The sequence below is a fragment of the Trematomus bernacchii genome, unplaced genomic scaffold (genome assembly GCF_902827165.1).
Source record: "Trematomus bernacchii unplaced genomic scaffold, fTreBer1.1, whole genome shotgun sequence".
NCBI classification, from domain to species: Eukaryota; Metazoa; Chordata; class Actinopteri; order Perciformes; family Nototheniidae; genus Trematomus; species Trematomus bernacchii.
This window is the reverse complement of record NW_022987615.1, coordinates 743,145-815,233: the sequence shown is the minus strand read 5'-3', so window position 1 is coordinate 815,233 and position 72,089 is coordinate 743,145. Positions and strand designations below refer to the sequence as shown.

General features: G+C 40.1%; 2 protein-coding genes across 7 annotated transcripts in view; one reads left to right on the top strand and one right to left on the bottom strand.

Moving 5' to 3' along the window:
• bcap31 (B cell receptor associated protein 31) overlaps positions 1-13,489 on the top strand; it is a 28,570-nt gene extending 15,081 nt beyond the window's left edge. For both annotated transcript variants that reach the window (XM_034132179.1, XM_034132180.1), the window contains exons 5-8: positions 2,383-2,518; positions 8,748-8,874; positions 9,566-9,666; positions 10,909-13,489. In XM_034132179.1, the coding sequence (XP_033988070.1) occupies positions 2,383-2,518; positions 8,748-8,874; positions 9,566-9,666; positions 10,909-10,935 (391 nt within the window). In that variant the 3' untranslated portion in view covers positions 10,936-13,489. The remainder of the gene's footprint in view (positions 1-2,382; positions 2,519-8,747; positions 8,875-9,565; positions 9,667-10,908) is intronic.
• Positions 13,490-24,528: 11,039 nt separating this feature from the next.
• On the bottom strand, positions 24,529-67,387 carry slc6a8 (solute carrier family 6 member 8). Of its 5 annotated transcripts, none has more exons than XM_034132210.1 (14): positions 66,616-67,386; positions 65,669-66,020; positions 48,516-48,647; positions 46,952-47,219; positions 40,849-40,981; positions 35,406-35,540; positions 34,403-34,506; positions 32,499-32,623; positions 30,422-30,534; positions 29,653-29,790; positions 27,771-27,873; positions 26,630-26,730; positions 25,986-26,156; positions 24,529-25,149 (listed from the first exon to the last, which is right to left on the bottom strand). In XM_034132210.1, the coding sequence occupies exons 2-14, from the start codon at positions 65,988-65,990 to the stop codon at positions 25,015-25,017; spliced, it is 1,980 nt and encodes a 659-aa protein (XP_033988101.1). In that variant the 5' UTR covers positions 65,991-66,020; positions 66,616-67,386; the 3' UTR covers positions 24,529-25,014. The 5 variants fall into 5 exon arrangements, 4 of the variants coding, with proteins under 4 accessions (XP_033988101.1, XP_033988102.1, XP_033988100.1 ...); XM_034132211.1 differs by having other exon boundaries at positions 66,736-67,386; XM_034132209.1 differs by having other exon boundaries at positions 65,669-66,912; positions 67,042-67,386.
• Positions 67,388-72,089: the final 4,702 nt, after the last annotated feature.

Genomic DNA, 72,089 nt, shown 5'->3' with positions numbered 1-72,089 from the left:
AACAGAATTATTAAGTTAAATATATAAAAGTTGACTGTCAAAAGATCCAGATATGTAGTTCTCTGGCACATAAACACTATGAAGGGCAAAATGACATCTAACACAATTTAAAAGTTGTATATTTTGAACGTTAAAGATGGGGTAGGTAAGAATGAGCCACACCGTTATTCTCAAACCCCCACGCTCACTGTCCTGCTGCCCCAAATACTCACTAGAGCACCAAATGCGGATTAACCTGCCGCTAAAAATAACCCCCAACAAATTCACCTTTTTCCTTTTCAACGATCAAAACGGCTGTGAATGGATTTTTTATTTTTTTATTACATAAGAACTTTTTCAAACATGTAACTATCTTTGTGTTTTTTGCGTGACAGACTAAACACATTGTTGGATTATAGTCTGGATTTCTACCAGGGAAAAACAATAAATCTGACTAGTCTTTAACTAAACAATGTCTCATAAGAGTCTGAAGAAGCTTCTACATTTGTTGACTTCATTTAAAGGTCACCTATTATGCAAAATCCACTTCTTCATGTCTCCTCTACATCAACATGTGTCCCCTCTGTGTAAAGAGATTCCTCTCCTCGAGCACCATTGTGTTCTTTTTAAACAAATATCTCTCAGAGGGGCGTGGGGAGGGGCTCCTTATTTTCATCTAAAGTAACAGACAGTGGGTGTTTCTCAATGTCGAGTACGCTTGCTTGGTAGGACATGTCTTCCGAGTCACTTGCTTCAGAAGCGAGGCAAGAATACTTCCTGGCATTCGGAAAACGAAGTGTGGAACAGGCTAGCAAGTGTGCAGGTGTGCGTCATATGAGAGGCCCCGCCTTACATCTTCCGCTACAGATTTGGGGAAAGTGGTCCGTGCGCAAAGCATTGTGGGGATTTTAAGACCGCGGAGTCTACACATGTGCAGCCTCGACATTTCTCCAAACGGAGTACGCCGGGCTCGGTAGATTTCCAAGTATGCTGGAGATTGGAACAGTCCTTCGGCGCCACTCGATGACGTAGTATGCTTGAAATAGTGGCTCTGGAGCAGCCTTCCTCGACATTGAGAAACAGACAGAGAATCAGCACTTTTGAAACAGAGAGGATTATGGGATGCTGCAATGATCTGTTTGGTGTTTCAGCCAATCAGAGACCGGTTCTGGATATATCTGAGACCTGTAATATATTGATGAAAAACAGTATGATAGGGGACCTTTAAGGTATTAAAGTGTGGAAATGTTTCTGCCACCTGAGCATCTCACAACAACTTTACTCAGCAGGTGTATTCACAGTCTGCGGCCTAATAAATGATGTTAGAAAAATATTATTGAAAACCATGTTCAAGTCATATTGAAGAAAAAATTCAACGTTTCCGACAGGCTAAATGAGAATCTTAGCTGTTTCATGATGTTAAATAAAGAAATGAATACAAATAATCACTAAAGTAGGAGCTGAAACTCGACAGAAAAACCAAAGTAATACTCTCAAAAGCCTCAAAGGGAAACCAACTTATTACAGTGACACCCAGGCGACCATTGCTTGATGTTATGATAACCAAATACATGTGCAGTCCAAACTAAAAATAATACCAATAATAAACACAACCTAAATATTTTGCTTCTACAAGCAGACTGCTCCTATCAATCACTGTCTGTAGAGATGCACAGGAATTTGGGGGAGGGTGTCTTCTATAGGTTCCCCCTCCTGTTTTGTGTCACCATGATACACACACACACACACCCCTCAGCTGGGAAGTGTCAGGGGAAACTCAATGTGTGTGTTAGTCGTTTCTGTATGTATTTATGCTTGTGGGAAGTTGTCAATGGCTATATTAGGCTTTACATGATGGATGGCCTAGCACACATACACACACACACACACACACACACACACACACACACACCAGCTGGGAAGTGTCAGGGGAAACTCAATGTGTGTGTTAGTCGTTACTGTATGTATTTATGCTTGTGGGAAGTTGTCAATGGCTATATTAGGCTTTACATGATGGATGGCCTAGCACACACACACACACACACACGTACACAACAGCAGGTTGTTTTGGGGCTCAGGTGGTGTTCTCACTATTTCATGCCAGTTAACCAAGCGTTATATTAAAACACTGGAAGAGTTAAACCTATATATTGGATCCCATAATATGCTTTTTGGGGTTCTCCTTTCCTGTAGTGTGTTCTATAGGTTTTAGTGCATGTAAATGGTCTGCAAAAGCTAAAATCCCAGTGAGTTTCTAGGTTGAATTGACCATTCAGAGGAGGAAACTTGCACGTAAAAAAATCTTCGGTTTGCGACTTGATTTCCGACTTTGACATTGAAGGTTACACGTTACGCGTTCAGTCTTTTTTGACCACATGTTTGTGTGTGTGTGTGTGTGTGCAGGTTGCTGCGTCGCCTGGCCACGCTGCTCTCCCAGCAGGCCACCTTCATGGCCTCCAACGAAGCCTTCAAGAAGCAGGCGGAGGGCGCCAGCAACGCCGCCAAGAAATACATGGAGGAGAACGAGCTGCTGCAAGAGGTGACACACACACAGATACACATATACACACACATATTATATACACACACATTATACACACACACACACAATTTATTATTTATCGAGCTTTATAAGGAATTATTTATTTGTCCGACTCACAACTTCACTGTTCTGGTTCATTCATACAACTCCCATTGCGTCAATTTCATCACTTAGAATCTGAAAACTTAATTTATCTAGTGGAGTCATGTGGTTCAGTGGGTTGAGCGATGGTGTTCGGATCAAGTTCAAACCCCACTGCAGTCAGCATGTCGTTGTGTCCCTGAGACACTTCACCCCAAATTGCTCCTGTGGGGATTGTCCACAGTATTGAGTATGTAAGTCGCTTTGGATAAAAGCGTCTAACAAGTGACATGTCATGTAATGTAATGTAATGTAATCCCGGGGGCAACTGGGTTTCCTTGCTCCATTTTATAAAAGATACATTTAAATGGAATAAAAAAATTATAAAAACGGGCAAAGAAATATATATATATTAAAAAACAATTCAAGATTTTTTTTTGCTACAAAGGTTAAAATACAATGTTCAATAAAAGATCAAATACAATTAATATTTATATTAGCACGTGAAGTTTAAACGAAATGTCTAAATATATAATACATAAGAATAAAAATATTTAAACGTGTACATTGTACGACAACATAAAACATTAATTTACTAATAATTAATTTCAGGGAAAAAGCTGTGAGACGCTGCTGTTCCTTCAACTCACCAGTGGGGGGCAGCTGCTCTAAAATAAACACTGGAGATATTCAGAGGGCAACACATAACACATACTATCTTTGTCTCATTCACAATGTGGACTCCACACACACACATACATACACACACACACACACATACACACACACACACACACACTCACACACTCTGTGGTAATGTGACCTGTTTGTCCGGGGTTAGGAGATCACCCAGCACTCTGCTAAAAGGAGAAGTTGCTTCATCTGCATGTGACACACACACACACACACACACACACACACACACACACACACACACACACACACACACAGACCACAGTTTAATATCCTCCACCACAGAAACAGAAAGGAAGTTCCCTATGAAATCTTAAAGACATTCCTGTTCTCACCAATACAATTTGCCGCCGTTTAAATAAAAGTGTGTTATTTTTATTGTACATTGACCACGCAAAATGTGCAAGATGCAATAAAATGTCCTTTTTTGCATGAAATTAAAAATAATTAATTGTAGCAATGCACCAGAATGTTCTAATAAAAAGGAGTTTGATTTGTAGAATAATATAAAAAATGGAAATATACTAAAGGAAGATATAAACACAACACTTTTGTTATACCCATTAATTATATTAAATGCACAAAATGGACAGTCAGAGGTTAAAACGGAGGAATAGTCACTGTTCATCTGAAGTGTTGGATAATAAATTATTTTCGCATGAGAAATGTAGATTTAAAGAATAGGAAAGCGCAGATCAAACTGATATCACCTTTTATAACGCCGTGTTGTCATCACACACACAGAGAGATATATCTGTCTGAGCCTCGAAGGTCAGTTATGTGTGCACACACACACACTCACACACTCAATCACTCACAGATGACACTATATCTGACAGAATGGTGACAACTTGTGTGTGTGTGCACGTTCACATGTAATCAGTGTAACATGTTTCTGTCGAGGACACTGACTCCATCCTCCCTCTGACATCCTTCACATGAAATACATTGTTGAGATTTATTAATTGATTTTGTGTAAATCTCAGAATTCTGACTTTAATAAAAAAATTCTGACTTATTTCTGAAAAGTCCGAATTCACATGCGGTCCTCTCCTCTTCCGTATCTATAATAACACATTCACAAAAATGAGGGAGCACATTACCAATACACCGCATAACAACATAAAATACATTAAAGTGGACCTATCATGCTATATTTGAATAATATAGTGTAGGACCATACCTATATAAGGCATATTTATACTTTTTTTTTCAAAATACCAAACAGATCATGCATTTTAGCCATGCCTCATTTTGCTCAATTTGACAATTTATAGCTCTGTTTTTGCAAGGGCTGATTCTGTGAGAACAGCACCATCTACAGGCCTGGCATATGTACTACAGCGTCTCCAGCGCTTTCGAACGGCAATGGCCGTGGCTGTCTCCTCCTGATTGGTGGAGTTGGCCCAATAGCCGTAGCGCCACCGTCCTGACGTCAGGACAGTGTTCAAATCTGGATCAGTTTTTATCAGATCCGTTGCAGCCCCTTTTTTAGAGATTTGGGTATGGAGGAAAATAGAGAGGGTTGTGTTTTCTGACACTTGGTGAGTTCCCTGGAACACCGGGGACACATATTCATGTATACAAGACGTACAAAAGTGCATTTTGCATGATAGGTCCCCTTTAACATTTCATATTGACACATTTCATTGATCCTTAAAAGTAGAAGTAAGTCTTAAAATACTCCATTTCAAGTAAAAGTCCTGAATTAAAAAAATTGTACTCGAGCAAATGTGTTGGCATCCGAAAGTTAAAGTACTCATTCTGCACAAAGGCTTATTTCAAAATAGTATTATAAGCTTAATAAAGGAACAAAAGTCAAAGTACTTGTTATACAGAATAGAGAAAATGAGTCTTAAAGTACCATTTCATATCATGTTTGTACAAAGCAACTATGAATATTATATGATAGATGTGGATGAGAAGTATATGTAAATACTCAAGTAAAGTACAATTAAGTTAAAATAGTACGTATTCCACTGCTTCTAACCATAACTCAAAAGACATATTTAAGGTATTCTCTGAATGGCTCCGTTAGTGTGTAAGTGGTAACCGGTGTGGAATAGTTTCCTGAAGGTTTCCCGGGTTCACGAAGTCGTCTATATTTATCTGTCAGATGTATTCTGATGTTTTTAAAAGGTGTTGATGGTGCTCGTGATGCAGCAGCTCGGGGGTCCTCGGGGTCTCGTGGCCTTTCTGATCCGACCCCGAGACGCTTTTATTCAGCCTGAGAGAGCCATAAAATGTGGATTTATTATCCCAGCCTCGTCAATCAAAGGGCGGACGCTCAGCACCTGCCCCCCCCCGTCACTCAGAAACACACCATGAGTTTATCCAGTCTCTTGTTGTTGAATATCTAATATTTAATAATCATATATGTGATGTTTGAGCCTCTGGTGGATGGCAATAAGCACATTTGAAAGTGTATTTAAGGTAATTAATACTTCTCTTAATTGTTTAGTTCTTAGACAAAAAAATTGGCAACACATTGGATTGTTTTGACTTATTTTTATATCGGTGTATCATTAAGATATCTAATTACATGGCAATAAATGACAGACCTGGAGTGACACTAAAACAAATGCTGTAGTCATAGAGACACCGACATAGACAGGTGTAAATACCAAACACTCCTTCATCCACACAGCTGCACACACACGCACACACAGACACACACACAGACACACGCACAGACACACACACACACACGCACACACAGACACACACACACCATGCTCATTATAATAGGTGACCAATAACAAGAGAGGAAGAAAAGTGTTTTGGAAAATACAAAACCCTCAAAACTCTGGAAGTCCCGACATGGAGAGACTCAAAGTTTTAATGTCACTTTACAACGGATCTAAAATAGATGAGAATAGAGAGCAGAAAAGAAGAAGAAGAAACACTGTGTGTGTGTGTCACAGGCACACAACTGTTTGAAATACAATCATATTCTATTCTAATAGTCTGAAGATAAGATGTAATATGTGAAATGGGACACCCTTATAAGCTTTGTGAAGCTTCAGAATCATGGACCAGACACTAAACAGAAAGTATGTAAAATACATCTTCTAGAATTGGAGCGTTTTCACGTATTCTACAGAAACAATTACAAGCTTAAAAACCCCTAACTAAATAACCTAAAAATAACTTCTTCAGTACCAAAACATGTTCAAAAAGCTCTTTATTGTTCTCATACTGCCTGTGCTGCAGCACCTCTTTTCACCCTCTGTCTGAAACCAGAGCCCAGTCTGCTCTGATTGGTTAGCTGGCCGGCTCTGTTGTGATTGGTCAACCGCTTAGAGATGTCCCGCCCCTTTTAGTCTATCACGTACAATGTGTTGGAGTGCTAGCCAATAGGAGCGCGAGTAGGGTATTTAGACATTTTGTGTATTCGAGTTTTGATATACTTCAATTATGATGTGGATATACTGTATATAACACCATTCTTAGTACATTTATATTATATTTTTAAAACATATATTAGAATGTATTTTATTTATATTATAAACTGCCACAGATAATGAAATGTTTATAATTATAGTATTTCATACCTGTTGACCCCCACTACAAACAAACACTCGTTTATTTAATTGTAACTCGAACACCGTATTTACAGCCAATCAGAGAGCAGGGTTTTGTTTCTCGCAGTGTAAACTCAGAGAGCAGCTGCTGATCTGAGGTCAGCGCTGAGGTGAGGAGCGTTTGGTATGACCACCTGTTCGTCTGAGTGGGTGGAGTCAAAACAGAAACACACGTCCACAGCAGCAGTTTAAATTCCTTCACATCTGATTTAACAAGTTTATGACCTCGTCGGTTTCCTGCAGATTTTACTTTATCATGTGTTTTGTAAGATAAGAGTATATTGGACATTTTATCATGAGGGTAATTGTCGTGCAGCAGTTGCGAAAGTCTGAAGATAAGATTTAATTAAAAGTGTTAACAACAAACTCATATCCACACCACACAGTAAGAAAAGGCAAGTTTATTTATATAGCACCTTTCAGCACGCGACAATTCAAAGTGCTTTACAAAATCAATTAAAAGACATTTTAAGAGTAAATACAGTAGAAACACATTATATAAGAACATTTTACAACAGGCATAAAAAAGCAAAGATAATCAAATAAACACAACAGGTTTACAATACATGTATAAAAGGCATACTGCAGTGCGAATATGAACAGCTCAATTAAAAGCAGCGGCAAAAGGATATGTTTTCAGTCTCGATTTGAGAATAGTAAGAGTCTCTGTGGACGTGCATGATTCGGGCAGATTGTTCCAGATGGTCGGGGCATAATAGCTAAACGCTGCTTCTCCATGTTTTGTTCTTACTCTCGGAACAGAGAGCAGACCCGTCCCAGAAGACCTGAGACTCCTTGATGGTTCATAATTATGTAGGAGATCGTTAATATACTTTGGTCCTAAACCATTTAGTGATTTAAAAACTAGCAATAATACTTTAAAATCAATTCTTTGGCCGACAGGAAGCCAGGCTAAAGATTTCAGAACCGGACTGATCCACTCTTTTAGTGTCAGTGAGGACTCGAGCAGCGGCGTTCTGAATCAGCTGCAGCTTTCTGATGGATGTTTCTGTCAGCCCTGTGAATACACTATTGCAGTAGTCGAGTCTACTGAAGATAAAAGCATGGACAAGCTTTTCTAAATCCTGCTGTGACATTAGTCTTTTAATCCTAGGTATGTTCTTCAGGTGATAGTATGCAGACTTAATGACTGTTGTAATGTGGCTGTTGAAACTCAGGTCTGAGTCCATCACTACACCTAGATTTCTAGATTTGAGTTACTTTGTAGTCATGCCGACTGAAGCTCTGCGATTACTTTTAATCGGTCCTTCTTTGCTCCAAAAACAATGATCTCAGTTTTTTGTTTGTTCAGTTGGACAAAGTTCTGAGTCATCCAGTCATTGACGTGCTCAATGCACTTGCTCAGATTTCTAATCGGAGAGTAGTCTCCTGGTGTAATTTAAAAATGAATGTGCGTGTCGTCTGCATAGATGTGATAGCTTAGATCGCTGTTTTTAATAATTTGAGCCAGTGGTAGCATATAGATATTAAAAAGCAAGGGTCCTAAGATGGAGCCTTGAGGAACCCCGCATGACATATTTGTCAAGGTTGATGTGTAGTTGCCCATTGAGACAACGTTTCTTCTGTCCTTTAAGTAGGAACTAAACCAATTTAGAACTGTCACTTCCAGTCAGGATTGGAAGGTGCTTACTGTATATCAATTTAAAAGCTGTGTCTCGCATCCGCTCCCAGTAAATACAGTTTTAAAATATCTAAAGTTGTGATCTGTTAAAAGATTTAATAATTCATTCAATCATCTGAAAAATCCACTGAAATTAATTCCCTTACTTCGAGTTATTTTCCATTTTATCATGGGTTACGTTTTGTCATTTTAAAACATTTTCTGGTGTTTTTTCCTCTTTCAACAGAAACTCCGTAACGCTGGTCTCGATCTGCCGGAGGCCGGGAAGAAGGGAGCCGGACCGGTGGAGGAGAACAAGAACCTGAAGGAGGAGGTGAAGACTCTGAAGGAGGAGCTGGACAACAACAAGAAAGGTGAGGAAGAGGAAGATGGGAGAAAAAGAAGTGTATATGGATAAAGAGAGTAAAATTATGGATACATGACATCATTGGAGATCGGGCTCGATATACGGTCAAAGTGAAATCGGTAGGGGATCGATGTCCATTCAGTCTGCTGGTGGACGAATGACTCGATGGCCAGAGGTGTCATATCCTGAAATCTATACCTACCAGCCACAGATCGCTTCTTTTACTGTCCTTTTGTCTTGGAGGAAGTACAGAGAAACGTTACTCTGGATTTTATTTGATGTTTGAGCATGAAGCAACTTTAGTTCTCCGCTTCGTGCCGATACTTTGTTTCCCCCGAAAGTGGGCGGGGCCGTGATTTCTCCCGAAAGTGGGCGAGGCCGTTGCTCTCATCTATAGGAATAAAATAAAAGGAGGCAAATGGAAGAAGGAATAAATTGGAAAATACATTTGTAAAATTAATGAAAGGGAGTTGTATAACAATACTGATTATATGTTTGATGTATTAAAATCATCTGCCAGATAAATGTTCTGGTGTAAAAAAAATACAATATTCCCCCGTGAGATGTAGCGGGGGTAGAAGTATAAAGTATCAGAAAATGAAAAAAAACAAGTATAAAGTACCTCAAAGCTGCACTTAAATCACGTACTGCAGTAATAGTACTTATTTAACCCCCCCCTCTGTGTTTATGTTCTGCAGCTCTGCAGAAGTCGGACAGTGACGTTCGTGCGATGAAGAGTCAGGCGGAGAATCTGACGGTGGAGTACGACCGACTGCTGGACGAACACAGCAAACTGATGGTAACACTCACACACACTCACTCACACACTCATTTGCAGACACACACACACACTCAGTCACTCATTCACACACTCATTCACTCATTCACACACACACACACACACACACACACACACACACACACACACACACACACACACACACACACACACACACACACACACACACACACACACACACACACACACACACACACACACACACACACACACTCATTGTCACACACACACAGTCACACACACAGTCACACACACACACACACACACACACTCATTGGCACACTCACTCACACAGTCACATACACACACACACACACACACACACACTCATTGTCACACACACAGTCACACACACACACACACACACTCATTGGCACACTCACTCACACAGTCACATACACACACACACACACACACACACACACACACACACACACACACACACACCACTCATTGGCACACTCACTCACAGTCACACACACACTAAAACGTACGTGTGTGTTCAAACTTGATTTATATGTAACCAAAAGCTGGTTGTAAGTTTCTTATTTATAGTTGAGCGTTAAGCGTCGCCCAAACAACTCAGGTTACACTATGTTTTTATTATATTCAAGTTTAAAGTTATTTTATTTTGATATGCAAAACAATGACAGAGAGATACTGTAGTCATTGGATCTCAGACTGTCTGTTAATATTGTGTGTGTGTGTGTGTGCGCTATATGAGCCTGACAGGCAGGTTAGAGGTGGACCAGCTGCTGCTGCTTCTTATACAAACACACACACACACACACACACACCAAACATAAAGTTATGTAACATACCTCGAAGTTAGTTGCCCGAGAGATGATGTCATCGCTGTTTTAAAATCCCCCAACACACACACAACTTGATTTATAGGTTACCAGACTCCACACACACACACACTCACTCTAACAGGTGCACACTCAGGCTGACAGAAGCAAAACAAATGTTGTCGTTGCAGCCAAGAGAAAACCCCCAAACCTTTTTTTAACATCGGTGTTACACTGAGTGTTTTATAAAAGTTGACTGATAACATAATTCATTTTATAGCAGTGGGGGGGAAACTACTCAAACGGCACGTAACATTTATATATTTTCTGAATTTTGAACATGTAAGAGTTTAAATCGGTTAAAATTATCCCAATATTTACCTTTCTTTAAAATCGTCAAACATCGGCCAAACTGACTCTGTGTTTTTTCCGCCCTGTTCTCTGTCTGCAGGCAACAAGCGACAAGAAGTCAGACTGAGAAGGATTTCCAGCTTCTATCATCTTCATCATCGTCTTCAAAGAACAGCCTGCTGCTTCTGCATCAGTGATGTCACTTCCTTATTTGGACGACGGCTCGCTGTGATTGGTTTATTTCATGTGGCTTAAAAAACATATACATCTCATCTGACTGTCAAAAAAAAAAAAAGTGGGCTGTCTGTGAAACTTTCAGACGAGGTTTTCTGTTTGTTTGTTTGTGTTGTTTGTTTGAGGAACATCTGATCATTCCCTGTTTCCTACAGCTCGAGAGAAACTAAAAAAACAACCTGAATTTCATAACTTTCTGCTTTTTCTTTTGTTGCAAGAAACAGAATATTCCCAAAAATTTGAGGTCCAAAGAATTCAATACACCCGCTCTCCTGTATTGATAACTAAAATATTGCACATTTAAGGATTACAATTGAACGTGGCCAAACACAATCCTTCAGAAATGACCTTTTTAACCTTAATGTTTTATTTGTTAAGTGGATTTCGGGTTGAAAAAACAATGAAAACTGTTGAATGTACTGTTGAAACTTGGATCTACAGTCTGTGAATCACGTTGTATGAGCCAAACAAAAACACCCGAGTCTCCTCTTACCTGCTTCCCTTTCTTTGAAATAATGCCCAAATCCTTATTATGATGATTTCTACACTGGTTATCTTTAATATCCTGAAGTTTCTACGCTCACCTATCGACATATTTCCAACTCAAACGGTAAAATAAAGGATAAACAAATGACCAGACGTTTGTTTTGCTCGTACAAAGTGATCCGTCTTATTTCTTTGTGGTAATAAACTTGGTTGGTTTGAAGATTTTGTTATAGGTTTGTCATTAAGTTAATCGGTTTTCACTTATTTCTTTGTGTTATTTAGGTATTTTTCTTGTTTTGTGGCTTTCAGACTAAGATTTTCTCTCTGGTAAAACAAGTTTGTGGACCCGTTTCACCTTTAAACCATCAAACACTATATTCTTATTGTTTTGATTGTTTGATAGATGGTGCAGCTGTAAAGGATTAATACATGTTTTAATTAACTGTAAAAACTGTCATTCCTCTTCTGTCCACTTACATGCACAAAATCATGTTCACTGTCTCAGTTTTCATCACGTTTAGCTGCACTGATCATCAGTCTGTGTTCGACGCTTTACGGCAAAATTGGGTAGGAATTTGTGAGCAGATGACGATTGTGAGCAAATTGGGGTAAAAAAAAAACATCACAAAGCGGTCTGAATAAGAAACGGATGAGATACTTAATGACGTGTAGTAAATTAACATCGACTGCTGCCGAACAAAAAGAAATGGACAGTTTTCCATTGACTCCTCTTCACTTACAGAGACACTGACATTAACAATTCGTCTAAATTACTTGATAAGAATATCTGCATGAGCAGTTATGCAAAGAGGCCCTGTCACCTTGTGTTCAAATCAGCTAGTGTTGAATTAAATAACTGCAAAACATGAGAAATTGGAACGATTTTCAGGCTGATATTGAAGCGCTAATTTATTTGATCTGAGCCGGTAAACATCGTCCATTTTCCATCATGTTTATCATTAGCAACACTGACGAGAAAGGACATGCTTAAGTGTCGCGTCAAACAGAAATCAGCTTCCTTTATGAGCGTCACAGGAAATGCTAAAATACACAAAAACAGAAGAAAATATTGTGCAGCTGACAGCATGTGTTTCTCTTGAATGACCCGGTGGATGTTTAGCTTTTAAATGTTCGCCATATTTCAAACTAAAACTAAAATATGTGGTGAAATCCCAGCGTTTCACAGCTAATGTAGGGTTGAGTCCACACAGTTCTCACGCCTCACTTGGTTTACGTCTGTTTCTTCTTATTTTGAAGTATAGTTTCTACAGTAGGGTGAGTTGCCCTAATGTGGGACACTCCCTAATGTGGGACACTTAAGGCTTAATGGTTGTAGGTCTTCCGCAAACAAATTAGAGTCAATGAAACTTAACACAAGCTGTGATGTCATGCGATCAAAATCACATGACTTCTCAAATGTCCAATCACAGATGAGGGTGGAGCAACCTTCAAACAAGTGTCCCACATTAGGCTTAAAGCAAAAAGAGTGTCCCACATTAGGGCAACTCACCCTATGTCTACTTTCTTGCATGAGCACACACTTTCGTTTGTTAAAATATATGTTTTCTGGTTATATAAAGACTTGTGGGACTTGTATTTTGATAGTCTGTCACGTTTATTTGATGCTGAATGTGTTATTCTGTATTTTGGTTTCATATACTTGTTACATCTTTAAGAAAGTGTGATGATGCTGAGAGAAATTCACCTTTAATGCTTTATGATGAGACATGAATATTCAGGCTGATTTAACGAAGCGTCTGTGGTTATTCAGACCAAACCTCATGCTGCATATCTCTGTATTTAAACACAGAAATGTTCTCTTGTTTAATTTTCACCTGTGTGTTGTTTTTGAAGACTGATGGTGTGTAACTCTAGAGTTTCGGAGGGATCACGGTGAACTGTATCTGGACTCATCGTGTCAGAAAATTGGAAGTTTTGAAATAAACCAGCAAAGGAACTTCTATAGAGTCTGCTGGTATTTTACTTTTGTGTGTTTCCTGTCACCTGGTGTTGGATGTGCACTGATTAAAGGTCACCTATCATGCTACTTTTAGGCAATAGCATAGGTCTCAGATATATAAGAATATATAAAAAACATGTCTATGAAGTGTTTTGCTAAAAATACCAAACAGATCACCCATTCTAGCCATGCCTCATATCCCTCTATTTCACTTCCTGTTTCAAAAGTGCTGATTTGGGGTATAAAGCTTTAAAAAAAAGGAGGGGTCTGAGCTCATGCGGGACCCGGCAGCTACTGTCTAAACTAAATACTGCCGTGATGAAACGCCATATCATGGATTATCAAGGATTCTCTCTGAAACAGTATGGAGCTCAAAGGCTTTCTCTCTTGCCGGTTATACCACAAGGTGAGTTCCTTTTTATTTCCTGCTTCTTCACACACATGCTCTCCAGTACAGGTTAGCTCTGAGTGTTAGCGATGCTAATGTAAACACCGACCATATTACGTCCAAAACAGTCGGGCATTGTTTCTGATAGCAACGTTTCTGATAATGCTGTGGGTCCACATTTCAGATATTACGTCATATCGGACGCAAATCTGGATCAGCTCCGTTGTAGCCCCGTTTTTAGAGATTTGGGTACGGAGGAAAAGAGAGAGGGTTTTATTTTCTGACGCTGCGTGAGTTCCCCGACACACCAGGGACACATATTGATGTATTAAAAAAAAGTGCATTTTGCATGATAGGTCCCCTTTAAAACTACAAAAACAACAAGAATGCATTTAAATTACAATCATTCGAAGTCACACTATGCCCTTATTCTGATAGTCGTGATTTAGTTATGATCATTTGATATCTTGACATTATAAATATATCTTCCTTTAAGTCGTGTTTATGATAAAGCTTCATGCATTAAAGTGAACGGTGTTAACATTTGACTTTTTATTAGAGGTGCAGTAACTAAGTAAATGTACTCAAGTACTGTACTTAAATACAATTTTGAGATACTTGTACTTTACTTGAGTATTTCGATGTTATGCTGCTTTGTACTTTTACTCCACTACATGTATTTAATACCTTTAGTTATGTTAATGTTAAAAATGTTAATATCTTATTTGACGTTTGCACTTAACAAACAGGGTGAAGGTGTCACTTTGGTCTGATTTGTGTCTAAATGTCTCCCTATTTGTACTACTTTTACAAAACACAATTGGTATAATGGAGAAAATAATCCGCAGAATAAGCTATATTTAGTCAAAAATCATTGCCTCTATTTGTGTTACACAGACAGCGGGATCGAAATCTGAGTGTATATATACATATATGCATAGACACAAATATACGGTAACACTTTAGATTAAGGTACACATATTCACCATCAACTAGTTGTTCATTTACACATTAGAGTCAAACTACTAGCTTATTGGTTATGAACAAGACTTCACTTTAAAATAGGGAACTTATTCTGAGTTAGAAAAACCTCATTTTGAGTTATTTTGACACAATTAACACTTGTAGTTTCATGTCTTGTTCCATAAGAATAGACCATATTTGTTAGGTGTTATTATGAGAGTTATTAGGCCCATATTGAGCATATTAAGACCCTAACTCATGCACAACAACGTCCTTACTTACAATAAATAAGAGGGTTATTGAGGACAAACGCTTAACTAATGGCCTAGTACTTGGTCATGGTCATGTAGAATAAGGCGTGTTTTATAATGACTAATAAAGAGCCAATATACTGCTAATATGCATGTTAATGAACAACTAGTTGATGGTGAATATGTGTACCTTAAAATAAAGTGTTACCAAATATACATATACACACATTTAGAGGTAGGAATAAAAACAGACGGTAAATATACAAAAGAATAACGTCCACAGGTTTGAGTCTAGTCTAGTGAGCTACACTCATTATTTCAACAGTGCAAATATATACAGTAGTGCAAAACTGTCCATAGCAGCGTGGTAGAAAAAGTGTCTATAAATAATCATTATAGTTACAAAAATGTTCCACCTCAACTAACTACAGCCGCTTTTTTATTATTATGTTAAATAATAACGCAATAATTCAATATACTGTATATCCGAGCCACACCGGCCATTTTTCAACTTTTACTAACTTGACCTCATTCCCTGTGTATCTTTAGAGGTGTTTTTACGTGTACTTTTACAGCAGTGCAGGATATGAATACTTCCTCTGGTGTCTGGAGGCCTTTTTTCGGTCCACATAACACACATGTCGCTCCGTCTCGAGTCTAAACTTAGCGTCGCACCTTCACCCCGACTCTCTTAATATGGCAGCTGTCGACGGAGCGGCCGTTTGGCATTAGGAAACCGGTTTGAGCTCGCTCTCTCCAGATCAGATTTCAGATTTCGAGTCTAAGGGTGTTTCTCAATGTCGAGGACGCTTCCTTGGTAGGACAAGTCCCTCCGAGTCAGGTCCTTCAGAAGCGAGGCAAGAATCCTTCCTAGCCTCGGAAAACGAAGAATGGTGGAACAGGCTAACAGGTGTGCAGGTGTGCGTCATATGAGAGGCCCCGCCTTAAATGGAGCGCGATTTCCGCCAAAGATTTGGGAAATTGGTCCGTGCGCAAAGCATTGTGGGGATTTTAAGACCACGGAGGATACACATGTGTATCCTCGAAATTTCCCGCAACGAAGGACGCCGGGCTCGGGAGAATTCCAAGCATCCTGGACATTGGAACAGTCCTTCGGCGGGACTCGAGGACGTAGCATCCTTGAAATAGTGGCTCTGGAGCATCCTTCCTTGACATTAAGAAACACCCTCTATTTCTGTCTTTGGCTTCGTGGAAGTTCATCCTGGTTTCAAAGTGCTACACGGGGACAGAGGCTTCCACAAAGCTATGATGTTTGTAATATCTGACACGGGATCAAGTTGTGTTTCCAGAAAAGCAGGAGAGGACTCTTTAAAGTAGAGACACTATGTACTGATATACACCTGAACATCAGCAGGAGAGGACTCTTTAAAGTAGAGACACTAGATACTGATATACACCTGAACATCAGCAGGAGAGGACTCTTTAAAGTAGAGACACTACATACTGATATACACCTGAACATCATCAGGAGAGGACTCTTTAAAGTAGAGACACTACATACTGATATACACCTGAACATCAGCAGGAGAGGACTCTTTAAAGTAGAGACACTAGATACTGATATACACCTGAACATCAGCAGGAGAGGACTCTTTAAAGTAGAGACACTACATACTGATATACACCTGAACATCAGCAGGAGAGGACTCTTTAAAGTAGAGACACTACATACTGATATACACCTGAACATCAGCAGGAGAGGACTCTTTAAAGTAGAGACACGACATACTGATATACACCTGAACATCAGCAGGAGAGGACTCTTTAAAGTAGAGACACTACATACTGATATACACCTGAACATCAGCAGGAGAGGACTCTTTAAAGTAGAGACTCTACATACTGATATACACCTGAACATCAGCAGGAGAGGACTCTTTAAAGTAGAGACACTACATACTGATATACACCTAAACATCAGCAGGAGAGGACTCTTTAAAGTAGAGACACTACATACTGATATACACCTGAACATCAGCAGGAGAGGACTCTTTAAAGTAGAGACTCTACATACTGATATACACCTGAACATCAGCAGGAGAGGACTCTTTAAAGTAGAGACACTACATACTGATATACACCTGAACATCAGCAGGAGAGGACTCTTTAAAGTAGAGACACTAGATACTGATATACACCTGAGAATAAGCAGAATATGGCCTCTTTAAAACATATATTTAAAAAAAGGAATAAATAAAATATAGTAATAGTTTCAAACCATAATGACCAAAATAAACCGCAGAGACAGGTGATCTGTTTGTCATGACGTTAGTTTTATTGCCTTTGTTAAAGTCAGTGTTTAATGAGCACAGTGATCACAGTGGCTTACAGCATGAGACCCTCGCAGGGGTCAAAGGTCAATGAAACAGGTGACGTCCTCAGGGCTCAACGTTAACTCTCATCATCCACAAGTCTGCATCTTTTTTCTTTTGACTGGAGACTCGTTAACGTGGAGCCCCGAGTGTCATTAGTACACATCTAGTAATTAATTAAGCTACTTTTTAATCACCTTGTAATTGATTGTCTCTAGTCTACAGTTATGCTTGTATGGAAGACTGGAGCGTTACAGGAAGTCACACAGACACACAGGTACACAGGAAAGGGTGGACGGCGGGACGGATGAATTTGGGCTGGAAACACAAAAACATAACAAAATCATCTTCAGCACCAACGTGAGAGCAGATCAAATGTTTGTTTAGAAGCTAGTATAAAAATAAATGGGATAGAATCATAAAAAATCCTAATTTTTAAAGAAATTTGTAAAAAAAATGTAAAATCGTAAAATTCTTCCACTTAGAATCTGCTAAATTTTGGAATAACTTTTTTTTGTATTACTTAAAAAATACATTTTCTATATTGGTTTATTTTGCCCATACATGTCATTTAATCAAAATGAAAAACCTTTTCTTCATAGCGTGTAATTAAAACAAAACAAATAATGTCTTATTAACTAAACTGATTGGACTACACTTCCCATAATGCATTGGGAGTTGTATACACCAACTATAATGTTAGCAACTTTTGGCAAAACGTTTTTTATTTTATCATTACGTTTTCATCAACTTAATTTGGCTCAACAGGAACATCGGATGTAAGGTCAGTACGTTTGTTAATTTCCGATGAATTTTGTGGTGTTTTCGTTAAAAGAAAATGTGTATTTTAAGGTTTCGAGCCCAAACCCGATGACTGGTTCATCTGATCCGACCTCAGTTTCCCGAAAAACTTGAAGGTAAGAACGTTATTTTATAATCACGATCAAATATGTTTTTGTATTTCAGAAACTGAACAGAAACAAACAAAAACAAATCCTTTTTGTCCCTTTTGAGCTTCCATATTGTCTTTATTTTGGAGGTTAAAAAAACACTTTGGCAATGTTTTTGGCTATAAAATCAATGACAATATTTTTCAAAAAGCGACCCTATAAAACAATATGTATCTACAGTAAAATGAAGCAGAAATAAAACGTTTAATTTCGTTAAAAAGCTGAGAGTAGAGGAGGGAAACAGACGCTCTCAGATGAAAACCAGCGTTGAGAGTTTGTTGGACAGAATCAATGATAAAAAGCTGGAGACTGATTTTCTAAACTTTCTCTCTTTTTTTTTTAGATTTTTAGAATAAGGTAACCAAATATTAAAGCCATCGTTTTTGGGCAGAATTGGTAGAATTTACGACTTCCCATCATCGTCAAAAAAAAGTCTTATTATATGGCGCTTTCACACCAAGTACTTTTCCCAGGAATAGTTCCCCGTAAATCTTTAGTTCCGGAACTATCTAGTAGATCGCGTTCACACCGGAATAAGTCCCTGAGGGAGGATTACGCAAATGAAGCCGCTGACGTCACTTTTTCTTCTTCTGCTTTTACCGGCAGGCCGCAAACAACATCACAGCGTATACTGCCACCCGAAGTCCCGGAGCCCCCCGGACTCCGGGAATTCGGGTGGCAGTAAATCTCCACCCGAAGTCCCGGGTAAATCGCCAGAAGCGCCGACACCTCCTCATCACTCCACCACTCCCACGTTTTATTTTGTGTTGCCATAAGTTAGTCTCTCTCCGTTGGTGCGCTGGGCTAATGCTAATAATGCTAATGCCACCAAATAAAATGGCGGCTTCACAAAACTTTTCTGAGTTTTACCATGGATGTATAATAAGAACTGGATACAGCGTGGGAGGTGGGGCCTCGTTCATTTTAATAAGGGCTATACAAATGTTCATACTGGGTAGTTTATTTGGTTAAAAAAAAATTATCCAACGATTTACAGACGTCTCTTTCCCCATGTTAGTCAATGGGAAAAAGTCTTTCCGGGCCCAGCGACTGATACGGAAGTGTAGTACCGCCTTTTGGCCACAATTAATATTTTCCTCAGAGTCCGGCGCACTTCCTGGTGGCTTGAGTTTTACGGGGCGTGGTTTGCAATTCGCCCAGCCAATCAGAAATTGGAACCTTTTTCTCCCCAGGAAAGTCCCTACTCTCTAGCAGGGACTATCTGGGGGTGAAAAGGTTCCCGAAAAAAAGTTCTAGTTCCAGATCTTTTTGGTGTGAACGCAAAATCCCAGGAACTATCGGAACTATTCCTGGGAAAAGTAGGTGTGAAAGCGCCTATATACTGTTAGAATATTTAACTGTCCAATCAAATTAGATTTTCTTTTCTAATATCTGGGGTAGAAACACAAAATATTTGATGCATTAATGTGAATACAATTTTAAAAAGCCCCCCTAAAGTCTTAAAACACTTCTATTTACCGTGAATTTTTTATTTAAAAAAACACATTTTAATGATGGTATGTTGAAGTATTTCTAAGTGTTTTAAATATATCCCCTCTGCTCTGTCTCAGGGCAGATTAGATCAGCGATTCTGTCACAACAAGGATGTTTTTGGCAGAAGACAAAGACAACATGACAATGAAACTTCAGATTTTGGTAATGTACATTTTCATTTCTTCAAGTTGTGTTTTTTCGCATTCAACGGCTGCAGATTTTTTATTAATTATCCCCCCCCCCCTCTGACCCACCAGGCTCCAGACATTTAAAAAAAAAAAAATAATGATTATATAACTTTAAAAATATAAAACTCTCTAAAATGTCAGTTTGATTTGCGTTAAATAAAATACTGCGGTTAGTTTAATTAGTGTCATTTCAGTGGCCTCTACAACATATCATCTCACTAGTTTTAATCACCAGTAATAATCTCTGTATGTCGTCAGTTTAAATCCACCAGGCCGGCCAATCAACACGCAAAATAAGGATTCATTTCATCATTAATTAGTGTTATTTAATTAGCTGTTAATGAACTTTTTAACTAATTACATGTGACTCTTAAAACTGATCGTCAAACTAAAGTCCAAAAAGTCTAGATTAATTTCCAATTAGAAGATCATTTTTTAAAGGTGCAATCAGTATTTATTCTACCGTCCCTTCATGTGTGTCTGACTGTAGATACATGGGTAATTTCTAACTTGTAGTTGATTGAAATCACCACACAACTGAATATAGTTGTAGATAATTCAAAGGATAATAATACTGTGTCATAATAATGACAATATAAAACTCTATATCCATTAAAAGTGGCTTTAACATGTAACCATGTAACTTGGTGAATTGGTGAAGCATGGATCCATGAAGAAACCATTACATTTTGGATCTGATCTCAATCGCTCACCCTGTGTTAAAGTGATTGGCTGGTCTGGTCTTTCTACATCATTTTGATTCTTTAATCGGGCAAGCAGAGGCTCTGAGCCTTTAAAACATTTTTTATCATATTTTTAAAGACAAAATGCAGTATTCTTTAACATCCGCCATTATGTCGACATTTTTAAAATTAATTATATGAAAAAAAAACAGCAGATTATTTTGTATCTGCTTTTAAAATAATAATAATAATAACGTGAGTCTGAGCCGGGTCTGAGGACGAAATACTGATATTCAGAAATACACACAGAGAGAGAAAAATAAATCCTCTAAAACTAAAACTCTTCAAAACACTTGAGCACTTTGAACATTAGAAATCAAAAGAACAAAAACAAAAATAACATTCCCTTTCGTGGTGCGTTCAGAGACACACAAAGCCTTAACATCACTGCATCGCAGCAAACCCCGCCAAAAATAAAAGCCCTGCCTATCGCTGATTGTTTACATTAGCCGGTCAGACACCATTTAAAAGTCTCGCAGCACCAACGTGTTAAAATAGTAATCAATTAAGGGATGTAGAGAGCCATATCAAAGTCCAATTAAACACCCAAAAATTCTCAATTTCAATTTGTTTGTATCCACAGCGTTAATTTAGCATCCTTCATGTCAGATTTTCAGATTCAAATATGTTCCTCGGTGCTGGAGAACCTTTAAAAGCAGCAACGTGAAACAGGCCGAGGAGGGAAATGTTTTGAACTACACTTCCCAGAATCCTCTCCTGCTGCCAGCCGACGCCGCCGCTGACAAGACATTTGCATAAAAAGCTGAAAAGGAGTTTTATTTTGAAAGTCTAACATGGGAAGTGAGGTAGCCGGCGTCGCTTCGTCGCTGGTGTTTCGCCGGCTAAAGCGTCAACAATCAGTCATCATCAAAATCACATACTGCATCAAATATAGATAACGCACAAAGATATTCAATATATATATATCTGTCATACTGTATGTATCAGCAAAATAAAAGCCTCCATCTCTGATTCATTTTACAATATGTAAAACAAAACATGATTTCTAACGTGACTCTTCTCCAAAGTGCTAGCGACATTATTTTACAACAATGTGCAAATGTATACTTTTTATAATATATATTTTACATTCTAATGGTTATGTGATAGGTGGATGCCGAGTGGTTGCTGGGAGACAGAGTTGTAGACACGCCCCCCCCCCCCGCACGCAGACTGCTGATTGGTTGGATTTAAAGCAGAGCTGTACTGTGATTGGCTCTGGAGTTAAGACAACGACGTAAGGCAGGGGCGGACTGGGACTAAAAATCAGCCCGGGACTCTCGACCGGCCCACTTCAGTACCGGCCCATCGGGATTCGTCCTGAACGTCCCGATGGCCAGTCCGCCACTGACGTAAGGCAACGCTTGGCATCAGGTTGAGTCCTCAGGCTCTCATCTCTCCACGAGCTGAACACAGGTTCATAATAAAACACTGATTTAAGTTATTAGAGCAAATAGATTTAAAATCCCTCATTTCAAAATGATTGCTAAAGAATATGTTTTTTATGTATTTCTTGGAATAATTTGACATGTTGTACTCACTTGTATAGTTTAAGTTAAGCAAAGGAATTAGTAAGAGTGAAATTAGACATTGCCTATCTCAAACATATGTATCTAAGTGTTGGATTAGAACGTGATCAATGTACTCTTATAGATTTAATTAGAATTAAAGGGTTAAATTACCGTCTAATTAAATAAAAACAGCAACCAAATAAATGTGTTGCTGGGAATGTAGCAGTAAAGCCGGACCCATACTGGTCTTTTAAACTAATACTACTTCTAATTGTAATATTTAAATAGAGATTAAGACCTAGCAAATATGTATGATAAGGATCCTGTTACATATACATTTAAAAACGATTAAAATATCTGCTTGATTGTTATGTTTTGTGGTGACTTCTGAACAGATCATTTTGCAAAAACTGATCGATTAATTTTGCAGCTTTGAATACAAATTGAGTCCAATACGATCACAGATGAGCAGAACCAGTTCTAGACTCTCTTAGACATTGAAAGATGAACTCCGGTCCCGTTATCAGACTTTATTCTAACCCAGGAAACCAGATTTCGGGGTTTGCCTGTGTTTCCTATCAGCTGTTAAAGAGGAGAGCGTGTTGATTGGTCGGAGGACTTCAGCCTTAATGACGCGACGAGGCAGAGAAGAAGAAGAAGAAGAAGAAGAATAGTGTTGATACTGAATGATATTAGCAGCCTGGAGCGCTGATCTGGGATCAGAATCGCTCCGTTTGGCACTTCAGTCGACCCGGCGGGGGGGCGAGAAACGAAGACCCTAAAGGTTAAAGGTCAGATCCAGTGTGGTTTCAGTCTCTGAGATCAGTTTTATTCTGAAATCTGCTTGAGTTCACAGACCGGGACTAATGGTGGACTCGGGATGAGGAGACACGGAAACACATCAGGTATTTCATCTGCTAATTAAGAATAACAAAGTATGCATAACAGGATTAACCTGATTTTGTGTTAAAGCAGGAGCTGTTTTAGTACTTCAACTGAACCTGGAGCAGTTCATACTTAATCCAGGAAGTGCTTCAAGTAATAATTATCTTAATAATTAATTTGCCAATCACTATTAATCAAACCATACAATTTGTGTCACAATTTCCTTCTTTAATTGCTTTTTTTGTCTGAATAACAGTCCAAAGAATTCAGATTCTTCTTGATCAAATGTTTGCTAATTAATAAATTGTCTTTGGATAAAAGCATCAGCTAAACGAAAGTTAATAATAACATGAATGCTGGTTCATTTTCTCTCTGGGTCAAGCAAGTTAAGATCGTGAAACTAACTATTTAATTTGTTTGTCTGCATGCGGAACTTGAAGCAGGTTTTTACAGAGGAAGCCCACGCGTTGTGGTCGAAATCTCCAGAAAAAAACGGGTAAATGGAGCTTTTTTGTCATGATTTAAGCTTCTCCTCCATCATCCTCACCGAGTCAACAGTAGATAAGCCATCTTGATATAAAACTACATTTGGATAATATGAAACGCATAAGATTCTCATTGACTGAATTCTCACTGGATCTTTTCCTTCTAACATCAGATCTAATATCACCACGGTGTGATTTAAAACAGAGCTGGGCGTCAGAAAACATCACGCTGTTCATTCACAGTATTTCACGTGGAAGCAAGCTGCGATGAAACGCTAAGAAAGCAAACGAGTTCAGTCCGGATCCGGTTTCTAGATCAATAACAATCAGAGCGTCTCAGAAAGTGCTCACAAACTCAGAGACATCACGAGCGATGATGAGGAATTCACTTCATTTGCTCCGTAACAGGAAGTGGCTTTCTTTGACACTTTGAGTCCACTTTTAAAAACATAGTTAAAGACACTCAGAAACGTTTCCTTGTCTAATTGCAATATGGCTACCATCATTCCTTTAGTGTTTCACAACAGAACTACGATTCTAAGCGTTCTCAACCATTTTTTAAAATCCCGTTACGGCGCAAACGCCCTCTGTTAATTCTCCAGGTCTCAGTCAGTCCGTCGGTCTACAACTCCGTCTTCAGAAAGCTATCACACACACACACACACACACTTTCAAAAAGTATACCCACAAGTCTCGAGCACCAGTCCCTGTTGAGGCAGTGTGTGTGTGTGTGTGTGTGTGTGTGTGTGTGTGTGTGTGTGTGTGTGTGTGTGTGTGTGTGTGTGTGTGTGTGTGTGTGTGTGTGTGTGTGTGTGTGTGTGTGTGTGTGTGTGTGTGTGTGTGTGTGTGTGTGTGTGTGTGTGTGTGTGTGTGTGTGTGTGTGTCCACCCCGCCCACCCAGAGACGAGACACTCCAACATGGAGGAAGCCCAGCAGCTGTTTGTGAACACAGTGAAACTCTTTCTTCTTCAGCTCCTCCAGATAAAAAAAACCGTTGCATGGCGTCCTTGTAATATTATATTTACATGATTCCCAGATGGAGCCCTTTTCACAGAACACATTTATCTGCTGGTTTTAATCTCACATTTTTGTTTTATTCTGAAGGGGAAGTTGATGCTGTGATTGTTAAAAAAAAATAGTAATAATCCGCCTGGAGGAGCCGCTTTGTTCTTTTTTTACAGGGTTGGAAAATCTTTTTTCCAGCTTTGGTCTGCCCGGTGACGATCGAAGGTTTGAAGGACGGCCATCGATTGGTTAATCCGAGGACACGACCAATCAATGGAGGTGGAGGTCATCTTGTGGGAGGTGGGAGGGGTGGAGATGTAGAGTCCCGTCCTACATGACGCTCTCGAAGATGATGACCTTGTTCTCCTCGGTGCCGGGGGCATTGGAGGTCAGGGCCCGGATGTCGGGGGCCATGTACTCCAGGTGGTGGTGCCCCCACACCGGGGTGGTGAGGTGGGCCCAGCGCTGAAACACAGCAGGGGGCAAAGGTTACACACTACACAAAAGGTTAGGTACGTTTCTGATTTATGAAAGTAGTTGGAGCATTTTATACCTGCTCAGACCTTTTCTACAACTATCAAACCCTGTGTTTTCTTTCCTTCATGGCTCCTTTGTGGCTGTTGCATTAGTAGTGGGTATTGCAGAATCTTCTACAGAACCTGTATGACCTTCTGCTAGTCTTCTTTTATATGTAAATGTACACAAGTGCACAAGTAATGACTCATTTGTGAATATATTCATCAATGCAGCTGATGAAGAAGGGTCGTCTTAAATATCCCATATACAGTCAAGAAGAGTCAATTACAAATATGTTGTTTTGAATATTTAGTATTAATGATCTCAATCTGCAAAGTAACTATTACCAATGTTGTTTTACTGAAGTACAGCACTTGAAGGTAATAAAATAAAACGTTTTAAAAACAACTGGGGCATATTATTAGTAACAAATATCAGTGAGAAATGTTTCACAGATTTTCAATGTTTTGAAAGTTGTTTTTCCAGTTTGTGTGTGTGTGTGTGTGTGTGTGTGCGCGCGCGCGCGCGCGTGCGTGCGTGCGTGTGTGTGTGTGTGTGTGTGTGTGTGTGTGAATGAGTGAGTGAGTGAGCGAGCGAGTGAGCGAGCGAGTGAGTGTGCGTGTGTGAATGAGTGAGTGAGTGAGTGAGTGAGTGAGTGAGTGAGTGAGTGAGTGAGTGAGTGAGTGAGTGAGTGAGTGAGTGAGTGAGCGAGTGAGCGAGTGAGTGTGCGTGTGTGAATGAGTGAGTGTGTGTGTGTGCGTGCGTGCGTGTGTGTGTGTGCTGACCTCCTTGAAGGTGCCCTTGGCGCTGACCAGCTTGTAGAGGATGCTGACGGGGATGCAGAGCATGGAGGAGAGCGCCAGGCACCAGCCGATCACCTCGCCCCACCACGGGTACACGTACGTGTTGTTGTAGGTCAGAGGCTTGTAGTTCACCAGGTGGAAAATGAAGATTCCCTGCAGAGGAGAGGAGAGGACATCCAGCATAAAACCAGCTGTCATGGCAGGAGAAACAGCTGGAGACACATTTGCCCCAGACAAACCCTAGACTATGCATTTCTGAATTTACTTTTAACAAAGTCTATCCATTTCTGCCTCGTATCGCGGTGTCAGTGGCAGCAAGGTAAACAAGGTAGACCAGACGTCTCTCACCCCAGCAACATTCCCCAGCTCTTCCCGGGGATCCCGAGGCATTCCCAGGCCAGATGAGATTTATAATCTCTCCGGCGTGTTCTGGGTGGACCCCGGGGTCTCTAAAGGAAGGCACAGCGGAGGGTCCTGATCAGAAGCCTCAACCGGCTCCTCTCAACATTAAGGAGCAGCAGCTCTACTCCGATTATGAATAATGAAAATACTGCGTTGGAGAGCGTTAAACAAAACAGTTATTTGTTTTTGTTTATGTCTACGGGGCCCGTGTTGTTGAGTCTCACCATGCAGACGGCGGGCGTGATGAAGGACCAGCACCACTTAATCCAGGGGAACGGCCGGTAGCCAATCATAAGGGCCACATCGTCCATGAAGCGGTCGGCACCTGCAGGAGAGACGGAGCAGGGGATCTGATAATACTGCAGGAATATCATACATATATAAATGACTTGTTGTGATGTACTTCACTATGTCGTTTTCTCTGATATTTTAAAGTATTTCTTCGACATACAATACTGGGACCATTTATTCGAGATAAGTTGTCTTTTCAGATATTTCCGACATTCTATACTATGAGACCCTTAAATCTTTACTGCTCATAAAAGACAAATTATACTACAACTTTTTGTCCTGACAAACTATAGTGCTATACTATTACTTTGAGATACTTTAGTGTTTTTTTCTGAGATTTTCGACAAACTGTACTATGATGTATTGTTTTTTATAACTTTCTGTGCAGAGGTCGCGTTAACCGAATATCTTCCGTCTATTTTTTAACAATGACGGAAAAATTCTGAAAGCAGTCCGTCATTTTGACAGATTAGAACAAACTCAGAACAGCACCAAAGCTTCCCCGCAGCGAGGCTCAGGTGTTATGCCGTGTTATGCATGCCCGCCAAAAGGGAATGATATTGTTTCCAAACCTAACTTTGCCGAACAAATCATTAATATGTCTGTGAGCTTTTGCTTTACGCTGTGGCGCGCTCCCGCGAGGTGCAGTGAGCGTGCATAACACGGCATAACACCGGCGCTAACAGTTCACGAGCATGCTCTCTCTCCCCCACCCCCCCCCCCCCACCACCCAAAATGACGGGCAGCGAAAAAGTCTAGCGCAACCTCTGGTACTCTGATATGTTAACACGTGCCCGTCTCATGACACACTGCGTCACACCACAGTGTTTTGAACTTTGAAAAACTATACTTTAACAAAGTGAACTGTGACCTTCTTTACTGTAACACCATATTACACAACTATTCACACACCTATTTTAGAGATCAGATCCTTTACCATGGCACACCATACTTCACTGTGAAACACTACACTGTGTGTGCGTGTGCGTGTGCGTGTGCGTGTGCGTGTGCGTGTGCGTGTGCGTGTGTGTGTGTGTGTGTGTGTGTGTGTGTGTGTGTGTGTGTGTCACATACCGTAGACCCAGGCAACTACTATGCATTCCCAGAATGCTTGCCACAACAGACTCATCCCACTGGCTGAATAATAGTCAAATAATTGGAAGACGTACATCCCCGCCTGCAGAAACCAAGAGAGAGATAAACAAATACAAACACATGTAAATAAGATCATTCTTTATTCGTGTCACAACATGGGAGTTTGCATCATCGCAAAGCAAAGAGACTGCAATAGACAAGAGGAAGTATAAAAGTAGTCCCGGTGGATGCAACAAAGTACATTTACTCAAGTATTAACAATGAGGTAGTTGCAGCAGCATAAAAAACAAGGCTTTGAACATAAGTAGAAATTAAAAGAGTAGAAATAAACAATTCTAAAATGTAAACATCTCAAAATAGAAATCAAACAGCAAGTTGACCGTGAAGATAAAAAGTCTATAAACTGTCTGACAAATAAAACACTATTGAAGTAAATACAATATAAAGTAGGATATTAAATACATTGAGTGTGTGGAATATTACATTAAATATAAATGTGTAATGTACATTGTGAGTTTGAGTCCAATGTTATGCTTCTGGATACTTCTACTCCATTACATTTTGGAATCAAATACTACTACAATGATGTATTACCCACACTACTTTATTCACTTTTCTGAATAATAATATAGAGTTTAAAACACTATAGTGAAAAGACTATCAAATCTAACTTATTGCATATCTGATATGTGTTGTTGCAGAGCATATTAAACTGCACATTAATATACATTGTTTATATTTGAATCTTAAAGGGGATAGGTCCCCTTTAAGATTCAAATATAAACAATATATATTAAATTGACATGATAGGTCATGTAAAATGCACTTTTTGATGTCTTTTATACATAAATATGTGTCCCCGGTGTGTCAGGGAACTCACGCAGCGTCAGAAAATAAAACCCTCTCTTTTCCTCCGTACCCAAATCTCTAAAAACGGGGCTACAACGGAGCTGATCCAGATTTGCGTCCGATATGACGTAATATCTGAAATGTGGACCCACGGCCCTATCAGAAACGTTGCTATCAGAAACAATGCCTGACTGTTTTGGACGTAATATGGTCGATGTTTACATTAGCATCGCTAACACTCAGAGCTAACCTGTACTGGAGAGCATGTGTGTGAAGAAGCAGGAAATGAAAAGGAACTCACCTTGTGGTATAACCGGCAAGAGAGAAAGCCTTTGAGCTCCATACTGTTTCAGAAAGAATCCTTGATAATCCATGATATGGCGTTTCATCACGGCAGTATTTAGTTTAGACAGTAGCTGCCGGGTCCCGCATGAGCTCAGCCCCCTCCTTTTTTATTTTTTTAAAGCTTTATACCCCAAATCAGCACTTTAGAAACAGGAAGTGAAATAGAGGGATATGAGGCATGGCTAGAATGGGTGATCTGTTTGGTATTTTGAGCAAAACACTTCATAGACATGTTTTTTATATATTTGTATATATCTGAGACCTATGCCATTGCCTAAAAATAGCATGATAGGTCCCCTTTAATGTTGTAGTTGCAATTCAATGTGCACATTTAAAATGTAACTTCTCATGTTTATATACATATGTAATATTATCTTGTTAATGCAATCTTTAATTTAACTTCTTAGTTCATATACTTTTTTCTTAAATTATTTATCTTATAAATACATAAGCAAAACCCAAGTTCCTTATAAAATAAATGATAAACAAAGTATTTTGATTATGATTTACGCCAAATATACCCAATTAATCACCTTTCTTTTCAGCAAGTTCAGTCATAACTTCAAATCTCTGAATTTACTTTTCTTGCTACAACTTCTAAATGAAAAAGACAGTTTCTCTAATCGTTTTTTTTGCATATCCGTAGAACCAGACGTTTGTTCTGTACCTGTGTCACCATGGAGAGATCGATGATGAAGCACAGCAGGCAGCACACGGCCACAGAGATTTCCCTTTTGTAGCGGAATTGGCTTTTCCCAGGAAACAGATCCAGGATTCCCGTCACGAAACCCTCCACGCCCACGAACTGGAGACAAACACAGAGACACAGGAATATAAAACACATGGAGAGAGATAAGAGAACTTACATTACACTTGCATTTATATATTCAGTTTAATGTTTAATATTCCTTCCCTCACATACTTATGTATATATAATAACTCAAAAAAGTACTTCTTATCTTATAGGTCCCCTATTATACTGTTCTTCCTCAATATATCACAGGTCTCAGATATATACAGAGCCTGTCTCTGATTGGCTGAAACACCAAACAGATCATTGCAGCATCCCATAATCCCCTCTGTTTCAGCCCTGTTTCCAAAGTGCTGATTCTCTGTCTGTTACTTTAGATGGTAACTGCTACCATCTGATGGAGATTCAATAAAGTCAGACTGAAGCATCCTTAGTGCTCCAGTCGGTCCTCTCAGTAAACACAGAGCTGAGTCCAGATCAAATGCACGCTATGCTCGATGAGCAGCTTGTCTCTCACTGATCCTGCTGTTATGTTAAATGTTTGTTGTTTGTTCTTCATGTATTGTGTCTTGATATGTGTTGATGTTACACATGGAGCTGCTGTGATACAAGTCACATTTCACACTTGATCTGACCATTGAGGTATTATCGTATATCGTACAAGAAGTGAATTTAGTTTCCTGACCTGACTGTCGAGTCCCAGCAGCAGCAGCATGAAGAAGAAGAGCGCGGCCCACAGAGGAGCCACCGGCATCAGACTCACCGCCTTCGGGTACGCAATGAAGGCCAGACCTGGACCTGAAACACACACACACACACACACAGGAAGTCAACCCTGAGCGGATGAGAGCAACGCTGGGTGATATGCTACGTTCTTTATGAGTGCGGCGGAGTGGAGACTGATCTGTGATTGGCTTGTTATTTTTCTTTAAGCAGATGATTCTTTAAATGATTCTCTTTTATTCTATTCTGTCTTTTTATACATGAATTAAATATTTGTGTGCGTGTAATTACATCTGAGCTTTAGTGGACTGACCCTTTAAACCTTTGCATGTAACATGTTTGTCTTGATTGACAGGTGCATCATCCAATCAGCAACTCCGTGTGTAAAACGTAAAGTGAATTTAATTTAACATTTAAACAGTCCTGCTGAGTCCTGATATTAAAGGAGCATTATGCACATTTACAACAGCACTACATCCACTGATTATTCTCATGAAATAAGGCAAGAGGGCCTCACAAACACACACAGACACACTCTCTCACACACACAGACACACACACGCTCATACTTTAAACCAATGTAAACGTGTCAGTAGAGTCAATTGGATTTACTTTTGTTCCTTTTGCAAAGAGGTTCAAATAAAAAGATGCATGTCATCACGCTGAAGCAACTGCTGCCATTTACTCACAAGAACACACACACATGAACACACACACACACACACACGAACGCACACACATACACACACACACACACACACACACACTTAATCCCTGTCATTAACGCCATAAGTCAGAGGTGCACGAGGCTATTTTATTTAAAACTGCTTCCCTGCACGCCTTACTCAGCAGTCTGACGCACAAGATGTTTTATTCAAAGTAAGACTCACACTGTAGTAACAGCTCTCGTGATGGAGGGTAAAGAATGAATGAACAAAGTAGGAGAGAATAAATGAATTTATGAGAAGAACGTGAATCCTTGAGCTCTGCAGCGCGAGGCCTTCTGTGGAGACACTAAATATAACCGGGAGTTTGTGATGTCACATCGTCATGTGCTGCAACGCTATTAATACACATACAGTTGGCTAACCACACACACACACAGCCACACACACACACAGCCACACACACACACACACACACACACACACACACACACACACACACACACACACACACACACACACACACACACACACACACACACACACACACACACACACACACACACACACACACACACACACACACACACACACACACACACACACACACACACACACACACACACACACACACACACCTCTGTTCTACTTGTGAAATGTTCCTTTTGTACTCAAAACGCCTCACAGTGAGAGGACTCATTGTGAGAGGACGTTATTTCCCAGAAATCATGATAACAAAAAAACACATTTTCAGGACTTTCAGGAAGGAATAACTGGTATAAAAACGGACTAAATTGTTGTTTATTTTGGGGATTTTAACCATTTCAATGTCAGTTTCTGTTGGTGTTTCTTAAAAAGAGACAAAAAGCCAATGTTTTAAATACTTTTAAAACACTTTTCTCCTAGGGGAGCTCCTTGTATAACCCTGTGGCTTCTCAGAATTTTTTGATGAGTGTTTTATTGTGTGTGGAAATGTAATATAAAATAACAAATTGCAGCCAAAAGGCCTGAATATTTCCAGTTTGATCCTCCTGTGTGGGAGCGTTAACCTCCGACTGATATAAAGAGCTTTTGTTCAGCAGCCTCTGAGGTTTAAAGGTATTCAGGAAACTAACTGGAGCTGCTGAAAAGCCACGATATCTTTCTTTCCTCATGAGAAAGAGATAAATAGTGTGTGTGTGTGTGTGTGTGTGTGTGTGTGTGTGTGTGTGTGTGTGTGTGTGTGTGTGTGTGTGTGTGTGTGTGTGTGTGTGTGTGTGTGTGTGTGTGTGTGTGTGTGTGTGTGTGTGTGTGTGTGTGTGTGTGTGTGTGTGTGTGTGTGTGTGTGTGTGTGTGTTTGAGAGGAACAGCTGGTGTTTGTACTTCATGTTTTACCTGATTCAGCGACCTGTGAGATGTGAACTCCCTGCTCGTTAGCCATGAAGCCCAGAATAGAAAACACCACGAAGCCGGCGAAGAAACTCGTCCCGCTGTTTATCATCGCCAGAACAAACGCATCTCTGCAGGACAGGAGAGACGGGGGGACGGGGGGGAATAAGATATGATTATAGACAATAAAGCACATTTCATACAAAGAAAGGCATCAAAAAGTGCTTTGCAATATTGGGAAGTCGAGCTAGAATTCACCTCAAAAAGGAAAAGTGAATGGCAATAAATCACTCATAACATTTAAAACATAAAACATAGATATTTATACATGTTATTCATACGGAAAAATAACAAATTATTCAAATCAGTGGATAGGAGTTACACCATTTGTTGGCGGTGCAAAAATGTTTTAATGTTGATTTCCCCCGTTATGCACAATGCAACTGTGTAGTATCAATGAGGTGTATATTAGTATTATTGATTTATTTCACTTAGGGTGTTTTCATTTCGAGCCTTAGTTTAAAAAAAACACAGTCAGAACATTTATTATATTGTGAAATCTTCAGTGATGGGATGTAATTGTACATTACTGTAACTCAAATGCTGTAACGTTTGAGATCAAGTTAAAGTTTCAGATACTTGTTGAAGTTTGAGATACTTGTACTTTACTAGAATATTTCCATTGATGCAACTTCTACTCCAAAGTATCTCAAAGGTAGATATTCTACTGTTTGCTCCACTACAATAATCTGACAGTTTTTTGATCAATGAAGGATAAAGTGTTCCTTTACTTGTTCAGAAAACTCTCCTTGTTCTTCAGATAAATAAAGTCTTTAAAACGCCTCGTTGATCAGCTGGAAAATGCATCGTCACAAAGCTGAAAGCAGGGATGATTTCTCATGAAAAGCTGTATTTCTTTATAGATTCCCACAGGAGAAAGCTTCACACATGATGAGGGTCTTACAGAATACCATGCCTTTCTGCAGTAAACGGTAAATGGACTGTACTTATATAGCGCTTTATCCAGTCTTTACGACCCCTCAAAGCGCTTTACATACTACATGTCATTCATAGGGCTGTCCCGAATACCATTTTTCGGGCTCCGGATATTCGGTAGTAATCAGCAGCAAATAATCGAATATTCGGCCCGCGTGGGGTGCGTAGTAATCAGCAGCGAACCGCTTCAACACGTGTATGTCGGTTTATTCACGGCATTCATTTTGTTATTCTACAGTATTGTTGTTTTATAGTTATTTATATAAATAACGTATAATGTAACCCAATTTCTGTTCTTTGAAATTGAAAAGGATATCGCATTGTGTTTGTTACTTTCGTTGCAGTTGTATATGTCTTAAGTTTAATTTGGCTTGGCTTCCTATTTTGTATGGACATGCTTTTATTTTGAAGGAGAGTTAGTGCTGTTGACAAGACGTTGTTGTTGCTATGGAAACAACGTGACGGAGATAAACGGAGAAAAAGTCATATCTACACATAAAGACGGAGGAAGTAAACGATAACGTTTATGGTTAAATGTTAGCACCCCCCGAAGAGGCACTAGCTCTTACGTTGATATTGGAGATTTCAATAAATAAAAAAAAAATTTAAAACGAATATCCGAATAACGAAATTGAAACCCGAATAGTACTCCAACGAACGAATACTCGGATATTCGGATATTTGGGTACAGCCCTAGTCATTCACCCATTCATACAGAGCAGTGTACCTTAGCCTAGGATCTAACATTCACACACATTCAAACTCAGGGTTAAGTATCTCGCCCAAGGATTCATCGACATGCTGGCTGCACGGGCTGGGGAATCGAACCCATAACCTTCTGGTTGAAAGACGACCGCACCCCCTCGCAGCCACAGTAAACGGTTGATAAAGGAGGTAAAAACGTAAACTCGTACTTGTAGCAGTCGTTGTTGAAGCGGTTGTAGCTCCCCAGAGCCGTCAACGCTCCGAGGCCGATGGCGTACGAGAAGAAGATCTGAGTGCCGGCGTCGATCCAAACCTGGAGAGAGATCAGAGGTCAGAGGTCAGAGGAGAGTGAGGCATTCACTGCTCAGCTCAACATCGGGGCTTTTTACTGTATAACTTGTTATATATTCAAGACTTCTGGAGTAACACTGAGACCAAGACATAGATAGGAACAAGGGAACAATTATTATTTATTTATTAACCCTATATTTCATAAATCTATTTATCAATTTGTAAGGTTAATGTCCTCCATTTCCTTCTTTCCTGCTATTATTTACAATAATGAAGCTTCATCATCTCATTATAGACACAATTAAAGACGCATCTTAATGGGCCTAAAGCGTTTGTGCTCATGGTCGTTTTTTATCTTGTCTTTTCCTTTATTTCATTTGATTTCTGAGTTTTTGAAAATATTTTAGCATTTGTTTTTGTATTATTATCTTCTAATGAATACTCAAAAAGAGTCTGAGCAATGACACAACACAAAATGACCTGTTATGATCATAATTGTCATCATCATCCGTCTTAGTAATAGTAATAATAGGTTTTATAGTGATAATATTTAGATTAACATATTCTTAAATATAAGAAAAAATAACAATAATACTAAAAAATAGACACATTTGAAACAAAAGTCAATTAATATTCATTTAAATGTACCAACAATCTTTAAGATGCTATTATTTTACAATTAAAAAAAAAACGCATTTTAAGGTTTTTTTCCCTCTGCGTTGTTTTCCAGGCAGCGTGTTTATGTCTTATTTCTGTGTTAAAAACAGTCTAATTCTCACTATGCATAGGGACTGCATTACAACAAGGTGATATCTCTCTATAGTTAGTTATGAGTGGTTTCAGACTCTGGTTTGGTTCTGGTTCTGGCACCAGGTTTTCCCTGAGAGTCAGGATTCAGGGCAGCAGTAAACCCACACTGACCTGAGCTTCCCACAGTTTGGACCAATCAGGTTTGATGTAGAACATGATGCCGTCGTAAGCTCCAGGAAGTGTGACGCCTCGCACCAGCAGGATGATGAGGACGACGTAGGGGAAGGTCGCCGTGAAGTACACAATCTACACACACACACACACACACACACACACACACACACACACACACACACACACACACACACACACACACACACACACACACACACACACACACACACACACACACACACACACACACACACACACACAACACACACACACACACACACACACACACACACACACACACACACACACACACACACACACACACACACACACAACATGTTGATTTAATAGCAAGGCAAGGCAAGTTTTTTTATATAGCACCTTTCAACACAAGGCAATTCAAAGTGCTTTACATAAATGAAAGACATTAAGAAAATGGCATTTAAAAACAGTCATTAAAAGGCAGAGATAATAAAATAAACATTAAAAGAAAAAATACACAAATAAAAGTTATAGTGCAGTTCAAGATATGGATAGTTAAATTAAAAGCAGCGGCAAAAATAAAAGTTTTCAGCCTGGATTTAAAAGTAGTCAGTGTTGCAGCGGATGTTTAATTAATAATTGTTTTCCTCTGCACTTTGGTATCATTCACATTAAAACATGTCAATGGATATTGTTGCAATTCCCTTTATTATGTAAAAAGAAACACTGTAATCATAATTCAATGTTATATATCATCAGTTGTTCCCTCCTCTCTCACCTTTAACCTCCTCATTGTGACAGTAAATCAACACCAATGGCCCAGAGGGGGAAAAGAGAAAGATTGAGGCTCCATCGCGAGAATCAGGTTTAAAAAAAACAACTGTGAGAAGGAAAGCAAACATGAATCTGATCTGAGGAAACAAAAGCAGATGAAACCTGCTGTGACTGACACACACACACTGACACACACACACTGACACACACACAGAAATGTGCAGTTTCAGCACCATGGAGAGCGTCTGGTCCCAGGTGGAGTCGAGTTTCAGTCATCTCACAGCTGAGGACATTTTTATACAAATCCCACACACCCTCAGGTTAAAACATACACACACAGCCACACACACACACAGAGCCACACAGCCACACAGCCACACAGCCACACAGCCACACACACACACAGCCACACACACACAGCACACAGCCACACAGCCACACAGCCACACACACACACACACACACACACACACACACACACACACACACACACACACACACACACACACACACACACACACACACACACACACACACACACACACACACACACACACACACACACACACACACACACAGCCTCAACACACACAGCCTCATATACACAGCCTCACACACACACAGCCTCACCCACAGCCTCACACACACAATGACACACTGAGGTGGTTGAGTTCATTGAGGTTGAGCCGTAAAAATTATTGCAATGATCCGTTTCTAACCTTTAAAGTATTTACAATGTAAATGAAAACGAGTTGTGCACAGCACACCTCTCCTTTATTTAACTTTTTTTTCTTTTTTGCTTTATTAAATGTCCGATCAGTTTTAATAATAGTTTCCACTCTTTATATTTGATGGTTAATCACAGAGAGGAACAAAAAACCATAATAGGGCCTCTTTAATCTTTTTTTTCAAGATACGCCAATGCAACTTCGTAGTAACATTAGGTTTGTTATTATTATTTATATTATTAGTATGGATTTATTTCAGATTTTACACCAAAAATCTTTTTTCAATGCAGCTTTAATTAATTACATAATAATAATACATTTGATTTATATAGCGCTTTTCCTGGTGCTCAAAGCGCTTAACATACATGATTAGGTTTTATTTTAAAACTCATACAATATATTCTAAGCTGATATTGCTCTATTGGAGCAGCTTTATGAATGAACTCTCTCTCTCTCTCTCTCTCCCCTGTTGTCTCTCGCCCCTCTGTCTCTCCAACACTCATCTTTCAGCCTCCTGCTGACCGTCAACAATAAACTGTTTCTGTTGGTACTGAGAGCCGTGTGAACTCTGTTTGGTTTGTATTGAGACCAGAAACACACACACACACACACACACACACACACACACACACAGTACAGTAGCAGGTATTTCTGAGTGTGTGACTCTCAGTCACGTCCCACTGCAGTCAGGCTGCCCTCCCTCAGGACGACCAATCACAGAGCGCCACCTCACTGAGCCCCACCCCCTGCCGTAGTCAGGGCAACGCTTAGTCCTGCCATGTGACAGCAGTGTGTACGACGGTCACCGTCGTGAGCCAATGACACACACACACACACACACACACACACACACACACACACACACACACACACACACACACACACACACACACACACACACACACACACACACACACACACACACACACACACACACACACACACACACACACACACACACACACACACACACACACACACACACACACACACACACACACACACACACACACACACACACACACACACACACACACACACACACAGTGAATCACAGCTTTTCTGTCTCTTTCCTTTACACTCATTTGATGGATGGATTTTTTAGGGAACAAATCTTTTTTTTGTTTTAAAGTATAAGCCAACGTTTTTATGGAAAGGTAAGACAATCAGCAAAACACAAGACACTAAAGTACTTTATATTCTGTTCGGTTTGAACCTCAGATGTGCTGAAAACCTACCAAATCTATTTCTTTTTTATTCTATTTTTTTGGGAGGCAGTTATAAAAACCTTAAAATAAACTGAATCAAACAGAAGGCAGGACAGACTGACAGCAGATGTGTGGTTTGGGTTACATTGTCTCTGCTATTGACATGATGTAGCTGTATAGATCAGTCAGCTGTCAGGTGACCTCTTGACATTCAGCTGTGTTTTGTAATCCCAGCTGTTGCTCGTTTCACAAACTGGCACTGTGTGTTCTTGTTTTAATGACATTGTGGGGACCTGGTAGCACACCAACATTATGGGGACTCATCTCAAATTAGGCCCCCTAAAGGGTAATTTATTAACCTCTTAAGCCCTGAGCCTGTTTTTCAGGTCTCAGGCTCGAAAATGACATTCCCAGAACAAATGACCATATCTTCCCTTCTAAAAGGGTTAAATTAATAATCTTTATTCTCAAAGTAATGATAAACCTGTGAGTTGGATGTAGAAAAGTCAGAATCAATATAGATGTTTTTTATTTTTTAGAAAATTCAGATTTTACATAGTAAAAAACTGTAAATTATAGTGTCCGTCCAAAAATTCTTTTTTACTTATAGTGAAAACTACCCTTGGATGATGGGTTAGTAGACTAAAAGCTTTAGGAATCCAAAGTACAACATATAATAAGTACCCTGTATCAAGATTGATGCAAAACAAGTGAAATTTGACCTTTTTAAGAGAGATTTAGCCAAAAACCCCACTTCTGGGGTCATTTGGGTGGATTTGACCTATCTCTGGCCCCCCTTGCTCGATTTTGATGAATGAAATCTCTTTATAACCGCTAGAGCCAATGGAATCGAGGGAAAGTTATATACACACCAAAACGTTAACAAATAAGGAGTGAGAGTGACGCGTTACCAAAACCGGAAGCTGCATACACTCTGGTGGCTACCATTAGCAGCTAACTTTTCCGCTCCGATTTTTACATAAAAAATGGAATTATGGATTATAAATAATTTCTTCAAAGGTACAGGTACATTATCAACCTATGGATCAACAGTTGTAGCCTTTTTTTTTTTTTTTTAATGCCATTGAACACGTCTTTTGACCTAATTGACAGCTACGGTGAGATGATCTGCCGTAAAATCTCCGTAAAGGTACGTGTTGTGATGTCTGTGTTTGCTTCCCCTGTCGCAAGTTCGGATCACTCAGTGATGATACTATACCTAAATAATCAGTGGAGTCTCAGCTTTAATCGGCTATATTGTATGTGCAGCTACGATACGTAATAAGGGTATCTTTATCTTGAATTGTGTGCCGCAGTGCGTTCGAATTTTTTCGCTCAGGGGTCATTTAGACGCTTCTTATGAGACTTGTGATTTTGTTTTGGTAAAAATGGTTCATATCTTCAGTTAGCTGAGATTCTTCCCGTTAATCTGGTGCTACACATTAATAGTTTCATAAATGTTAAGAAGCCCTGAGACATTATCTCGAAAACAAAACGGTGGGAGGGGTCCAATGGGGGGACCGCCGTGCTTAAGAGGTTAAGAGTCCTAAAAAATAAATGTTATACCTATTAATATTATATATACATATTATTATAATAAAATTTAAAAAAGAGGAGACGGAGCTAATGCCTGATCAGAATTCTACCGGAGATAGAAGTTAAAGGGGACCTATCATGCAAAATGCACTTTTGTACGTCTTTTATACATGAATATGTGTCCCCGGTGTTCCAGGGAACTCACCAAGTGTCAGAAAACACAACCCTCTCTATTTTCCTCCATACCCAAATCTCTAAAAAAGGGGCTGCAACGGATCTGATAAAAACTGATCCAGATTTGAACACTGTCCTGACGTCAGGACGATGGCGCTACGGCTATTGGGCCAACTCCACCAATCAGGAGGAGACAGCCACGGCCATTACCGTTCGAAAGCGCTGGAGACGCTGTAGTACATATGCCAGGCCTGTAAGTGGGTGAGTTCCTTTTTTTATTTCCTGCTTTTTAAACACATGTGCTCTCCAGTACAGGTTAGCTCTGAGTGTTAGCGAGGCTTGCTAATGTAAACAAAGACAAGATTACGTCCAAAACACGTCAGGCATTGTTTCTGATGGCAACTCTCTGTGGGTCCGCCATCCAAAATTACGTCATATCGGCAGCTCGTTGTGCCCCCGTTTTTAAAAGATTTGGGTACGGAGGAAAAGAGAAAGGGTTTTATTTTCTGACGCTGCGTGAGTTCCCCGACACACCGCGGACACATGTTTATGTATAAAATACATCAAAAAGTGCATTTTGCATGATAGGTCCCCTTTAACTTGAACATTTTCTTTATTTAATAACTAATAATAAATTATTTGTTATTTATACTACTTATAAGATAGTAAAATATGTTCATATTATTGTATTAAATATCTTGTTGGGAGTAACCTCCCTTAAGGTCACGAACCTTGGGATACATTTGGAGAATAAATGACAGTTCCAAGGATTTAGTTTGATATAAAATATTGGAGTTTGTATAGTGCATGCAGTGTGCTTAGATTATAACTAATGAATACAACATAAGAACTTTTTGCATCACTGGAAAATGTAAGTAGTGAGGGGTGATTCAGAGGACTGGAAATAGTATAGAAGTGTCCTAATAAATGTTCATGTTGCATAGAAATAAAGGAAATCTTACATTTGACAGGAACAGTATAAAATAGTACATAAATAAACATAATTTATTGTCAGCAAAAGATGAAATGTGTGTTTACCTTCCCAGTGGATTTGACTCCCTTCCACACGCAGAAGTAAACCATGACCCAGACGGCGATCAGACACAACATCAGCTCCCAGTTAAACTCTCCAGTTTCCCCCAGACCAGAGGAGATGTTCAACACCTTGTTCCTGCACAGAGAGAAAATAAAGGTTAACATCACAGATAAGATAAGAAAACCCTTTATTGATCCCAATCGGGAAATCCAGGTGACAACAGAGGCATGAAAGTGAAGCACAGGAGAGGTAAGAGTGCAACAGTAGTAACAGCGTAAATAAGTAACAAAGGAAAAGAAAAACGAGATAAAAGGACTAGTTGAGTTCACACATGAGTTAAGATAATGATGAATATTAATACTTATTTAGACATGTCCGTGTGCAAGTGGGAGTCCAAAGTATATACGGTAGGTCTCAAGCAAAGTAGTGTTTATTTTATTTATGTTGTTTTATTGTAGTTTATATCCCTGCCCGTCTTGTTAAGTAGATGGCATTGTCATCACCATTCATAAACATCAAATGCCAGTTTTTTAAATATGGTTCATCAAGACCGTCTGGTCTTCAACCTTCCTAAATTCTCCCACACCACACCGCTCCTCCGCTCCCTTCACTGGCTTCCAGTAACTGCTAGAATCCACTTCAAGACACTGGTACTTGTGTACCATGCTGTGGATGGATCTGGCCCTTCCTACATCCAGGACATGGTTAAACCATACACCCCAGCACGTGCACTCCGCTCTGCATCAGCCAAACTGCTCGCTGCACCCGCACTGCGAGGGGGACCCAAGTTCCCATCAGCAAAAACACGTGGGTTTGCTATCCTGGCTCCAAAATAGTGGAATGAGCTCCCCATTGACATCAGGACAGCAGAAAGCTTTCACATCTTCCGGCGCAGACTGAAAACTCATCTCTTTCGACTCCACTTCGAGCAATACAATTACTAACAAAGCACTTATATACTAACAAAGGACTGGCTTATCTAAAGCCAGTTGAGTAGCACTTGAACTGTTTTGGCTCTATGAAACCTGATGTACTTATATGATTCTGTTTTCTTCAAGTTTGTATCTTCTTGGTCGAATGCACTTATTGTAAGTCGCTTTGGATAAAAGCGTCAGCTAAATGCAATGTAATGCAATGTAATGTAATGTAATGTAATCCCCTTATACGTAAAAAAGCAGGATTGTAGCACAACCTGGAAGTGAAAGCAGTGCTCTGTTTATTTAAAGGAGCCGTATCATGCTCGTTATCAGGTGTATATCAGTATGTAGTGTCTCTACTTTAAAGAGTCCTCTCCTGCTGATGTTCAGGTGTATATCAGTATGTAGTGTCTCTACGTTAAAGAGTCCTCTCCTGATGATGTTCAGGTGTATATCAGTATGTAGTGTCTCTACTTTAAAGAGTCCTCTCCTGCTGATGTTCAGGTGTATATCAGTATGTAGTGTCTCTACTTTAAAGAGTCCTCTCCTGCTGATGTTCAGGTGTATATCAGTATGTAGTGTCTCTACTTTAAAGAGTCCTCTCCTGCTGATGTCCAGGTGTATATCAGTTTGTAGTGTCTCTACTTTAAAGAGTCCTCTCCTGCTGATGTCCAGGTGTATATCAGTATGTAGTGTCTCTACTTTAAAGAGTCCTCTCCTGCTGATGTTCAGGTGTATATCAGTATGTAGTGTCTCTACTTTAAAGAGTCCTCTCCTGCTGATGTTCAGGTGTATATCAGTATGTAGTGTCTCTACTTTAAAGAGTCCTCTCCTGCTGATGTTCAGGTGTATATCAGTATGTAGTGTCTCTACTTTAAAGAGTCCTCTCCTGCTGATGTTCAGGTGTATATCAGTATGTAGTGTCTCTACTTTAAAGAGTCCTCTCCTGCTGATGTTCAGGTGTATATCAGTATGTAGTGTCTCTACTTTAAAGAGTCCTCTCCTGCTGATGTTCAGGTGTATATCAGTATGTAGTGTCTCTACTTTAAAGAGTCCTCTCCTGCTGATGTTCAGGTGTATATCAGTATGTAGTGTCTCTACTTTAAAGAGTCCTCTCCTGCTGATGTTCAGGTGTATATCAGTATGTAGTGTCTCTACTTTAAAGAGTCCTCTCCTGCTGATGTTCAGGTGTATATCAGTATGTAGTGTCTCTACTTTAAAGAGTCCTCTCCTGCTGATGTTCAGGTGTATATCAGTATGTAGTGTCTCTACTTTAAAGAGTCCTCTCCTGCTGATGTTCAGGTGTATATCAGTATGTAGTGTCTCTACTTTAAAGAGTCCTCTCCTGCTGATGTTCAGGTGTATATCAGTATGTAGTGTCTCTACTTTAAAGAGTCCTCTCCTGCTGATGTTCAGGTGTATATCAGTATGTAGTGTCTCTACTTTAAAGAGTCCTCTCCTGCTGATGTTCAGGTGTATATCAGTATGTAGTGTCTCTACTTTAAAGAGTCCTCTCCTGCTGATGTTCAGGTGTATATCAGTATGTAGTGTCTCTACTGTGACATGTTTCCATGCTTTAATGTTCAAAAAGTGGTCGGAGTGTGTTGTACAGAGGAGGAAACAGGGATTTTAGCCTTTGCAGACCATTTACATGCACTAAAAGTTATAGAACACAGTACAGTCCAGGGAAAATCCCACAAAGCATATTAGGTTCCCTTTAAAAGTGAAAATGGTCGTCATGATCTCAATAATTATCAAAATAAAAGGGATTATCATTTACTCCTAGACCTACTTTGTAAACATGAAAGAAAATATAGAATAAAACCATATTTCCCTTTAAAATTAGGACCTGATGTGCCAACAACTAGTTTGATCACTAATCCTTTTACAGTCCTTTATGAGTTTGTATTAAATCTAATCAATCTTTATTAATAGCAATCAAAAGCCTTCTAAATCTGCTTTAATAAGATAGCAATCCTTCTGGATCTGCTGATAAAAGTCTTCTTGTGTAAGTGTGTCAACGCCTTATTTCCTTCTCTGCTTTCCATGTGGACTGTGTTGATGTTTTGGGGGTTATGTAGCAGTGAGGAACACAGCACCGTGTTTCAGACGGGATCAAGAGATTTACACCAGGAGGAGGTTAATCTGCTGCAGCAATAAAACATAATCTGCAGAAATGACAGATAAACTCTAAACTGTAACACGAAGGTCACGTCTTCAGTCTGCAGTTTGAACTCTCTGCATGTTTATATAAGAAAATATCAACTGTAATAAAGCTGCAGCTATTCAATAAGTATTTTATTTACAATTTGTAGTGAAGTGTCTTGGAAACAGTGTCTTGTTCCCTATTTTGCAAGTTTGTTTTCCATTTGAAAGAAGTTTTCTAAGCATTAGTTATAGACAGGATTGAACAATAACAAGTACATTTACTCAGGTACTGTACTTAAGTATAATTTTGATAAACTTTTACTTTTACTTGAATAGTTCCATGTTATGCTACTTTGTACTTCTACCCCCTCTACAGTTCAGAGGTAAATGGTGTACTTTTACTCCACTACATGTATTTAATACCTTTAGTTACTTTACAGATCTGACCCACTACATCTCTGATGGAAATATTGTAAGAAAACAAAGCTACATTATGGCATCAATATTTATAATTCAATAATATGAATGTTCTAAAATTGGCCTTTTTGCAGAATAAGTACTTTCAACGTTAGTGCTTAAATGACATTTTTATGCTTATACTTCGTAAGTAATACGATTTTGAGTGCATGACTTTACTAGCCTGAACATTTTAGCAAATTATTTACGCTTTATATAACCTTTTGTTCTTGTTATTTCCAAACTTTGTGATATATAAGACAAAGCATTCAAATGTGTTTATCGAATTATTAAATAAATGTCTTCATCAAAAGAGTTTTGTTACAGCTTGCAGTGATTTCACAATATAATCCCCATTGTTGTTACAAAATAAACACATGGTTTATTAATAGTTATAACTGTAGGTCTATTAGTTGATGTAATTTCTGATAACAGATGTGTTGCAGCTCTCTGGATATGATAACTATATTGTATTTACAGTAAGTCTATCATTCAGGTTTCTTCAAACTAAAGCTAAGGCCAGTTATCTTTTCCCACTACACCCTTCCTTGTGACTTATATAAATACTATACTGTATGCCTTCTTTTCAGAGGCGGAGAATCACCTGGTAGCGTGACTTTATTAGTTCCAGTAGAATACATAATCAGACTCTGCTGACATGTCTCCTTACAATAAATGCAAGGTGAGACTTTCAGGGGAAAACTGAAATATTTCTGTTTCAGTTCAACATGTGTCAAAGTCTCAAATCTGTAGAGGCATGACAGTTGTAGGAAATCAAGCTTTTGAATTCCTTTCTGCAAAAGAATGTGAAAACTCACTCACAGTGTGAGCAAAGTAGTCCTGTGACCTTTTAACTATGAAAGCAGTGTTAGGAAGAAATACTCATATGCCAGAGACTCAAGAGACTGATGTCTAGAAATGATTCAACCTAAGTGGAAAACAGTTAGGGGATATTTGCAGTGTAATTTAAGATAAAGACGTTTTATTATTTACCCAAAGAAAATAACTCTTCAACATTTCCGAACACAACCCAAATAACCAAACAGAACTACCAACCAAAAATCAAAGAAACATTCCCTTCAAGTCAACAACGACCCATTTACCAGAACCTAAAGAAAACATTTCTCCAACATCCCTTAAGAAAACACGGACCTAATAACAGGATCCCAAAGAAAAACAATTCTTCAATAACCCTCAATGCAAAAACCCACTAACCAGAAGCTAGAGTAGATCATTCTTCAACAACCCCAAAACCCAAAGACCCACCAACCAAAAACCCAGATGAAACCCCAAATTAAATCAGGACTAATTAAAATACCAGTTCCAGTCCAAACCAAACTCACCCAAGCTTACTTGTTCCCCAAAAGCTTACTTCAACTCAAAAACCCTCTAACCAGAACCTAAAGTCAATAATTATTCAACAACCCCAAGACAACAAAGACCCGGAAACCCCAAAGACCCACCAACTGAGAACCAAGATAAAACCCCAAATTAATCAGGACTAATCAAACCAACAGTTCCAGTCCAACCCAAACTCACCCAAGCTTACTTGTTCCCCAAAAGCTTACTTCAACACAAAAACCCTCTAGCCAGAACCTAAAGTAAACAATTCTTCAACAACCCCAAGACAACAAAGACCCACTAACCAAAACCCAAAGACCAAGATAACCCAGATAAACCCCAAATTAATCAGGACTAATCAAAGCAACAGTTTCATTTAAACCTAAACTCACCCATGCTTACTTGTTCCCCAAAAACCCTCTAGCCAGAACCTAAAGTAAACAATTCTTCAACAACCCCAAAACCCAAAGACCCACCAACCAAGAACCAAGATAAACCCCAAATTAATCAGGACTATTCACACCCATGGCCGTGCCCACCATTGAGGTCACCGAGGTCCGGACCTCTGTAATTTTTTCGAGGTGTATATAATAACACTTGTGAAATAACTGCACATAATTAACAGGGTTCTTTGTAGTACTTCCATTTACTGGCGGTGGGGGCGCTGCACAACTAAGTAGCCTACATTAAAGCAAACAGAAGAAGACAACATAAATGTATCAACAAACAGCCGCAGTCCGGACTTGTACCCATGGATGTATAATAAGGGAAGGTGAAATAAATACTTTTCATTAAGTTATTTTCGTGTTGTGTAAATAATGATGTAATGCTTTTGAAAGGCAAAGAATAATTAAAAAAGATATATATGAATATATGCTGAGCCCAGAGTAAAATGCTTTTGTGTGCACACACTACAGGTGAACAGCAAATACCAGTGTGACTTTGGTGACAGTACGACTACCTAGGACAAAGTTATAGTGGGGGTGCCAAATCCAGGCAGCACCAACACCTGGTCTGCCACATGTGGAAGCCCCTCTTTAGTTTCCCACCTGCTGAGCCCAGAGTAAAATGCCTTTGTGTGCACAAAAACATTTGGGGGGGACCTGCCCCCGAGCTCCCCTAGCATGTTTTGGACCTCGGTATTTACGAAATCCTGGGTACGGGCCTGTTCACACCAACAGTTTCAGTTCAACCCACGCTTACTTGTTCACCAAAACCCAAAGGCAAATGAAACAGAACTCACTCCCAGAATTCAATGATGGGCGACCGTGCGTTGGCGAGTTCGGCGCAGGTCATGTTTCCGTTGATAGTATCGTTGGCCAGCGAGCCGTTGATGCAGTCCTGGTGGCGGAAGATCTCGATGCAGTTGGGCGTGTTCCATTCGTTGTCGCAGGTGGACCAAGGGAGGGTAGAGTTAAAGGACTTGATCAGGTAGTAGAAGGCCCAGGCCAACACCATGATGTAGTAGGTGTTGCTGAAAAACACTATCACCATGGAGGCGTAACCCAGACCTGAGGAAGACATGAGAAGAGGGGTCAGAAACTAACCAGGCAACACAAGCTTTGGGAAATACAAATGGAGGATTTCAATTTAATCCACGTTGACTCGTCACACGTGTGCACAGATTCTGTATTTAGCACCTCTTAGTATTGGTACATTCGTAAAATAAGTTGTGTTTTTAGCTTAGTTTGTTGTCCGCTACGCAGGATTAAAGAAGAACTACTGGCCGGATTTTAATTATACTTGGGGAACGGGTGTATCATTCGCCAAGGAAGAACCCATTCGATTTTGGAGTGGATATATATATATTTCCCCTTATGGATGATGATCTTTTTCTAGTGACACAATCTAAATACTCTGAGAACAGATCAATCATCGGGTTGTTGACTGTTGGTGTTGTTTCCTTATAAGTAGGTATGAATGGGAAGGCGGAGCTGTGTCAACACCACCTGAAGTTTAAAGGTCAGAAGAAGGTGGTCTTTGTTGTACACACACACACACACTGAGACACACAAACTAACACACATGTCATTAACAGTCATGTGGTCACCTGTAAAGATCCAGCATCTGATAATCACTGTGTGTGTAACACTAATAGAGATGTAAAGGAATTGGGCGGCATGTAAGAGGGTGTGTGTGTGTGTGTGTGTGTGTGTGTGTGTGTGTGTGTGTGTGTGTGTGCACGTGTGTGTGTGCACGTGTGTGTGTGCACGTGTGTGTGCACGTTTCCCTGGTAATTTTCCAGCCGTGTCTGCAAGCACGTAGACAGCAGCATATCTCAGGTAATCAACTTCAGATAAACTTAGATAGAAATGTGTGTTTGCAGACTGACCTTCACCTGATTACTGCGTCCACAAATGTATACCTGTAGTCAAGACAACGTGACCTCAAACAGGGAAGTCAATGGTTTTAATTTGAAAGAAGTCAATGCCGCTTTTTATTTGATCCCTTAAGAATGTGTGAACACTGTACTTGGACCACTTGTAAAAATGTGTTGATTTACACTCGTTTATGGCCGTGTTTCTGCTGAAATATCATTTGCACAATATCTGTTAAGAGTCTGAGCAGATAGCAGGGTTGCACAATTAATCGTGATTCAAAAAGAAAGTGCAGAAGATAAATATTAACTGCAAGTGATGCACAATTCATGAATTCATTATCAAACTCAATCCATTCTTAAATTCTCCCTACTGTGTGAAATGTTGTCAAGTTTTTGAGGTAAGCTTCCAAGTTTCATTGTATTAGAAAAGATGCCACAGAATCAACGTTTTGTGGTTTTAAAACAAAAAATGTGTGGCGTACTGCACCTTTAAAGAGTGGAGCGATGTTCCAGACGTTGATACTGCCGGCTTTCATGAACTGTCCCAGAGCGATCTCCAGGAAGAAGACCGGGATTCCTCCGACAAACACGATCAGCATGTAAGGGATCAGGAAGACGCCTGCAGGAGAAAAGGATCATTTCATGTTAATAAAGGGAGTTTCAACATCATACATGAAGTCAAGAGCAGACTTCAAAGTATAGAGTAGTTCAGTGATGATGTATTGTTGTAGGCCGACCTAGAAGTAAGCATCGCAAGGGTTTCATCGACAAAAAGCCAAAGGGATCTTCCCATTGGATTATGTAATTTTGCAGAAAATAAACTCTTTGGCAAACACAAGTTTATGATGCTTACACATTTTGTTCAGTAGGATAATCTCCACATATTAACACCACTTGATGATAGTTGAGGCGTAAATGCAATCTCCAGAAGTAAAAAGCTAATCTTGGGCTATAAAGGAACTACAGCACGGTCACATGACTTCACGTCACCACCGCTAAGCTAAAGGCGGCTAATGTTGGGCTATAAAGGAACTACAGCATGATCACATGACTTCACGTCACCACCGCTAAGCTAAAGGTGGCTAATGTTGGGCTATAAAGGAACTACAGCATGATCACATGACTTCACGTCACCACCGCTAAGCTAAAGGTGGCTAATGTTGGGCTATAAAGGAACTACAGCATGATCACATGACTTCACGTCACCACCGCTAAGCTAAAGGCGGCTAATGTTGGGCTATAAAGGAACTACAGCATGATCACATGACTTCAAGTCACCACCGCTAAGCTAAAGGCGGCTAATGTTGGGCTATAAAGGAACTACAGCATGATCACATGACTTCATCTCACCACCGCTAAGCTAAAGGTGGCTAATGTTGGGCTATAAAAGGAACTACAGCATGATCACACGAATTCAAGTCACCACCGCTAAGCTAAAGGTGGCTAATGTTGGGCTATAAAGGAACTACAGCACGGTCACATGACTTCATCTCACTACCGCTAAGCTAAAGGTGGCTAATGTTGGGCTATAAAGGAACTAAAGCACGGTCACATGACTTCACGTTACCACCGCTAAGCTAAAGGTGGCTAATGTTGGGCGTGATGACGTTTAGTCATCTCATTTAGACGTAACCGCCGTTTTTAAATTCACCAGTGGGGTATTTACTGACATATTTTAGAATAAAATGTTAAATAATCTTCAGCTTGTGTTAACCACAGACCTTATTTCAGGCTTCTAACCAAAAACACATACAAAAAAAACATTGATATCCAGACGAGAGAACAGTAAGTGCTAAAATGCTACCTCTCTATTTGCTATGTTACCATTCAACCCAGTCTCACGGCATTTCGTGTTATTAGTCACGAAATTAATTTAATCTATTGATTCGTGTTCACCAACACGATTTTCACCTTTTTTTCGTGTCACACAGAACGATTTTAAATGCAATGTATTTCTATTGGTAGTATGTTTCGTGCCTGCAACACGTCTTTTTGTCCGGTCGGGTCTTGGAAGACCAGAAGCTGTGTGGTTCATAAAAACATGTTCTTACTCAATATCTTACCCTAAGCCTAACCCTATCCCTTTTATTTTAAATTGTATAATGTCTGAGTTTTTTTGCCGTCAGTGAGGAAAAGAAATGGCTCAGAGCCTCAGAATACTGACATCTGTATTTGATGTCATCTTTTTTTCCTTCTAATTTGTTATTATTTGGTGCAGGCACGAAACATACTACCAATAGAAATACATTGCTTCTAAAATCGTTCTGTGTCAGAATACTGAAATCTGTATTTTTTTAAATGTCTTTTTCCTTCTAATTTGTTATTATTTACATTGCTTTTAAAATCGTTCTGTGTGACACGAAAAAAATGGCGAAATCGTGTTGGTGAACACGAATCAATAGATTAATTTCGTGACTATAACACGAAATGCCGTGAGACCGTGTTGTACCATTATGAAGCATTATACCGCGGTCTGCTCCTTTAACGCTGCCTGTCTTTAATAAGTCAGACTGACTCTGTTAGCAATTTGGGTCTCATGTTTATTTCAGCAGCATCACGAAGAAAGATTTATGTAACAGAGCAGGAAGGAAGTGACTCTTCGCCTTCCTCATCCTTTCTCTTTCTCTCTGTCCCACTGCTTCACATTGTACGTGATAGGCTAAGGGGCGGGACATCTCTAAGCGGTTGACCAATCACAACTGGTTTCAGACAGAGGGTGAAAAGAGGTGCTGCAGCACAGGCAGTATGAGAAAAATAAAGAGCTTTTTGAACATTAAAGCATGGAGACATGTCACAGTAGAGACACTACATACTGATATACACCTGAACATCAGCAGGAGAGGACTCTTTAAAGTAGAGACACTACATACTGATATACACCTGAACATCAGCAGGAGAGGACTCTTTAAAGTAGAGACACTACATACTGATATACACCTGAATATCAGCAGGAGAGGACTCTTTAAAGTAGAGACACTACATACTGATATACACCTGAACATCAGCAGGAGAGGACTCTTTAAAGTAGAGACACTACATACTGATATACACCTGAACATCAGCAGGAGAGGACTCTTTAAAGTAGAGACACTACATACTGATATACACCTGAACATCAGCAGGAGAGGACTCTTTAAAGTAGAGACACTACATACTGATATACACCTGAACATCAGCAGGAGAGGACTCTTTAAAGTAGAGACACTACATACTGATATACACCTGAACATCAGCAGGAGAGGACTCTTTAAAGTAGAGACACTCACATACTGATATACACCTGAACATCAGCAGGAGAGGACTCTTTAAAGTAGAGACACTACATACTGATATACACCTGAACATCAGCAGGAGAGGACTCTTTAAAGTAGAGACACTACATACTGATATACACCTGAACATCAGCAGGAGAGAACTCTTTAAAGTAGAGACACTACATACTGATATACACCTGAACATCAGCAGGAGAGGACTCTTTAAAGTAGAGACACTACATACTGATATACACCTGAACATCAGCAGGAGAGGACTCTTTAAAGTAGAGACAATCACATACTGATATACACCTGAACATCAGCAGGAGAGGACTCTTTAAAGTAGAGACACTCACATACTGATATACACCTGAAAATGAGCCGGATCTGACCCTTTAAATTAATGAATGAATTAAAAAATGCTTCCTCTCCTTTACTCTGAACTGTTGCAAGAGACATTAATGAACAATTAGGAATGCTCTCTCTCTCTCTTTCTCGCTGGTATTTTTAATTGGTGTGATGGAGGGTTCACACACAAACCAACACACACACACACACTCACACAACAGGGGGTAACTGGGTCACAGTTACACCAGGACCTGGAATGAATGGAATCAAACTGGAATGATACTGGGAGGGAGGAGAGAGGGAGAGAGGGTTGATGTGAGCCAGGAGTTACATAACAGCAGCTGCCATTACACACTGAGCTATTATACAATGAGGGAGGGAGGGAGAGAAAAGAGAGAGAGGGGGGGGGGGGAGATTATTTGTAATTTTTGTCAGTAGTGTGACCCTAGTTCAATACATCACAGACCACAAAGTCGGTCACATTTACACTAAAATATATATTGAAGGTCATATTAAGCTCTGCTATACAGACAAAAAAGCATTCTCATAACACCCTTTTAAAAAAAAAATGTTTAATTAATTTAAATCTCTCCTCCTCGATCCAAACACTGGCTTTTAGTGAGATGGAAAAAGAGGAAGTGTCCCGCCCTCTACTCCCTCTTCCTGCCAGTCAGACAGAGGATAGATTTCCATTCAAATGTTGTGCAATTTTTTACGTAATTTAGAGAAAATCAGCAAATGAATACTTGTTTCCACCCATTTTACTATTGCAGAAGAACATGTCACAAAAAGAGGGATGTCAAGATGTCTCGATGCTAATGCTGAATTTGTAAAAATCCACTACATTTAATCTTTTTACATGTGTTTAAATTCACATTATTAAGATATGTTATTCTACTGTACAGTATTTATTTTTACATTCATTTGTATCTCATTCAATTAAATGTTAATAGTTTAAATATTCCTTCATAGGACACTTTCACTATTTTTGTTGCACCATTTTATTAAATGATCGTATTTCTTTTAGTTTAAAGTATATTGTATGTTGTTCCCTTTTTCCATTTCAATCTGTATCTTTACATAGCAAATAGTTGCTACAAAGGTTAGCATTAGCATTAGCATGCTTCTCTACTTACATACACACCGTTATTTTGTGTTAGCCTAGCATAGCTTAGCATCAACACACACCAGCTGCTGGTTCATTCAAGATTGCAGAGTGTGTGTGTCTGGCAGGGGGATGTCCATTACAGCAGCTCAATAAAAATCCCCTACACACACACATATACAAGCACACACACTGAGGGCTAAGTGGTGTAATGCTGTTAGCTCGTCAGTAACTCAGTAATGATGGGATTACACTGTACTATTGCCTTATAGACACACACACACACACACACACACACACACAGTTGTGTCATTTTCAAGATAAATCTTTATATATATATATATATATATATATATACACATATATTTGTAATTGGTCTTTTCACCGCTGTGGGCTGCATGACACAGCGCTTCATGTATAGTACACAACAAAATGACAATAAACTAAAATCTTTAATACCTGCAGTTTGTGTTCTGTTTATGGTGGTATATGGTAGTAAAAAGATGCTACAGCGAAACATTAGTAATGACACGACAAGGAACAAATACTCCGTAACACGTCCTGCACTCAAAAACAAATTAACTAACCAATTTGTTATTTGCTCATTAATTAAAATCCCACTTAGTTTAAAGTGGACCTATCATGCTATATTTAAATGATATATTGTAGGGCCATACCTATATAAGGTATATTTATACGTTTCTGTTTTCAAAATACCAAACAGATCATGCATTTTAGCCATGCCTCATTTCGCTCTATGTGCTGTTTGCTGTCTACGGGTCTGATTCTGCTGACCACGCCCCCCTGCAGGAGAGGGGAGACGTGCTCTGATCAAGTCAAGAGGGGGAGAAAAAAAGATCTCCGTCCTCCGTGTTTTATTATATTGTTATAGGCCTATAGAGTCGTTATTCATTTGTTTTAAAGCTCAATAAATAACAAAGAAGACCTTTGACCGGCACTTTTCAAATTTTGTCCGGAAGATTTAAACTTTAACGGACATCTTGACCGGCGAAAGAAACTGAAACTGAAACTCTGCCGCACGGTCCCCTCGTTCCTTGGAAGAGGCGGAGAGGTGGGTGTTTGTCATCTGCTGGTGGACTAACCGGAGAGAATTACAGTGCTTGCCTCGACGGGGAGGGATTGCATTGAATTAAAGCAGCGGGAGCAAACGCTTGCCTCGGGGAGGGAGAAAGAAAGCCACAGCGGAGAATAAACAAAAGGGTAACCATGGTAACTATGGGCGGGAAGTCTTCTTCGCTCCTTTTGTGGCAGACTACAGCGCAACTTACAGGCCTGGCATATGTACTACAGCGTCTCCAGCGCTTTCGAGCGGCAATGGCCGGCCGTAGCCCAACCCCACATTCCCCTGATAGGTGGAGAGTTGGTTCAATAGCCGTAGCGCCACTTCTGTGACGTCATTGAAGTGTTCAAATCTGGATCAGTCTGTATCAGATCCGTTGCAGCCCCTTTTTTAGAGATTTGGGTATGGAGGAAAATAGAGAGGGTTGTGTTTTCTGACACTTGGTGAGTTCCCTGGAACACCGGGGACACATATTCATGTATAAAAGACGTACAAAAGTGCATTTTGCATGATAGGTCCCCTTTAAAATATATCTCTTCTCTGAAACACAGAGACAGTGCAAAGTCTCTTAAAAGATAAATGAATGTACTGCAGTCCTTCTGATTTTGCATGTGTCTTCATTGTGTTTAAGGTCAGGTCAAATAAAGATTACACTAAACTAATATTAATAGTATAATATTATTTGTTGATTTAAATCCAGTGGTGGCTTCTTAGCATTGTTTCAGACTAGCGTGATCCAATAACCCCGAATGTAACCCACTCCAAAAGTCAACATTTGTTTAAAAAAAGAACAGGTTTTTATCTAACGACATGCTTCAATCAGTATTTGTTGGCGTTAATCGTAAAAAAAAACGACATTTTCTCTGCAAATACTGATAAACTCTCCTGCCCGCTGCACACAATCTTTTTTTACCCATTATTTAGATAGAGATTACATCTAAAAATCTGAATCAGAAGATCATTATGTATATTATATTCAGGTACAACGGAAATCCAAAGGGTTCTCTAAATGCAGTAAGAAGTAGAAACAGATAAAATAACAGAGATATCAGCAGAGAGAAAGGCACTTGTCATATTTAATGACATTTACACATCAACAATATGATGCCAGACATTCAAAAACGTGTTAGAAAACATTAAAAGAAGCTCCAAATGTATAATAATGACATTAGGCGCTACTAGGCGAGTACTTTTCCCGTTTAGTTCCGATAGTGCCTGGAATTTTGCGTTCACACCAAAAAGAGAACTTAGTTCAGAGAACTCTTACGCCCATTTTTAGTGCCTGCTAGAGAGGTGGGACTTTCCTGGGGAGAAAAAAGTACCACTTTCTGATTGGCTGGGCGAATTGCAAACCACGCCCCGTAAAACTCTGAAAAGTTTTACTCTGAAGGCTTCAGTAGAAGCTGCTGGGAGTCCCAGCAGCTTCTACTGAAGCCAGTCCCCAACTCCGGGGACTTCCGGCCGGGGACTTCGGGTGGCAGTATACGCCGTGAAGTGGTTTGCGGCCTGCCAGTAAACCCAAAGCAGAAGAAGAAGAAGTGACGTCAGCGGCTTCATTTGCTTAATCTTCCCTCAGGGAACTTATTCCGGTGTGAACGCGATCTGCTCTTTAGTTCCATGGGGGTACTAAGTGTACTAAGGGAACTAAGTACGGCAAAGTACTTGGTGTGAAAGCGGCTATTTAGTCCAGGCGTAGAGAGGAAAAACAAGCTTTAAAAACTAGAGCGTGTTTTTCTTTTGCTTTAAAGTTTAGTAGTATTAAGCACTAAGTGACTTAATCAAAGTTGAAAATGTCAGGTTTAGGTAGCTCATCTTTATCTACTGAGCCACATGCTGGGTGACATGTTAGTTCAGAGCTGAAAGTGACACGGGGGCAGAAATAGACGGGAATAAGTTCCGTGGCTGCAGTTAGCGCACTAAGCTGCAACGCTACAGTTAGCTAGCTAAGCTGGCTAATCCGCAGTAAGTCACTAGGCTAAGCACAGCATGGCCGAAGGACTGATGACGAGCTAATAACAGAGCCATCAACGCCATCAAACACTCTGCAAAGACCTCAGCAACACCTCTTTTTTTTAAAGTATTTATCATATTTTATTATCTTGTTATCATTTTGCTATCAGCTGTAGCGCTAAGCTTGTAATAGCATCAGATAAACGGACAAAATTAGCTTTTGGTGCGCTTTGTATTTGCAATAAGTTGTAACTAAGTTAATTAAAGAACAAACAGTGCAGATCTTTTTTAAGATAAGCTGATATTGGATTTATTTTCATAGACATTTTCTGCCAAAGGTTTGTTGCACCAGAGAGAGGATCCTGAGCGGCTGCATCAGAATCAGAATCAGGTTTATCACCAGGTAGGTTGACACGTACGAGGAATTTGACTTGGTGTCGTCATTAATTAAGCCACAAACTGTTCTGTCTGCTGCCGTCTGACTAACACCACCAGACTCAGGGACAGTTTCATCCCACAGGCCATAAGACTATTAAACACCTGAACTTTTGAAAGAACATCCATAACATTCATCTGTTTGCATCTGTTACGGCCGCCGCCTTCTATCTGCCCATTAACCTGTCTATAAGTGTTTTCAGCTGTGTATTATGAGATGTGCCGTTGCCCGGACGCCATTGGATGCCAGTTTCCTGTCCCTTCCCCGGTAGGCGTGACCGAAGATCTGGATTGGAGCATGCCGGGCTCGACTCTCCAATCCCCGCACACACCTTCCGGGGACAGCTACAAGAATGTGTGCACCTCAGTTAGTCGAGAGAGGTCTGAATCTGTGGCAGACGTCTGTCGGCAATTACAATTTATTTATCTATATATCATATTCCATTTATGTGTTTATAGGCTCTTCTTGCAATATTTATATTTTATTTGTATTTACTTGCAGTATTCTCTTGCACTATTTTATTTCTATTCTGTTATTTCTTAACTATTTGTATTGGTTTGGTTTGTTCTATGTCCTATACATATTCATGTTGCATTGTCTGGGACTTACGTTTTTCATTGCTATATCTACACTGTAGCTAATGTGCACATGACAATAAAGCCTTGAATCTTGTTTAACATAAATATATTTTTGGGGAATATGGGGATTCGACCCTCTGCAGCCCATTTACATGCACTAAAACCTATATAACACACTACAGGAGAGGGAAACCCCCCAAAAAACACAATAAGACCTCTTTAAACTTTCTTTCAGTAAATGTTTTATCAGCAGTGATGGAGTTCAGCTCAGTTTGCATCCTGCACTGTAACACATTTGGCTCGCCTCCATCTGATCTGCTGCCAACACAAGGAGGACACAAAGAGCCTTAATTAAGGTACAAAGATGTATTCGTCAGATATACGAGAACTACATGTGTCTTATGTTAAAGGACCCATGATTTAAAGGAAATTAACTGGACGAATAAAACTGTTCTCTTTAGATTCTCTGATTACTTGCATGCCGATGTAAAGGAACCTGAGTCCTGCCAACAATGTTTGCAAAAAGGTCTCCTAAGCAAGTAGATTTTATATTATATTATATATTAGCGTTGATTATTTCAGGCGTACTGGTCCTTGTGTTGTGCGCTTTTGATCTTGTTCTTCAAATTTGAAATAAAATGAATAATTGAAAAAGAAAGGTGATTTGCATAGACAGAAGCTGTAGATAGAACGAGCGCTGCAACTGATAATCAAATATTTATTTTATAGTATTTGGTTAAAACATGTAACCTAATGTTAGGGAGAGACTATGATGTTCAGGTTAAAATGATACCAAACAAGTAAAAAGCAGAAAATCCTGATATTTGGAGGATCAAATTGTGCATATTTCCAACCTACAAACTCTCAATTGTTCATAAAACTGATGCAAAAAAACTTCACAAACACAAGAAAATACAAGTCTTCCATCTCTCTGTTTGTCTGCCAAAACCCTCAGTGACTGCAGCCAAGCACTTACTTGCAAATAGCTTAGCTCACCTGGCTAACACACTGTACCAGAACACAGGCACAGGAATAGATAGCTCACCTGTGCCAAACATGACTCTGCACTTTTCTCCGTTTTATTATCATTCTCAGGAATACATTATGCAATATAAAAAGGTACATTATCACCTTGTTAAAACTTTGACTTGACCTGGAACAGATAAGTTATTATGGTAATAATATATTTTATGTCTGGACTTTAAACAGGGGTCATCATAGAGAAGAGTGATAAGTACAGATCAATAAACTGACATAAGATAGACAGCGATGTAACTCGAACAACTGACTGTCGTCTCTTGGACACATTTTATATTTCATTTCATTTTATATTTTATATCCAGCCCTATTAGACTTACAGAGTAAATAGTCAATTGTTGTTTATTTCCTTTTCTTGCTATACTGGCTTCTCTGCTGCTGTAATAAAATGACGGTCAGGACAACATAAAAGAATCAGGTCGATCATTGATTAACATATTTACAAACCATAAGTGATCACCATGTCTGAACCTTAAACTCAATGCACTCAGACAACTCACAATTCAAATATATATCATTAAGTTAACTGTATCCTCTTCCACTAACACTGCAGCCAAGACCTTGGGAAACTCTTCAAGATCAATGAAACATTTAATAATGTAGTATTCCCGCACAAAAGACACCTAAAAAAATCGTTCAGGACTTCTTGAACCTCTTTAACGACTCCTGTAACTTCTTAAATCCTCTGCAATGTCCTCAAGTATCACCAATACCTCCTTGAGTTCCCCTATTACTCCTTCAATAACACTGACATGATTTAACCATCAATGGAAGAACTCTAAGGACGAGTGTAATCTTGTGATCTCTGGTCCCTTTTTTAAAGTTACATAAAGCACACCTGGATTGGGCAATATGAGGTTTTATACTGTGCACAGAAAGAGTGTCTACCAATTAGAGATTCTGCAATACTGTGGTGGCTTTTCTCAGGTGTTTGTCTCATGTGATGCATATAAAAGAAAGAAATCGCCCACCCCTATATGTCATATCTTCCAGAACTTAATTAGGAATGACAATGGACCTCCTCATTAACCCCAGGAACTTCATGACCCAATGGGAACTCTAAAATGACCTCTGACACCTCCAAAAGCATTACCAGAACCTTCTCAGGGACCTCTGGACGAAACTCTTTAGAGCATTCAGGACCTTTTACTACTTAAGGACCCTCCAAACTACTAGCAATAACCCTCTCAAGAACTTATGGAATATATTCAGCCCCTCTTAAACCTCCTAAAGGACGCGTGGAACCTCTTCAAGATCACTAATACCCTCTAAATAGGCGTTTTTCAAACTGGTCGATAGTAATAAGAGTCCTTCTTTTCATTGTGTCCGCAACGCACGCATTCTTAACCATCGTACTTCCTAGAACGCCATTTTAAGGGTCTTTTCTAGCTCTCATTTCCGAGGACGTGATCTCCCAGCACAAGAAGAACATGCGTTTGGGTCAAACACATGGGCCAATGCAGCAACAGCAACCCCCAGTTTTAAAAGACTATGTAAATGACCCTCGTGAAAATTGGAGGAAACATTTGGACATACACTAAGTCCAGAAGTTCTTCAAGAACACAACAAACTAGTGAGAGCCGCTTCCCATGAGCTATCCCAGTAGCAACGAGGCTAACCTAGTAGCACAGAGACTAATACTGTAGCACAAAGGCTAACACAAAGGCTTAACCATTAACACAAACACAGGAGAAAAAAGACTAACAAAGTACCAATAAGACTAGGCAAGTACATTACATTACATTACATTACATGTCACTTGTTAGACGCTTTTATCCAAAGCGACTTACATACTCAATACTGTGGGTAATCCCCACAGGAGCAATTTGGGGTGAAGTGTCTCAGGGACACAACGACATGCTGACTGCAGTGGGGTTTGAACCTGATCCCAACACCAACACACAACCCACTGCACCACACGCCTCCATAGTAGTAACAAAAAGGCTAACCCCGTAGCAAAAAGGCTAACCTAGTAGCACAAAGCACACCCTCTGAACCGAAATTGAAAAAGGTACTCTTGTAATGGTACTCAGTGTTTCTGTTGGCAATGTGAATGCAAACACTAAAATACCCCTTTAAAAGGTATGTCGTTTTCGGAGGAGCTCCTCAGATCTGTTGCTAAAACATCTAATATCTCTTCGAAATGTGTCAAGGCCCTATGGCACCTCCTCAGAAACATCTGCAACATCAACAAGGACCTCCAAACATTCATCCAGGACCCCTAGAAATGGGAGGGGATGAAAACATGAGAGGGAACGGGGAGAGCAGTGAAGTCTGCCAACAGGATTAAGAGATTACAGGCCACTCCTGTTAATCTCTGGTCCACGTGGAGAGAGGGATGATGATGTCACACTTGGCCGCCCGTCTTCATTCACACACACACACACACACACACAGAGCGGCCGTTAAAATGCATTCATACGTTCATCGTTGATCCGAGCAAAGGTTCATTACCAGGGAAAATGGTGCATGAACGCCTGAACGGAGCAATGAGAGGGTCTGATCTGCAGCTGATAAGCACCTGATGACCTCAGATAAGATCTGTCTGACTGTAGAAATTATCAGTACTGCAACTCTATCAAAGACACTTGTAAACGCTTCCAAAGCCCCTTTAACCTCATCAAGGTAAATCGTTTTCTTCACCACTATTTGAACCCAATAAACGGTCCTTTAGGTAGTCTTTAAGGACTACTTGATCATAGCCAATGACCATCAGACACTCCTGAAAGACCACTACAACCTGAAAGACTCTTTCCTTACCCTTGAAACCAACAAAACTCTCTAATAATCAGTTGAATTCTATAACTATGTATAAGATTGTATTGTTACCAATGCCATTTTCCGAACTGCTCATCAGTCCAGTTCTTTGACAATTCATCACATTGAGTCCCGATCAGTTTTCTTAGTGGATAAAACACAGATTTTCAGCGTCAAAGCAGCTGATTCATCAAAATGTTAAAATATTGGAAGCACTGTTTGTTCCGTAGCTCCAGTTGAAGCAGAAAGCCACTTGCACCCCAACCTGACCTATAGAGCCGGTATTGTTGCATCACCACAGAGGAAATGCACCCTGCAAGGCTTCGAAAGCAAAATCTACACCAAACCGATCTAGTCTGAATTCTCCTTCATCCTTTGAAACATCCTCAATGACCTCTGATAGCTTCACAAGGCGACTGGAACTCCTTTTACGGTTATATTCATCTTAATTCTACATATAAAACAATTCGGAGTTAGAAAAAGCAGCTTTGGGGTGATCTGCTAACACCTTATCTCAAAACTCATCATGAGTTCCAGGTTTCTACAGATTGAGGCAAGTTACATGTAAGACTTTTTTAATGCTATTGGAATGACATTTAAGACCAATATTACATTTATACGATTTCCAGATGTGCATTAAATAAATGCGAAAGGTGTTAAAGGAGTGTGTAAGGGTATAAGGAATTGAAGTTTAAACACTTGAACAAACTAATGAATAAGAAGAAGAACTGGACTAAATGTCCTGTAAGGTCTCCAACCAAAGCTGGTACACACACACACACACACACACACACACACACACACACACACACACACACACACACACACACACACACACACACACACACACACACACACACACACACACACACACACACACAACACACACACACACACACACACACACACACACACACACACACACACACACACACACACACACACACACACACACACACACACACACACACACACACACACACACACACACACACACACACACACACACACACACACACACACACACACACACACACACACACACACACACACACACACACACACACACACACACACACACACACACACACACACAAGTTGCCCGAGGACAGGGCTGATCTCTGAAAGATGAACACGGAGCTGCAGGTCATTTCATAATCATTGGAGCAGAGAATCAGTGTGTGTGTGTGTGTGTGTGTGTGTGTTTGTGTGTGTGTGTGTGTGTGTGTGTGTGTGTGTGTGTGTGTGTGTGTGTGTGTGTGTGTGTGTGTGTTACTGCAGCTGCAGTCACTACGTCAAGGACCCACGTGCCACACACACATACACACACATATGAGGGGAGGGAGGATGAAGGTCATGGAGGACAGAATGATAAGGACATCACAAAGACATAAATAGGACAGAAGTTGGGATACAGTGTGAGTGTGAGTGTGAGTGTGTGTGTGTGTGTGTGTGTGTGTGTGTGTGTATGTGTGTGTGTGTGTGTGTGTGTGTGTGTGTGTGTGTGTGTGCATGTGTGTGTGAAACTCTCTCTGGTCCCTTTCGTGACATGTCTCCATGCTTTAAAGTTCAAAAAGCTCTTTATTTTTCTCATACTGCCTGTGAAAAGCACAATAGGGCCCATTTTAAATAGTTTTTGGGGCCAATGGCATAAATAAGAGACTCTGGAGCTACATAACATTGGCGCCATGCTGCAGATAAAAGAGCAAAATACTTATTTTAAAGAGAGAAACATTGTTTTATAAATCAGGTGTGAGGCAGCGGAGCGGAGAGGAGGAGGAGGAGGCGACCTTTAGATCAGCATGTCTCTGTAATGTGAGAACTCACCCTTTTCTTTTGATACTTAGTGATTTAACATGAGGCTGACCTTCTCCTTCTCCTCCTCCTCCTCCTCCTATCGGTGTGAACATTCAGACCTTTCCGTCCAGCAGAAACTGTGTGAAAGAGACCTTTTCAGCGATTAAGAAACACATCTTGAATCTCCGTCAGCAGTTTGTCTCTGTTGTTTAATTTGGACAGAGAAGAGGAACACTGTGCCCCTCCTCTCCATGTATACGTTACGCAACTTATTAATTGGGCTTTTACTCAATTACTATTACAAACAGGCAAAAACATATTTCACTAAGACACAAAACACCACCAAAAGATGGATAGTCTTGCTTGAAAAATGTGTATTTAGTATATATTTTATATCCATTAATTTGTATTCATCATTTACTAAAATGTGTATCAGAATCCAACTAGAGCGAAATGTAAGAATTGGTCAATTAAACTATATTTTTTGAATGCCAAATATGTTGTGTTTCGAGGATTTTGGGCTATTCTCAGTTTCATATCGTTGTAAACTAAACATCTGAAGTATATTTTTGTATTTACTCCTGATTTTCTACCGAAGCAAATACATGCAGGTCTTTTACTTCGAAGTGTTTACTAGAAGAAACGTCCAAGGCATTCTTCTTTCTGGTAGTAAACAACCTTTGTTCAGACGGCTGTTTCAGAGTGAAAGGAAAATTATATTTTTTACAGTAACTTTTACAAGTCAATGATCCACCACTACACAGTCAAAAGTGAACGATAACAGTGAAGTTAAAAATGTCATTTGTTTATGTTTTTCACAGCCGACTGTTAAATATTCATTTTTCCTGGCTCTACAGATCGTAACTTTCTTCTACGGGAAATGTTGTTGTTTACCTTAAAAACACGTGACCTCAAGGCCAAATATCAGCTTTCTATTATGGGTGAAAACTATAAATACAGGGCTTTGTTGAATACTCAATTCCTATTGGTCAATTACGGCATGTACGTTCTGTTATCTCTATATAGCACACGCTTATGTAGAAACAGTCTGGTTTTAAAGAGTCCTCTCCTGCTGATGTTCAGGTGTATATCAGTATGTAGTCTCTCTACTTTAAAGAGTCCTCTCCTGCTGATGTTCAGGTGTATATCAGTATGTAGTGTCTCTACTTTAAAGAGTCCTCTCCTGCTGATGTTCAGGTGTATATCAGTATGTAGTGTCTCTACTTTAAAGAGTCCTCTCCTGCTGATGTTCAGGTGTATATCAGTATGTAGTGTCTCTACTTTAAAGAGTCCTCTCCTGCTGATGTTCAGGTGTATATCAGTATGTAGTGTCTCTACTTTAAAGAGTCCCCTCCTGCTGATGTTCAGGTGTATATCAGTATGTAGTGTCTCTACTTTAAAGAGTCCTCTCCTGCTGATGTTCAGGTGTATATCAGTATGTAGTGTCTCTACTTTAAAGAGTCCTCTCCTGCTGATGTTCAGGTGTATATCAGTATGTAGCGTCTCCACTTTAAAGAGTCCTCTCCTGCTGATGTTCAGGTGTATATCAGTATGTAGTGCCTCTACTTTAAAAAGTCCTCTCCTGCTGATGTTCAGGTGTATATCAGTATGTAGTGTCTCTACTTTAAAGAGTCCTCTCCTGCTGATGTTCAGGTGTATATCAGTATGTAGTGTCTCTACTTTAAAGAGTCCTCTCCTGCTGATGTTCAGGTGTATATCAGTATGTATTGTCTCTACTTTAAAGAGTCCTCTCCTGCTGATGTTCAGGTGTATATCAGTATGTAGTGTCTCTACTTTAAAGAGTCCTCTCCTGCTGATCAATTAATCTTATACTGACAAAAGACACACACACACACACACACACACACACACACACACACACACACACACACACACACACACACACACACACACACACACACACACACACACACACACACACACACACACACACACACCACACACACACACACACACACACACACACACACACACACACACACACACACACACACACACACACACACACACACACACACACACACACACACACACACACACACACACACACACACACACACACTACAGTTACTCACACACTCACAGTGTATATAAATAGCACGTGGGGCTGTCCTCAACTAAACAAACCTTGGTTGACTAACACTCATAAGATGTTGTCGACTGTCTAAATATAACCCTGTGTCCAACAGAAATATGCTCAAACGTCTTGATAACAAGTCATTTAGCATAAAACTATAAAGAGCTGTAAAGAGATTTATCATAATCACAATATGGACTAGTGGAATATTGCAGGAAGATAAATATTGATATGTGTGTTAAAATACATTTTGAATTAAGTATTGTTTCGCTGCAGAGCATCTGCACCAAACATAACACACACACACACACACACACACACACACACACACACACACACACACACACACACACACACACACACACACACACACACACACACACACACACACACACACACACACACACACACACACACACACACACACACACACACACACACACACACACACACACACACACACACACACACACACACACACACACACACACACACACACACACACACACACACACACACACACACACACACACACACACACACACACACACACACACACACACACACCAGCTGCCCCCTTTTCCAATCAATGACAAATCAATGAGATGCAAATTAGACAAAAGACTCAGTTGAAACCGCGCCCCCTTTGAACATAAGTCCCGCCCACATCCCCACCCACTCCTGTCACTCAGATTGAACTCATTGTTCCCTTCTTGTTGCACTGAGGTAAAAAAAACATCTCTCTTTTTTTCCTTTAATTTCTGCAGGTTTTTTTAACACTTATCTGTTTTTTCTCACTCACTGTCCTCAAAGCCAGCTAAAGGAACGGTCCACACTGCTGTGCACAAGTGATTTCAGGTTTTTACACCTTTAAAAAGCTGATTCATCTTCTTCTTTCAGCACTAAAATCTGTCTCTTCAGCCTCTTTCCCCAATAATTTTGTGCAAGTTTTTGCACCTAAATCTGATATTCTCCCACTCAGACTCACTAGGAACAAACAAAGTCAGATGAAGTCAAAAGTCTCTCTTTGCTTCCCTTTAATTCTGCAGGTTATGTCACAATTAAAAGCAGCAGTCGGCACTGTTTGCACACGTAAGACCGGTGTTTCTTTGTAGCTTTTAAATCTGATTTCTCTTCGTCTTTCAGAACTAACATCCATCTCTTCCTCACCCACTCCTGTCCCTCAGATCAGACTCACCTCCTCCGTTCTTGTAGCACAGGTACGGGAACCTCCACACGTTCCCCAGTCCGACAGCGAATCCCACGCAGGACATCATGAAGTCCATCTGCCGGGTCCATGTTTCTCTCTCTTGATAAGGCACCACAGCAGGGGGTGCTTTCTTCTCCGGCCCGGCACATGCTCCAGCACCGGACCCAGCCCCGGTTAACGGGACCAGGCTACCGTTAGAGGCTGCTGGGGGGTAACCACAGGCACCGTTTGGATGTAAGAGGGGGGTCTTCTTGGTTTCCTCCAGGAGAACCAGAGAGCAGGAGGAGGCCGACAGCGCCTGCTTCTCCATCGCTCAAAAGTCCAGTCAGGAAACCGTTTACTTTAAAAAAAAAGTTGGTAAAAGGGTAGAAAAACCCGGGTCAAGTTCCCTTTAATTTCTGTTTCTGAGCCCCAAAATCTAGTGCTTTCCCACTTAGACTCACCCAAATAACCAGAAACTAAAAAAGTCAGATGTTTTCAAAAATCTCTCTTTGCTTCCCTTTAATTCTGCAGATTTGGTCTCTTAAACTCTGACTTTTTGTCAGTCTATTAAAGGAGCAGTCTGCACTCTTTGCACAGTTATTTCAGTTTCTTTGTACCCTTTTAAAAAGGTGTTTCCTCTTCTTCTTTCAGGACTAAACCCTGTCTCTTTCTCACTGTCAGATACCAGTAACTAACCCCACAGTCTGCACTGCTTGCTGGTCAATTCAGTCTATTTGCCCTTTAATTCTTGCACGTTTTTCCTTCAGAATCTGGTCTTTTCCCACTTGGACTCACCCCAATAACCAGATCCAAACAAAGTCAGATGAAGTCAAAAATCTCTCTTTGCTTCCCTTTAATTCAGCAGGTTTTAACTGTTATTCTCACTCCCTTCCCTCAAAACCAGCTAAAGGAGCAGTCCACACTTTTTTGCAGTTTATTTCAGTTTTTTGTACCTTTAAAAAGCTGATTTCTCTTCTTCTTTCAGGACTAGAATGTGTCTCTTCCTCACAGTCAGACACCAGTAACAAACCCCTCAGTCTGCACTGGTCGCTCTGGTATTTTCAGTCTCTAACCTGTTTATTTGTGCCGCCTTAGAGCCTCAGAGTCCGGTCAGAAACAGATGAGTCAGTCCAGCAGGTGCAGCTCGTCCCGCTGCAGGATCTCTATTCTCGCTCCTTCTCCAGTAATAATAACAATATTATTATCAATCTCAGCGAGGTGCAGGCGGATCGTGGATCATGCTCCAGAATCTGTTTTTAAAATCGAATGAAAATTAAATAAAATAAATCGAATAATGTCTAGTAATAATCTGGAGACATATCTTTCCTCCAATGCAGAAAAAGAGACACGATTCTAGTGAAAAATAAAAAAAATATTACCCCAAAAAAAGAAAGAGAATTTAACCAAGAATCTGGCTGCGACCTTCAAAAACAATCCACGAAACACTTGAATGTGAGTCTGAAGAATCGCATGAGAACAGAGAGTCACGGAGGAGACGGCGGCCCGAGCACGGAACCGGGCAGCGAATAACGGGAGGACACCGGGCGGACCGGAGCTTCAGACCCGGTGGTGGTGGTACAGGGATTGCTGCAGGAGCTCCATCAGGGATCAGGGTGAAAGAAAAAACCTGGTGCTCTCAGCTGTCAAATGTCCACGGTAGAGCCGCTCAGAGGTATTTAAGGTCCGGCTGCGCGTCTGTACGTCTGTCGGTCCTCCGGAGGCTTTAAAAGGAGAAGCGGCTGCTCACGGTGACGCTTACGTCCCTCCCTCTGCGTCGATACGTCATCGTTATAACCCCTCCCCCTTTTCTCTCGGTTCCTTTCACAAGATCACCCTTTGCTTCTTTTCTTTTCTTTTTTTGTTAAATCTCTGACGTCAGACAAGCCCCCCCTTTCCCTTTGTACCTCTGACGTCACAGGGGTCCCCCTCCTCCTCCATATTCATTCAATGTCAGTGAATGCAGAGGTGGGTTACAGTGGTGGAATAACAAAAAAAAACGAAATGTGGTAAAAGAAAGACACATAATAAATAAAATAGGAAATGCAAGTGTATGACATCCTTATTACAGTATATCTGTTTACATAATAACAGAAGTATATATGGAGGGGGGGGAAGTGGAGTTAGATAGAAGAAAGAAGTCGAAAGGTGTACAAGGTCGTATGAAGGTTGGACACTAAATAGGGATATTATCTTTATTTCCTTTAGACTTTCAATTGTCTAACAGGAAAGTGCTTTGCCTTAATTTATCTAACCTTCCTGTTGTCGTTGGGGCAAATATGACCGACTGAGAAGTGTTTGTCAAGTCAGAATAAAGGGTTTTAGTGCATGGTGTGCAAAGGCTAAATGCCTCAATTGGACTCTTTGTTTACTTCCTTAACATAGTGACATCACTATGGAACACTAGTGCTCCTATTGGCTAGCGCTCCAACACATTGTACGTGATAGGCTAAGGGGCGGGACATCGTCCTCGAGGACGTAGCATCCTTGAAATAGTGGCTCTGGAGCATCCTTCCTTGACATTAAGAAACACCCTCTATTTCTGTCTTTGGCTTCGTGGAAGTTCATACTGGTTTCAAAGTGCTACACGGGGACAGAGGCTTCCACAAAGCTATGATGTTTGTAATATCTGACACGGGATCAAGTTGTGTTTCCAGAAAAGCAGAAGGTTTTTTTTATAGCTTCTTGGTAGTTTAAATACGAGTCTCTTTGTTGACAGTTCCAGGAAAGCTGAAGGAAAGCAGTCCAATTTGAAGGCTTTCTGTTAGTGGACTAGTTTAAATATAAGTACCAAATAACTCCACAGTTTCTGGTTTGATTTCAGTTCCTTGACACACTCCATCGGACTCCTTTGTTTACTTCCCAAACTTAGTGACATCACTATGTAACACTTACGCTCCTATTGGCTAGCGCTCCAACACATTGTACGTGATAGGCTAAGGGGCGGGACATCTCTAAGCTGTTGACCAATCACAACAGAGCCGGCCAGCTAACCAATCAGAGCAGACTGGGCTCTGGTTTCAGACAGAGGGTGAAAAGAGGTGCTGCATCACAGGCAGTATGAGAAAAATAAAGAGCTTTTTGAACATTAAAGCATGGAGACATGTAGAGACACTACATACTGATATACACCTGAACATCAGCAGGAGAGGACTCTTTAAAGTAGAGACACTGCATACTGATATACACCTGATCATCAGCAGGAGAGGACTCTTTAAAGTAGAGACACTACATACTGATATACACCTGAACATCAGCAGGAGAGGACTCTTTAAAGTGGAGACACTACATACTGATATACACCTGATCATCAGCAGGAGAGGACTCTTTAAAGTAGAGACACTACATACTGATATACACCTGAACATCAGCAGGAGAGGACTCTTTAAAGTAGAGACACTACATACTGATATACACCTGAACATCAGCAGGAGAGGACACTTTAAAGTAGAGACACTGCATACTGATATACACCTGATCATCAGCAGGAGAGGACTCTTTAAAGTAGAGACACTACATACTGATATACACCTGAACATCAGCAGGAGAGGACTCTTTAAAGTGGAGACACTACATACTGATATACACCTGATCATCAGCAGGAGAGGACTCTTTAAAGTAGAGACACTACATACTGATATACACCTGAACATCAGCAGGAGAGGACTCTTTAAAGTAGAGACACTACATACTGATATACACCTGAACATCAGCAGGAGAGGACTCTTTAAAGTAGAGACACTACATACTGATATACACCTGAACATCAGCAGGAGAGGACTCTTTAAAGTAGAGACACTACATACTGATATACACCTGAACATCAGCAGGAGAGGACTCTTTAAAGTAGAGACACTACATACTGATATACACCTGAACATCAGCAGGAGAGGACTCTTTAAAGTAGAGACACTACATACTGATATACACCTGAACATCAGCAGGAGAGGACTCTTTAAAGTAGAGACACTACATACTGATATACACCTGATCATCAGCAGGAGAGGACTCTTTAAAGTAGAGACACTACATACTGATATACACCTGAACATCAGCAGGAGAGGACTCTTTAAAGTAGAGACACTATATACTGATATACACCTGAACATCAGCAGGAGAGGACTCTTTAAAGTAGAGACACTACATACTGATATACACCTGAACATCAGCAGGAGAGGACTCTTTAAAGTAGAGACACTACATACTGATATACACCTGAACATCAGCAGGAGAGGACTCTTTAAAGTAGAGACACTACATACTGATATACACCTGAACATCAGCAGGAGAGGACTCTTTAAAGTAGAGACACTACATACTGATATACACCTGAACATCAGCAGGAGAGGACTCTTTAAAGTAGAGACACTACATACTGATATACACCTGAACATCAGCAGGAGAGGACTCTTTAAAGTAGAGACACTACATACTGATATACAGCTGAACATCAGCAGGAGAGGACTCTTTAAAGTAGAGACACTACATACTGATATACAGCTGAACATCAGCAGGAGAGGACTCTTTAAAGTAGAGACACTACATACTGATATACAGCTGAACATCAGCAGGAGAGGACTCTTTAAAGTAGAGACACTACATACTGATATACACCTGAACATCAGCAGGAGAGGACTCTTTAAAGTAGAGACACTACATACTGATATACAGCTGAACATCAGCAGGAGAGGACTCTTTAAAGTAGAGATACTACATACTGATATACACCTGAACATCAGCAAGAGAGGACTCTTTAAAGTAGAGACACTACATACTGATATACACCTGAACATCAGCAGGAGAGGACTCTTTAAAGTAGAGACACTACATACTGATATACACCTGAACATCAGCAGGAGAGGACTCTTTAAAGTAGAGACACTACATACTGATATACAGCTGAACATCAGCAGGAGAGGACTCTTTAAAGTAGAGACACTACATACTGATATACAGCTGAACATCAGCAGGAGAGGACTCTTTAAAGTAGAGACACTACATACTGATATACAGCTGAACATCAGCAGGAGAGGACTCTTTAAAGTAGAGACACTACATACTGATATACAGCTGAACATCAGCAGGAGAGGACTCTTTAAAGTAGAGACACTACATACTGATATACACCTGAACATCAGCAGGAGAGGACTCTTTAAAGTAGAGACACTACATACTGATATACAGCTGAACATCAGCAGGAGAGGACTCTTTAAAGTAGAGATACTACATACTGATATGCACCTGAACATCAGCAGGAGAGGACTCTTTAAAGTAGAGACACTACATACTGATATACACCTGAACATCAGCAGGAGAGGACTCTTTAAAGTAGAGACACTACATACTGATGTACAGCTGAACATCAGCAGGAGAGGACTCTTTAAAGTAGAGACACTACATACTGATGTACACCTGAACATCAGCAGGAGAGGACTCTTTAAAGTAGAGACACTACATACTGATGTACACCTGAACATCAGCAGGAGAGGACTCTTTAAAGTAGAGACACTACATACTGATATACACCTGAACATCAGCAGCAGAGGACTCTTTAAAGTAGAGACACTACATACTGATATACACCTGAACATCAGCAGGAGAGGACTCTTTAAAGTAGAGACACTACATACTGATATACACCTGAACATCAGCAGGAGAGGACTCTTTAAAGTAGAGACACTACATACTGATATACACCTGAACATCAGCAGGAGAGGACTCTTTAAAGTAGAGACACTACATACTGATGTACACCTGAACATCAGCAGGAGAGGACTCTTTAAAGTAGAGACACTACATACTGATATACACCTGGACATGAGCAGGAGAGGACTCTTTAAAGTAGAGACACTTCATACTGATATACACCCAGGGTTCGAGTTATAAACTGAGCTCTATGGGGGTCTTTGAAACTAACGCGTGCGCACGCATGCACGCGCACACACACTCAAACTCAATCACACACACACACGCATGCCCTGGTAAGATATTTTTTTAATTTTGGAGTTAAATGCATCAATCTGGTGCATTTTGAGGGGAAAATAAAGAGACTAGATCTATGGAAACACCCATATGAAACAGATGCCACATCATGTAGACAGACAGTCACCCTGTGTGAGGCAAACCCACATTTGCGCAGCGTTGCGTTCACAATAGCCTACATTAAAAAAAAAAAATCGCTAGGCCATCGGGAAACCTCCCGGCCCTCCCGTTGGCCAGTCTGGGCCTGCCAGCAGACTTGCTACAAACTTAAATATGAAAACATAGCCGTGGGAACATGTTTCAAATGGGGGGGTGCTGTGGGGATGACACCAGGGCCGGTTCTGACCAATTTGCTGCCCTAGGCAAGATTTTTGCTGGTTCAATTATATCATATTTTATCAGTTAACATTTATTTATTCATCCATATTTTTTAATCTCTCCAGTTTTA

What these genes read in the sequence shown, in the direction of transcription:
- slc6a8 (XM_034132208.1), bottom strand. Translation starts at nt 65,990, where the DNA reads ATGGAGAAGCAGGCGCTGTCGGCCTCCTCCTGCTCTCTGGTTCTCCTG. An exon ending in GTGCTACAAGAACGGAGGAG is followed by an intron (nt 48,648 to 65,668) that starts GTGAGTCTGATC and finishes TTTCTCCTGCAG; the next exon opens with GCGTCTTCCTGATCCCTTAC. An exon ending in TCACGCCCGCCGTCTGCATG is followed by an intron (nt 26,157 to 26,629) that starts GTGAGACTCAAC and finishes TCTCCTCTGCAG; the next exon opens with GGAATCTTCATTTTCCACCT.